At 39.9% G+C, this 72,089-nt stretch overlaps 1 protein-coding gene across 1 annotated transcript; it reads left to right on the top strand.

Annotated features, from left to right (window-relative positions):
* Positions 1-17,103: 17,103 nt before the first annotated feature.
* LOC133639644 (procollagen galactosyltransferase 1-like) lies at positions 17,104-68,136 on the top strand. The gene is made up of 12 exons (XM_062033134.1): positions 17,104-17,605; positions 34,739-34,849; positions 34,943-35,060; positions 36,084-36,218; positions 40,888-41,092; positions 41,177-41,296; positions 42,627-42,703; positions 42,783-42,889; positions 61,503-61,635; positions 63,465-63,592; positions 65,200-65,406; positions 65,775-68,136. Exons 1-12 carry the CDS (start codon positions 17,334-17,336, stop codon positions 66,043-66,045), a joined length of 1,884 nt encoding a protein of 627 aa, XP_061889118.1. The 5' UTR covers positions 17,104-17,333; the 3' UTR covers positions 66,046-68,136.
* Positions 68,137-72,089: the final 3,953 nt, after the last annotated feature.

The raw sequence follows: 72,089 nt of genomic DNA, 5'->3' as shown, positions 1-72,089 counted from the left end.
TTCCAGGTCAGGTGGGAAGCTTCATTGTTATTATTTATTTTCTATTTTCTTTACTATTTATTCTACTTTTTGTACCTCATACACAATTAAAAAGTGAAGGTGATAGACAACAGCCTGTGAGTCAGTTGCCCTTAAATGGTTGAATGCACTCCCTTTAAAAGGCAGTTGAAACATATTTGTTTAAGCATACATTTCTGTAATATTCAATCTTTATACTTTATTATGTACTTATCTTATTTTGCAATGTCTCTGCTGTTGCATCATGTTGTATGCTGGTTTTGATTGTAGTATTTGAAGCACTTTGTGAGCTCTCTCCGTAAGAAGTGCTATATAAATACATTTACTTGACAGTACATGGGCAAAGGCTGACTTTTTTGTCTTTTCAGTATTTTTTTTTTTCTGTATTTTGGCCATATTTTATGTTGTGTCACTTCATTATACATTCTTTTTCCGAAGAGGGATTTTTTTCATGTTATATTTAAAAAATGTTTTGACAGGTGTACAAAACACTGGTAGTTTCATATTGTTCCATACTACTAAGTCCCATCTTAAAACCAATTAGTATACTCTAGCCTTTAAATAGACCCCTTTTTAGACCAGTTGATCTGCCGTCTCTCTTTTCTGCTCTGCCCCCCTCTCCAAGTCGGGACAGCAGGTGGACCACTCCTCTGTGCATCAGTTGGGGACGTCTCAGCGCTGCTGACTTGTCTCCACTCAAGATGATCTCCTGCTGGCCCCACTATGGACTGACTAGACTAACTAGATCCACTCGGCATCCATTGCACCGGTCACCCAAGGGGGTCCCCACATCTGCGGTCCCTCCCAAGGTTTCTCGTTGTTCCCATTGGGTTGAGTTTTTTCTTGCCCAGATGTGGGATTTGAGCCGAGGATGTCGTTGTGGCTTGTGCAGCCCTTTGAGACATTTGTGATCAAGGGCTGTATAAGTAAACGTTGATTGATTGATTGAGATTGATAGTTACTTGACAACACCCCAAAGTCAAACAGGACATATTCATTTTTCGAAAGGCATTAAAACATTTTGAATTCATATTTTGTTATACTTTTTTGCTCAAATCTCTCAATCCACTGCAGGCCTAAACAAAAATACAATACATGTTATTTTTATTTCTATTTTCTATGAGCTAAAGTGAAGTAAAGACAGTTTGATGGTTGATGGCGAGGTGCAGTTTTTGTCAGCAGACTCCGCCCACTACAAATAGCTAAGAATAGGTACTGACCTCTTCAGGTTGACATCGTCATGGTGTACCAATTAGGATCAAGATCTGAAACTGTGGAGCAGAGTTGATAATGTTTTGTGTATTGCGGCGACTATAAGATCAAAGTTTGGCGCCATGCCACACCCATATCTTATGGCATAGGCAAAAATTGTTCGCAATTTTTCCATCACCTCCATGTTTAGTATCTACAATTATAACTCTTTTGGTCAAAGTCCCTAGGAGGAGTTCTATAAAGCAAAACCCTTTTTTTTTTCGCAGAAAATTGGCTAAAAACCATCGAAGCGAAGTTTGGCGCCATACCACTCCATACCATGGCGTAGGCAAAATTTGCTCGCAATTTATCATCGTCTATATGCGTAGTATCTTTAATTTTAACATACCCATGGGGTCAAAGTCCAGAGGAGGAGATCCTTAAAGTCCGACCACTTTTTTTCGCTGAAAAATGGAAGACGAAAACCAAGACGGCCGACTTCCTGTTCGTTTTCAGGTATGGCTTCCTGAGACTTTTATATGCGTCCCGTCATGATGGACTTCACTTGCGATTTCCGTGTCGATACGTGAAACTGGTAGGAAGAGACAATTTAGAAATTTCACAAAATATATGTTTTTGCCGTACCTTTCGTGTCTGCATACTATGGGGACTTATCGTGCATGTTAATGGCCTCACTGTTACGGTTCAAACACCTGCCGCCTCTCACTCTGCTGTGCGCTCCGCTGAGCACGCCTCGGGACACACCCAAGGGCGTTCCTCTCCTGCAGCAGCCGCGCCTCCTCTCACTCTACAATCAACACACCTGACGCTGATGAGATCCTTGCCTTTATAAGCCAGCGCGTCCTGCGTTCCAGTGCCAGAACGTAGCTACTTGTACCAGTACAGTAAGCCTTACACGTCTCTAACTTCCTTGTCTATGTGCTTCCCCTCCGTTGTGCTCATTGTGTCTTGTCCTGTGTCGTCATCCAGCAGCCCTTCGTCATTCCCTGGTGTCGAGATGTGTGTCTCGTCTCCCCGGACCCCCTCTGGAGTTCCTGCTGCCTTCTCGGATCTCGACCTCACGCCTGCCCCCGGACAACGACGCCTTGCTCCAGCCCCTGACAACCTGCCTGTCCCCGGACCTCCGAGCCTGCCTTGCCCTTTCTGGACTTCCGCACCCATCTCAACACGCACCTTGAGGTAACACTCTACATATAATTGCTTCACATAGTCACACATTTCATTCTTGTATATTAATAAACACGCTGCAAGCTAAACGAAGTCCGTACCTCCATGCCGTCTCCTTCTTCACTGTACAGTTACACTCACAAAAGGCGTCAGAAAAACACACAGTAATTTCAATAGGGCCCTTGAGGGATCTCCGCTGTTTAAGCCCTATTAAACCATGTCAACACAGCTGATTGTGCTATTCCTAAAAGTCACAAATAGCCTCGATCTGCAGCTGCACGTTTACCATTTGTTCGTGCATGTGCAGCGTGTATTATTGCTCTCGGTATTTCCAGGTGGTGGCAGTGGGGGTGAGAGCGGGCATCTCAGTACCAGCTGTGTTTGTGTCTACACTGTTATGTCATGCATGATGTACACCAGGGATTCTCAAACTGTGGTGCATCAAGTGGTGCACCAAAGATTTGATTCATTATTTAAGCACAGTGTGTTATTTTCTTACATTCAAACAATGTTCCTTACCTCTGCCTTGTTTTTAATGAACACTATCCCTAAGATGGGGGTTAGGGATAGTCATCTTTAGCGCCGCCCTAGTGGCTCCCTGAAGCATTTTTTAAAAATGATTGAAAATGGAAAAGATGGGGATAAAAGTTGTTTTTGTTTTAGTATTTTTTTGGTTTGAGGACAAACATGACACAAACCTTCCCAATTGTTAGAAAGCCTGCACTGTTTAACATGTTTGTGTGTATGCTTCACTGATTTGGTGAACATCGTTTTGTCCTACTAATTTCGGCGGTTCTTGAACTCACCATCGTGTGGACTGTGCCGCAACAGTTTGTTTACATGTAAAATCTTCCACTCCTTCTTTGTCCCATTTTATCCACCAAACGTTTTATACTGTGCGTGAAGGCACAAAGGTGCGCTTTATTGATGTTATTGACTTGTTGGAGTGCTAGACAGGCATATTTGGTTAGTGCATGACTGCAAGCTAATCAATGCTAACATGCTATTTAGGCTAGCTGTATGTACATATTACATATTATTATAGAATTATGCCTCATTTGTAGGTATATTTGAGCTCATTTAATATCCTTTACTTTTATCCTCTTTGTGTATGATTTAGTTTTGCATGTCTCATGAAATATTATCTGTATGTAATATTGGCTGCATTTCAGATTGTTGTTTGTGTGCCATGTTGTTCCAGACCACAGCAAACATTACATAGCTTGCCAAAGATTGAAATAAATCTATTAATCAATCAATCAATCAATCAATGTTTATTTATATAGCCCTAAATCACAAGTGTCTCAAAGGGCTGTACAAGCCACAACGACATCCTCGGTACAGAGCCCACATACGGGCAAGGAAAAACTCACCCCAGTGGGACGTCGGTGAATGACTATGAGAAACCTTGGAGAGGACCGCATATGTGGGTAACCCCCCCCCTCTAGGGGAGACCGAAAGCAACGGATGTCGAGTGGGTCTGACATAACATTGTGAAAGTCCAGTCCACAGTGGATCCAACACATCAGCGGGAGTCCAGTCCACAGCGGGGCCAACAGGAAACCATCCCGAGCGGAGACGGGTCAGCAGCGCAGAGATGTCCCCAACCGATGCACAGGCTAGTGGTCCACCCGGGGTCCCGGCTCTGGACAGCCAGCACTTCATCCATGGCCACCGGACCTATGCGACTCCCCCTCGCAAGGGACAGGGGAGAAGAGGAGAGAAGAAAAGAAACGGCAGATCAACTGGTCTAAAAAAGGGGGGGTCTATTTAAAGGCTAGATTATACAAATGAGTTTTAAGATGGGACTTAAATGCTTCTACTGAGGTAGCATCTCTAACTGTTACCGGGAGGGCATTCCAGAGTACTGGAGCCCGAATAGAAAACGCTCTATAGCCCGCAGACTTTTTTTTGGCTCTGGGAATCACTAATAAGCCGGAGTTCTTTGAACGCAGATTTCTTGTCGGGACATATGGTACAATACAATCGGCGAGATAGGCTGGAGCTAAACCGTGTAATATTTTATACGTAAGTAGTAAAACCTTAAAGTCGCATCTTAAGTGCACAGGAAGCCAGTGCAAGTGAGCCAGTATAGGCGTAATATGATCAAACTTTCTTGTTTTTGTCAAAAGCCTTGCAGCCGCATTTTGTACCAACTGTAATCTTTTAATGCTAGACATAGGGAGGCCCGAAAATAAAACGTTACAGTAATCGAGACGAGACGTAACGAACGCATGAATAATGATCTCAGCGTCGCTAGTGGACAAGATGGAACGAATTTTAGCGATATTACGGAGATGAAAGAAGGCCGTTTTAGTAACACTCTTAATGTGTGACTCAAACGAGAGAATTGGGTCGAAGATAATACCCAGATTCTTTACCGAGTCTCCTTGTTTAATTGTTTGGTTGTCAAATGTTAAGGTGGTATTATTAAATAGATGTTGGTGTCTAGCAGGACCGATAATCAGCATTTCCGTTTTCTTAGCGTTGAGTTGCAAAAAGTTAGCGGACATCCATTGTTTAATTTCATTAAGACACGCCTCCAGCTGACTACAGTCCGGCGTGTTGGTCAGCTTTAGGGGCATGTAGAGTTGAGTGTCATCAGCATAACAGTGAAAGCTAACACCGTACTTGCGTATGATGTCACCCAGCGGCAGCATGTAAATACTAAAGAGTGCAGGGCCAAGAACCGAACCCTGGGGAACTCCGCACGTTACCTTGACATAGTCCGAGGTCACATTGTTATGGGAGACGCACTGCATCCTGTCAGTAAGATAAGAGTTAAACCAAGACAAGGCTAAGTCTGACATACCAATACGTGTTTTGATACGCTCTAATAAAATATTATGATCGACGGTATCGAAAGCGGCGCTAAGATCAAGAAGCAGCAACATAGATGACGCATCAGAATCCATCGTTAGCAATAGATCATTAGTCATTTTTGCGAGGGCTGTCTCCGTAGAGTGATTTGCCCTGAAACCGGATTGAAAAGGTTCACAGAGATTGTTAGTCACTAAGTGTTCATTTAGCTGCTGTGCAACAATTTTTTCGAGAATTTTGGAAATAAACGGAAGGTGGGAGACCGGTCGGTAGTTTACCATGAGGTCAGGATCGAGGTTAGGTCTTTTGAGCAGAGGATGAATAACCGCTTTTTTGAATGCTAGGGGAACAGTGCCGGAGGAAAGTGATAAGTTTATAATATTTAACACTGATGGACCTAATAATACAAACAGTTCCTTGATAAGTTTCCCAGGAAGTGGGTCAAGTAAACATGTTGTTTGTTTTATCCCACTTACACGCTGTAATAATTCCTCTAATGTTATTTCATCAAAAATAGAGAGACTATTTTGGAGGGCAGTGTCCGTCGTATATACAGTCGTATTTGTGTTAATAGAACCCAGTTGTAGCTGGGATGCGTTGTCTTTAATCTCCTTTCTAATGAGTTCAATTTTCTTATTAAAGAAATTCATAAAATCATCTGCCGAGTGGGTGGAGCTACTGGGAGGAGTCCCTTGTTGGGTTAGCGATGCTACTGTACTAAACAGAAATTTAGGATCGTTTTTGTTGAGGCGGATGAGATTTGAGTAGTATTTAGCTTTAGCTAAGGTAAGCATGCGTTTATAAGTTATTAAACTATCACTCCATGCTTGATGGAAAACCTCAAGTTTAGTCGCGCGCCATTTGCGTTCCAGTTTTCTACATGATAATTTATGAGCTCTAATTTCTTCTGTAAACCATGGGGTGCGCCTTTTAGGGGCCCTTTTTTGCTTTAGCGGTGCTATACTATCAATAATTTCGCGCAAGGCATCGTCAAAGTTGTTAGTGAGTTTATCAATAGAGCCGACATAATTTGGGAATGGTGCTATTACCGAAGGCAGTAGGTCAGCAAGAGTCATCGTTGTGGCAGCATTAATGTTGCGGCCGCTATAGCAGTTATTATTATTATTAGCTTGTTGACAAAGAGTCAAAACTTCAAATTTTATAAGGTAATGATCGGACATTACTTTAGTATATGGAAGTATCATAACTTTGGAGGTGGTGACACCCCTGACAAGCACTAGATCTATTGTATTACCGTTGCGATGCGTGGGTTCATGTATTATTTGTGTAAGACCACAGCTATCAATTATGGTTTGGAGCGCCACGCACTGAGGGTCCGATGGGGTATTCATATGGATATTAAAGTCCCCCATTATGATTATATTGTCGGCGTGCGTCACTAGATCAGCAACGAACTCTGAGAATTCACTGATAAAGTCCGAATAGGGCCCAGGGGGGCGGTAGATAACAGCCAGGTCGAGAGGTAGCGGTGTGACGGACCTCATAGTAAGCACCTCAAACGATTTATATTTATTATTTAGGTTAGGGGTAAGGTTGAAATTTTCATTGTATATTAGTGCGACACCCCCTCCCCTTTTAAGAGGGCGGGCAACATGCGCATTCGTATAGTTAGGAGGAGATGCCTCATTGAGCGCAAAAAATTCGTCCGGTTTGAGCCAGGTTTCGCTAAGACCAATGACGTTAAGATTGTTGTCTCTAATGACCTCATTAACCAATAACGCCTTGGGAGACAATGATCTTATGTTTAAAAAGCCCATATTATAGGTATTGGGCTGTTTTGACGAGTTTTTGTTAAGATTATCCGTAGTGGCAATATTAACAATGTTGCGTTTATTATGCGTAGTGCACTTTAAATAGTTTCGACCATATCTAGGAATTGATATGACGGGAATTTTCCGATTGTTTGCTTGGTGCTGCAATAGACTGGACATATCATAATTTGCCACCTCAGTAGAATGCATGTCCACCTCTGACACAGACACAACAGAAAAAACATTATGTGAATTGTGTATTATTCTAAGAGAATTGCTATGCGTACATGGATTATCCAGCCTGGCGCTGGCTAGTTCTAGCTTAACTGACTCCTCACCCGGACTAACAGACATTGTAATTGCCTGTGACCGGGCTTGCTTAAAAGAAGACAGCCTTAACTTGGACACACACATCTATGTATACCTTTTGGCCATTAAAAGCCAGTAATTTCCAGAAGTTACCTCACCTTCTGAGTAGCCTCTGATTTACTAATTGTTTCTAATGTTGTAAAAATGTGTCGAATAAATATTACATTTCAACATTTCTGTCAACGGAGATTTGCTTCAGTCTGCAACATATAGTCATTTTGATGGTAGGCTATTATAGCTAATAAAGACACTTATACCATGTGTTGCCTTCATTATAAGACTTATATACGGCTTTTAATTTTTTGCAGCTCCAGACAGATTTGTTTTTTGTATTTTTGGTCCAATATGGCTCTTTCAACGTTTTGGGTTGCTGACCCCTGCCCTAACCTTAACCCTAATCCAACTGAACAAAATGGGCGCAGGGCGGTGTCACCACTAGAGGGCGCTGCCTGCCACATTCAGCAATCCCCACCGCCGTTCTGTTGCGGCCTCCGCCGTGCAGCGAAATAGCGCAGACATTTACGAGATCTCGCGAATCCACGCGTTATCACGCGGTGACGGACGTTGTAGTAAAGCGAACCACAAACAGTTTATTCTGTCCTTCCATAGGAGCAAAAGCAAATAAACTTGGTCCTGCCATTTATAACATTACAGTTTTGCCTTGATAAACAACTTAAATTTTAGTAGCAACGACATCATCCCTGGCTGATCCCTATGTAGCTGCTTGGGATATGCCTGTATATCATTCTTTAATTTTGTACTTCCAGAATCAGCATGTCCTTATCCATTTGTGTGAACAAGGTGAAATTATGTCTGAAAAGTGAAGTTTATTTACAAAATGCTTTTCTGTAGAGATTCAAAGCGCATCTTTAAGATACATTTAAACCAGTGTGGGTGGCACTGGGAGCAAGTGGGGAAAAGGGTTTTGCCCAAGAACACAACGGAAGTAACTAGGATGGCGGAAATGGGGTTTGAACCTGGAAACCCTCAAGTTGCTGGCATGGCCGCTTTAGGAACTTAGCCACCCGGCCCCAAATGCCCCAAAGCTTTGACAAGTTAACTTAATGTCCGTCGCCGCCCATTTGTACGTTTCAAATATGCCTTGACAACGGAGTATTTTATTTTGAAAGTAAACCGGATCATTTATTTTGTGTTTGTGCATGACGATTCTTAGCTACCGTATTTTCCGGACCATATGGCGCACCGGATTATAAGGAGCACTGCAGATGAATGGTCTATTTTCGATCTTTTTTCATATAAAAAGCTCACCGAATTATGGGGCGCATTAAAGGAGTCATATTATTATAATTTTTTTTCTAAATGGAAACACTTCCTTGTGGTCTACATAACATGTAATGGTGGTTCTTTGGTCAAAATGTTGCATAGATGATGTTTTACAGATCATCATTAAGCTGCTTTCTGACAGTCGCTTCCGGATGCGCCGTTTTGTGGGCGGTCTTATTTACGTAGCTCACCTTCGGCAGCGTCTTCTCCCCGTCATCTTTGTTGTAGCGGTGTAGCGTGCAAGGACGGGAGTGGAAGAAGTGTCAAAAGATGGAGCTAACTGTTTTAATGACATTCAGACTTTACTTCAATCAATAACGGAGCAACATCTCCTCATCCGTAAGCAACAACAACGCCGGAAATGTGTCCTGTGAAAAACCGTCCGACCGGAACTCTCTAATAACTAAAGTTCTTTGGGTGAATAATATAAACTCACTACACCGATATGTTTTAGCGCTTTCATGGCGAGTTTACTGACAGATATACAGTAAGTAAGAACTTTACACTACTTTATATTAGAAATGGCAACAGCGGAGGATGAATGTCCCATAACAAGAAGATAGAGAAAAAGAAGAAGCTTATCGACTATGCTGTCGGCACGGACTATAAAGGCGGACGGATGCAATTTTTCAGGATTTATGCAGATCCCAAATACAGATCAGCAGGTACCAGAAGGTAAGAAAAGTTGCTTTTGCATATTATTGCGAAACAAAACGCCAGATAATGTCTTACCTTATACACACACCATAATAATATTTGTATGTTTAATTTTCCGACAATGTATCAAGCGGTGCTGCTTCATAGCTTACCAAAGTTGTACTAAAACATTTTGATAGATTTTTGAGCGCCGTGTGTAATGTTCTATATTTTCAATGGAACATATAAAATGTTGGTGTTGTTTACTTGAGTGATATTGCCATCATAGTGCAGCCTACACTTACCTCTTATGTTTGACTGCCATCTACTAGTCACACTTATCACTACACCATGTACCAAATAAAATTGCTTCGAGGTCGGTGAGCAAAACCAGACCTATTCTGTATATTAGGCGCACCGGGTTATTAGGCGCACTGTCGAGTTTTGAGGAAAAAAATTGATTTTAAGTGTGCCTTATAGTCCGGAAATTACGGTAAATTAAACAGATTTGTTGCGCCGTCCAGTAAATACAGAATCCCTGCGTATATTTACCACTGGAATGATGCCCTTGACAATCCGCAGGTGGTAGAAACGGACACATTGACTTGAATTAAAAACTGTTAAAGTCCAGCATGTGCCACTCTGCGACCGTTTCGCATTCAGTGGAAATCCGGGGTTAGGCCTACTATGCTACTGTATTTTAACGTTGGTCATCATGGCGGTACTTGGAGAGCCAAGTGTTTCCTGAAGAGGTAAGTTTGAGAACCACTGGTGTACACTGTACAATGTGTCTTTGAAAGTCTGTGAATCAGAAGGTGTCTTATTGTGGGACTGTCAGCACACAAAGAAGTGACTAGGTTTATTCGGCCTTCTTAGACAAGCTGCAAAATCATAATTTTTACTGTTTCACGCAAAACTGTTGGAGTATTTTCCAAATATATCAGTGTCACTTTAATAGCCTTCATGGACGCATGCAATGTATCAACTCCGAGGGAGTAATCAAAGCAATGCTTCATCCAACTGGCAATAACCAAAAACAGGTGTAAAAAACCTTTGAAAATTATTTATTTTTAATTAGCCTAAGCTCAAAAACAGTAGATCCACGTCGATATTCAACATTTGCACCCAAATTTATTTTTAACAGTCAATTCACTGAATATTTTCCAGCAGGAAGATGTTGTGTAACTGCAAGCTTTATCAATCAATCAATCAATGTTTATTTATATAGCCCTAAATCACAAGTGTCTCAAAGGGCTGCACAAGCCACAACGACATCCTCGGTACAGAGCCCACATACGGGCAAGGAAAAACTCACCCCAGTGGGACGTCGGTGAATGACTATGAGAAACCTTGGAGAGGACCGCATATGTGGGTTAACCCCCCCCCCCCCCCTCAAGGGGAGACCGAAAGCAATGGATGTCGAGTGGGTCTGACATAACATTGTGAAAGTCCAGTCCACAGTGGATCCAACACATCAGCGAGAGTCCAGTCCACAGCGGGGCCAACAGGAAACCATCCCGAGCGGAGACGGGTCAGCAGCGCAGAGATGTCCCCAACCGATGCACAGGCTAGTGGTCCACCCGGGGTCCCGGCTCTGGACAGCCAGCACTTCATCCATGGCCACCGGACCTATGCAACTCCCCCTCGCAAGGGACAGGGGAGAAGAGGAGAGAAGAAAAGAAACGGCAGATCAACTGGTCTAAAAAAGGGGGGGTCTATTTAAAGGCTAGGTTATACAAATGAGTTTTAAGATGGGACTTAAATGCTTCTACTGAGGTAGCATCTCTAACTGTTACCGGGAGGGCATTCCAGAGTACTGGAGCCCGAATAGAAAACGCTCTATAGCCCGCAGACTTTTTTTTGGCTCTGGGAATCACTAATAAGCCGGAGTTCTTTGAACGCAGATTTCTTGTCGGGACATATGGTACAATACAATCGGCGAGATAGGCTGGAGCTAAACCGTGTAGTATTTTATACGTAAGTAGTAAAACCTTAAAGTCGCATCTTAAGTGCACAGGAAGCCAGTGCAAGTGAGCCAGTATAGGCGTAATATGATCAAACTTTCTTGTTTTTGTCAAAAGTCTTGCAGCCGCATTTTGTACCAACTGTAATCTTTTAATGCTAGACATAGGGAGACCCGAAAACAATACGTTACACTAATCGAGACGAGACGTAACGAACGCATGAATAATGATCTCAGCGTCACTAGTGGACAAGATGGAACGAATTTTAGCGATATTACGGAGATGAAAGAAGGCCGTTTTAGTAACACTCTTAATGTGTGACTCAAACGAGAGAGTTGGGTCGAAGATAATACCCAGATTCTTTACCGAGTCGCCTTGTGTAATTGTTTGGTTGTCAAATGTTAAGGTGGTATTATTAAATAGATGTCGGTGTCTAGCAGGACCGATAATCAGCATTTCCGTTTTCTTAGCGTTGAGTTGCAAAAAGTTAGCGGACATCCATTGTTTAATTTCATTAAGACACGCCTCCAGCTGACTACAATCCGGCGTGTTGGTCAGCTTTAGGGGCATGTAGAGTTGAGTGTCATCAGCATAACAGTGAAAGCTAACACCGTACTTGCGTATGATGTCACCCAGCGGCAGCATGTAAATACTAAAGAGTGCAGGGCCAAGAACCGAACCCTGGGGAACTCTGCACGTTACCTTGACATAGTCCGAGGTCACATTGTTATGGGAGACACACTGCATCCTGTCAGTAAGATAAGAGTTAAACCAAGACAAGGCTAAGTCTGACATACCAATACGTGTTTTGATACGCTTTATGAGTACAATACTGTTTGCATGTAATTGTTAATGTGTAAATGTGAATTTCACGCATTTATAGAGTAGTAAAATAATGCATTTTTAGAGCTGTAAATTATTTCTAGTGGAGGTTATGTTCCAAAACCGTTGAAGACATTCCCTCTGCTGGATGGGTTGCATCAGCGCTCTTTTCCTCCTGCAGATGGCCCCCATCAAACCACCGTTATTAAAGTGATCATTAAAAACAAATTACATTTAAATCAGAGAAAGGAATCCGCGTATATGCAGCGACAGGAAAGTCCATATGCGAATAGAATGAGATCATATCTGTCTGACAATGAACAACTGCACTGCTGAAAATATGTATTGGATTGTGACAGTGGTAATGAATAAAAGTAGATAAGTGAATTAAAATTTTCTGCAAAAGGAGTGGTTTGATTCCAACGTGCCCCGGGGCAATGTTAGAAATATGTGACTGCTTACCATTAACATTATTATTTAACTGTCAAAAATGATGTTCAATAGGAACATAAGGTGTGAAAAGCCTTAAGGCTGTACATATTTTAATAGCTGGTGTTATATTTCTTCTAAAATGTGATGATTAATCATTGAACTCCTATCACATGTTGTGTTGTTTCATCTTCATCCCCACCCAGCACTTTGTAGATAATGACTACGATAATAATGACACTCAACTTAAAGGGGAACTGCACTTTTTTTTTTTTTTAATGTTGCCTATTCTTCACAATCATTATGAAAGACATGACGACTGATGTATTTTTTTTTTAATGCATTCTAACTCGTAAATAAACGTATGTAAAAGTCTGCTTACAGCGGAGCCAAAGGGATGTCCTCTATCCTGCCCATGAAACCCAATAAAAAAACCATCCAAAAACCGCCAACAATACTCCATTTACATTTCGTGACTTGAACATCAACCAAGTATTAGTGATATTGTTATTACCGTAATTTCCGGACTATAAGCCGCTACTTTTTCCCCTCGTTCTGGTCCCTGCGGCTTATACAAGGGTGCGGCTTATTTACGGCCTGTTCTTCTCTGACACCGACGAAGAGGATATCTGTGGTTTTAGTACGCAGGAGGAAGACAATGACACAATGATTAAAGACTGACTTTTGTTAGGCTGGTTATTTTGATAACGTACAGGCGAGCACTTTGTATTACTTTGCACCGTTGTATTATTTGTACTCTGCACGAATGCTGTTCGCCATGTCAAAGATGTGAAAGTTTGATTGAATGATTGAAAGATTTATTGTTAATAAATGGGATGCTTTGCGTTCCCAAACAGTCATCTCTGTCCCGACAATCCCCTCCGTGGTAGCAGGAACCCCTATATACTACGGTAATTACACATCAAAACCCTGCGGCTTATAGTCGGGTGCGGCTTATATATGGAGCAATCTGTATTTTCCCCTAAATTTAGCTGGTGCGGCTTATAGTCAGGTGCGGCTTATAGTCCGGAAATTACGGTATAAGCGCTAACGCAGACAAACTATTTACATGCTGACATCATCGACTGATCAGCTGCTTCCTCGTTTTCTTGCTCGTCAGTCCTTATTCTAGATCATAATTAATGCCTCTCACTTGGATAGTAAAAGGATGACGACGTATTGCGACAGGTTGGTAAACTTTGACAGCCAATTTAGATCCGGAAATGGCAAGAATGAAAGGAAAAGATGCTTGGTTGCACCCCACTTTTCTTCGCGAGGATTATGACTCATTCTTCATCTAAATGGGAATATATGAACATCCTATCAGTCGGCATCCTAATGACAGCAGACCTTATTCAGTAAGTGATGGTTTAAAGGCCTACTGAAACCCACTACTACCGACCACACAGTCTGATAGTTTATATATCCATGATGAAATCTTAACATTGCAACACATGCTAATACGGCCGGGTTAGATTAGTAAAGTGCAATTTTAAATTTCCCGCGAAATATCCCGCTGAAAACGTCTCGGTATGATGACGTTTGCGCGTGACGTCACGGATTGTAGCGGACATTTTGGGACAGCATTGTGGCCAGCTATTAAGTCGTCTGTTTTCATCGCAAAATTCCACAGTATTCTGGACATCTGTGTTGGTGAATATTTTGCAATTTGTTTAATGAACAATGGAGATAGCAAAGAAAATAGCTGTAGGTGGGAAGCGGTGTATTAGCGGCCGGCTGCAGCAACACAAACACGTAGCGGCTACGTCGTAGCCGGTGTTTCATTGTTTACATTCCCGAACGATGACAGTCAAGCTTTACCATTGGCCTGTGGAGAACTGGGACAACATAGACTCTTACCAGGAGGACTTTGATTTGGATACGCATGCTTGTGGAGATGGGACAACAGAGCCTCTTACCAGGAGGACTTTGAGTTTTGAGGACGCGCTACCGTGAGTATGCAGCTTTGGCTTCCAAACATTTGATCGTTTGCCCGTACGTGCGTGCCGCTATGTGCATGTCACGTACGTAACTTTGAGGAAATATTTGTGCTGTATGAACTTTGGGGAGGTGAACAGTACTTTGGGCTGTGGGATTGAGTGTGTTGTGCGGGTGTTTGATTTGTATTGGCGGGTGATATGGACGGGAGGGGGGAGGTGTTTGTTATGTGGGATTAATTTGTGGCATATTAAATATAAGCCTGGTTGTGTTGTGGCTAATAGAGTATATATATGTCTTGTGTTTATTTACTGTTTTAGTCATTCCCAGCTGAATATCAGGTCCCACCCGCCTCTCACAGCATCTTCCCTATCTGAATCGCTTCCACTGCCCTCCAGTCCTTCACTCTCACTTTCCTCATCCACAAATCTTTCATCCTCGCTCAAATTAATGGGGAAATCGTCACTTTATCGGTCTGAATCGCTCTCGCTGCTGGAGGCCATGATTGTAAACAATGTGCAGATGTGAGGAGCTCCACAACCTGTGACGTCACGCTACTTCCGGTACAGGCAAGGCTTTTTTTTATCAGCGACCAAAAGTTGCGAACTTTATCGTCGATGTTCTCTACTAAATCATTTCAGCAAAAATATGGCAATATCGCGAAATGATCAAGTATAACACATAGAATGGATCTGCTATCCCCGTTTAAATAAGAAAATCTCATTTCAGTAGGCCTTTAATATGTTTGTTGGCTCTCATGAAGTCTGCAGTGAGTAATAATCAGTGAAAAAAAATGACAGATGTGAATAAAAGCATGCATTGTCTGTGTTATGATGTAAATTATGTGTGGTTGTATTGTATAATTATGTGTCATTGAAAGGGCATTTTATGACTTCTTAATTTGATTACATGCTATAGTATAATTTTAATGTAATAATTTTATTGCATAATTTTTGTATCTCTTTAGTTTAGGTAGCCAGGGACTGCAGATGGAAATGAGCTATTTAGCTATAATCTGGTGCAGAACATATCTGTCTTTGAGCTTAAAGGCCTACTGAAATTATTTTTTTTAATTTAAACGGGAATAGCAGATCCATTCTATGTGTCATACTTGATCATTTCGCGATATTGCCATATTTTTGCTGAAAGGATTTAGTAGAGATAATCGACGATAAAGTTCGCAACTTTTGCTCGCTGATAAAAAAAAAGCCTTGCCTGTACCGGAAGTAGCGTGACGTCACAGGAGCTAGGATTCCTCACAATTCCCCATTGTTTACAATGGAGCGAGAGAGATTCGGACCGAGAAAGTGATGATTACCCCATTAATTTGAGCGAGGATGAAAGATTCGTAGATGAGGAACGTTACAGTGAATGACTTGAGAGGCAGCGATGGACGTATCTTTTTTCGCTCTGACCGTAACTTAGGTACAAGCTGACTCATTGGATTCCACACTCTCCTTTTTCTATTGTAGATCACAGATTTGTATTTTAAACCACCTCGGATACTATATCCTCTTGAAAATGAGAGTCGAGAACGCGAAATGGACATTCAGTGCCTTTTATCTCCACGACAATACATCGGCGAAATGCTTTAGCTACGAGCTAACGTGATAGCATCTTGCTTAACTGCATATAGAAACAAAATAAATAAACCCCTGACTGGAAGTATAGATAGAAAATCAACAATACTATTAAACCGTGGACATGTAAATACACGGTTAATGCTTTCCAGGCTGGCGAAAGTTAACAATGCTGTGCTAACGACGCCATTGAAGCTAACTTAGCAACCGGACTGCACAGAGCTATGCTAAAAACATTAGCTCTCCACCTACGCCAGCCAGCCCTCATTTGCTCATCAACACCCGTGCTCACCTGCGTTCCAGCGATCGGCAGAAGGACGAAGGACTTCACCCGATGCGTTTGGCGGCCCGGAGACGTAGGAAGTCAAGGTGAAGTCGGCGGCTAGCGCGGCTAGCGCAGCTAGCGCTCCAACAAAGTCCTCCTGGTTGTGTTGCTGTAGTCCGCTGCTAATACACTGATCCCACCTACAACTGTCTTCTTTGCAGCCTTCATTTTTCATTAAAAAAATTGCAAAAGATGTCCAGAATACTGTGGAATTATGAAATGAAAACAGAGCTTTTTGTATAGGATTCTACGGGGTACCATAACTTCCGTTACTCGGACTTCGTCACGCGCATACGTCATCATACCGCAATGTTTCAGCCGGATATTTCCCGGGAATTTTAAAATGTCACTTTATAAGTTAACCCGGCCGTATTGGCATGTGTTGCAATGTTAAGATTTCATCATTGATATATAAACTATCAGACTGCGTGGTCGGTAGTTGTGGCTTTCAGTAGGCCTTTAATGACTGTGCATGAATTTGACCATGAATTGATTAACGTGGACAAGTTGAAAAACTTATTCGGGTGTTACCATTTAGTGGTAACACCCGAACACAGTAATATTTACTGTACTGTGCAATCTACTAATAAAAGTTTCAATCAATCAACAATGCATTGTCCCTTCAAATAAAGACTAAACTAAACTAAACTAAAAACTCAATGAGAGCAATGTAACAGGCCTGAGGATGAGTTATTAGGACACGCCCACATTGTGATCTAGCTACTTCCTGTATGAGCTCCTCTTAAAGGGCACGGCACAGTGCGACACGCAACACATGGAAATACTGTACTATTGTTAAAATACAATTTTAACAAACCCAACTCGAAATTAATTACCACGTGATTTTAATATTCCAACATAACCGAACGGCACATTTTTTGGACGGCTGAACGCCATTGGAACGCCCCCCTATTGTTCCCCTTTAATATAGTCAACCCCTCCGCCATGTCGCCATTATCGGCATAACACAACAGCTGGAGTGTAGTCGACCTACCATATGGTCCTCCGTGTCCTCGCCTGTCCGCCGCGTCACCCAGCGTCTCCCCCTGCCATGCCCCGCGTCAGCTCGCTGCTACCCGCCCTGCTGTTCGTCCTCTTCCCGGGCCGGAGCTGGGGTTACTTCCCCGAGGAGCGCTGGAGCCCGGAGTCTCCGCTTCTCTCCCCGCGGGTCGTGCTCGCACTCATCTGCCGCAACTCCGCGCACTCTTTGCCGCTCTTCCTGGGAGCCGTCGAACGCCTCCGCTACCCGAAGGAGCGCATAGCTCTGTGGTGAGTGTCGTTTGCAACACTTATTAATACGAGTCGTCGCAGAACAACACACTTATCTTGTCAGAGTGATAAAATGACAGTAAAGTAAGATCAAGTGTGACGTCACTGCTGTGCTTGTCCAGGTGTGTTTTCAACATCTGCAATGTCCTTGTTGACATGTTTCTTATTGTTTTGTGCCTGGTTAACTGTCTTCAATATGTAATGAATGCATGTATTAATTGGATGTGTGTGTGTCGGGCTTAGACCCTGGAGAGGAGTAGACAGGGTGGGCTGTCCATAAAAAGTTCCATTCAGTTCGGATCTTCTCTCATTACCCCCACTACTCTGTCCCTCCCCCTCTTTTCCTGCCACATCTTTAGGCCATGGCCATGTCTACACTAAGTCGTTTAACCCCTTAAACCACATCTGGGCAAATTAAGCCCCCGCCGGACATTCCCAAATATATTTTTTAGATCTTTAAGATGGAAAGTGTAGCTGCTATTATGATGTGCAGTGATGTTTTCTAATGACCGTAAGTCTTGAACTATACCAGTGGTTATTAACCTGGGTTCTAACGAACCCTAGGGGTTCGGTGAGTCGGGCTCAGGGGTTCAGCGGAGGTCAAAACACACCCGACTCATCGTGTAAATAAAAACTTCTCCCTATCGGCGTATTACGGATACGGCAACAGCAGAAGTCAGACTGATTTGCAGGTGTGTAATTTGTTGTGAGTTTATGCACTGTGTTGGTTTTGTTCTTTGAACAAGGTGATGTTCATGCACGGTTCATTTTGTGCACCAGTAAAAAAACATGGTAACACTTTAGTATGGGGAACATATTCACCATTAATTAGTTGCTTATTAACATGCAAATTAGTAACATATTGGGTCTTAACCAATCATTATTAAGTACTTATTAATGGCCTTATTATAACCCTAACCCTCTAACCCTGGCCCTAACCCTCTAACCCTAACCAAATAACTCTAAATTAAGTCTTTGTTACTTAGAATATGTTCCCCATACTAAAGTGTTACCAAAAACATATAACTTTGTCTTGAATTTGAAAACATTTTTTTTTTGAATTTTTCACTAAAGAAGGGTTCGGTGAATGCGCATATGAAACTGGTGTGGTTCGGTACCTCCAACAAGGTTAAGAACCACTGAACTATACAAAGTATTTCAATGGTTGGAATCTGCATGATATACTAGTTACAATGGTAATCTAATTAGTTAAAGTTAAAGTACCAATGATTGTCACACACACACTGAGTGTGGTGAAATTTGTCCTCTGCATTTGATCCTGTGCATCCTGAATAGTAAAAAACTGCTAGTAAGAGGCAGCTAAGAATGGCGGTAATGGGGATGAAATGTATTTCGCTTATAAAGCTCTCTAAAATAATATCCGAAAACCTCCAACACCTATTAATACACATGCTGTATGTACAGTATATATGTAATGTCGTATCACGATAGCATGTAATATTTAAAGTTAAAAAGATAAAGTACCAATGATTGTCACACACACACTGGGTGTGGTGAAATTTGTCCTCTGCATTTGACCCTGTGCATCCTGAATAGTAAAAAACTGCTAGTAAGAGGCAGCTAAGAATGGCGGTAATGGGGATGAAATGTATTTCGCTTATAAAGCTCTCTAAAATAATATCCGAAAACCTCCAACACCTATTTATACACATGCTGTATGTACAGTATATATGTAATGTCGTATCACAATAGCATGTAATATTTAAAGTTAAAAAGTTAAAGTACCAATGATTGTCACACACACACTGGGTGTGGTGAAATTTGTCCTCTGCATTTGACCCTTTGCATCCTGAATAGTAAAAAACTGCTAGTAAGAGGCAGCTAAGAATGGCGGTAATGGGGATGAAATGTATTTCGCTTATAAAGCTCTCTAAAATAATATCCGAAAACCTCCAACACCTATTTATACACATGCTGTATCAATCAATCAATCAATCAATGTTTATTTATATAGCCCTAAATCACAAGTGTCTCAAAGGGCTTTACAAGCCACAACGACATCCTCGGTACAGACACTGTATGTACAGTATATATGTAATGTCGTATCACGATAGCATGTAATATTTAAAGTTAAAAAGTTAAAGTACCAATGATTGTCACACACACTAGGTGTGGCGAAATTATTCTCTGCATTTGACCCATCACTCTTGATCACCCCCTGGGAGGTGAGGGGAGCAGTGGGCAGCAGCAGTGGCTGCGCCCGGGAATCATTTTTGGTGATTTAACCCCCAATTCCAACCCTTGATGCTGAGTGCCAAGCAGGGAGGTAATGGGTCCCATTTTTATAGTCTTTGGTATGACTCGGCCGGGGTTCGAACTCACAACCTACCGATCTCGGGGCGGACACTCTAACCACTAGGCCACTGAGTAGATTACCATAGTTACTATGGTAATCTAATAAGTTACTATGGTAATGTAAGTCACAGTAGCTCAGACGAGGCACCAAGCAGTGTGGGTGGGGAGTGTTTCCACAGAGCGTTTCCACAGAGTGTTTCCAGAGCGGCCAGCCTAAAATGCGGGTGTCAGGAACAGACGCAGAAGGAGAGAGTTTTACAACAAAGTTCTAAAGCTTAGTGGCATATCAAATATATCACATTGTAGGTGTTTTTGTTTTTTTTTACTCTTCGCGTTCATATTTCGCTGTGTTTGTTGCATTTTTTTTTTAGCGTTTTGCTTGATTGTAAAATATGTCGATTGAGAGGGGGTGTGACGTTCGTATGTTGTCAATATTCAGTGTTTTATCGGTCATAGTTAATATTGTAAATCCTACATTCTTTATTTTCATGTACATTCTGGGTGTGTCATTCAGTAAAAAAACCTAAAATTCCATTCCGTTTTTTAAGGTGGTCTGTTATAAAGTTTTGTTTTGTTCAATCAGACATTATAGTGAGGTTTTGTTCCTAAAAATAGATATTCCGGCCCCCAGACACATTTATTTCTCAAAATTTGGCCCCCCGAGTCAAAATAATTGCCCAGTTTCAGCCACACTAAACCATCGTTTAAGGTGCCTCTCATCGGACAATTTTTTTTACGGGTAAGTCAGCCGTGTAATTCTTGAATCTCCGGCACTTAGCTTTGTAGGGACTCATTGATCGTTTACAAAGTGAGTTCAGAGAGGAAGTGACGCCAGAAAGACCGCGCCCACACAAGAAGTGACGCCAGAAAGCCTGCGCTCCACACGGGAAAAGACATAAGAAAGAACGCGCCGCAGGCGGTTTCATAACAAAGATGTAGGCGGATCATCCAGACATCCCAGTGTTTCTCCTTCTTCTACATGTACAGGCGCTTTTGGAAACCACAAATCAATACCTTAAGAAAAGGCAACGGGTGATTGTAGTTAGTATACAACACTTCTCAGACGGCAAGAGAACTTTCAAATGTCCGGGTCAGCTGTGAGTCTATTTACCGAAAAACGTTGTCTCTTCCTCCCGTGGATGTGATCGTGATAGGCAGTGGGTGACTACAAATATTGCTTTATGGATGTGACTGTATGTCAGGTTCAAACACTGATGACATCTATTAAACAAGACAAGAAGCAAGGAATTAAACAGAGACAGAATTAAATTTGGCTCAATTGAGGAGAGCGCATACACCTGTACCCTTGCACAGTGTTCCAACACGCTCTGCCGAAAGATTGTACGCCTCCTCTTTTATTTGGACTTTCCCTAATTACATGGCAACAGCTGTTTCTAAAGGGACGGGGGTCGTAAACAGCCATTGCCTTTGATTACAACAGTTCAAAGAAAAGGTCGTAAAACAGTTCAAAGAAGAGGTGCCTGGAACTTGGCAGATCCTGCTTTCTCTCCGCTTTGTAGTTCTCGGGTCGAAACAAAATCTTTCTGTTGATTACGATACATCAAAGAAACAGAACACCTTCATGTTGCTTCCCATCCTACACAGTGGAGTTTTACAAGCCATCTGCTTGGTAGGATTAAAGACAGCTTTTGTCTGCTCGCCGCAAACTCATTGAAACACAAAGTCTTGTGATAACTTAGATACAATTATTCTAACACTGTGAAATGGCCAGGCAGCGTGCATGATGCCCGCATCTTCGCTAACTCCGCTATTAGCGCACACCTGAAAGATGGAACCATCCTTTCGTGTCCCAAACAACTGCTGGAAGATGAAGATCCGCTCCCAGTTTTTCTTTGGGGTAACCCAGCTTATCCCCTGACGCCATATCTCACGAAAGAATACCCCAACGGCGGAGTCAACCCACAACAACAATACTTTGGGTATTCTCTGTCTAGATTAATTATTGTAATTGTTGTAAAATGTTCTTTATCACATTGTTTACGTGTCCAATAAAGATTTGATTAATTTATGATGTCCCAGGTGTGATTCACTACAACAGACACACTGGATTCTAGTTGGTTGAAATACCACAACACTGGATATTGTTCAAAGGAGATACATTTTAATGTATAAACTTGCACACAAAACACAGCAAACAAATGTAAAATGCACAGCAAACTGTATACAATATAACTCTTTTAAATAACATCACAGTGAAGTAAAGTCATCTACTGGAGGGCAGATGGACGCTTTTTTTTTCTTTCTTGCATGAGTAGTAGGTCACGTTGGGCCGGCGGACGGAGGGGGTCGGGGGTCTTAAACGGGGGCATTGTTGTGTGTGGACACGGATAAGGTTAGGTGTGATTTACCCTGTGTAAACGGGGCCTTTGTCTACACTAAGCCGGATAACCCCTTAAACAAATAATTGTTTAGCCTAAGCCCCGTTTCAGCCCCACTAAACTATCGTTTAAGGCAGTGTTTTTCAACCTTTTTTGAGCCAAAGCACATTTTTTTCATTGAAAATATCCGGAGGCACACCACCAGCAGAAATCATAAAAAAATGAAACTCAGTAGACAATAAAAAGTCGTTGTCGCAATTGTTGGATATGAATTTAAACCATAACCAACCATGCATCACTATAGCTCTTGTCTCAAAGTAGGTGTACTGTCACAAACTGTTACATCACGCCCTGACTTATTTGGAGGTTTTTGGTGTTTTCCTTTAGTTCTTGTCTTGCGCTCCTAATTTGGTGGCTTTTCCTGTTTTGTTGGTGTTTTCCTGTTGCAGTTTCATGTTTTCCTTTGAGCGCTATTCCCTGCACCTGCTTTGTTTTAGCAATCAAGAACATTTAAGGTGTTGCTATCTTTTTTTGTGTGGACGTGGTTGATTGTCATATCATGTTCGGATGTACTTTGTGGACGCCGTCTGCTCCACACGCTGCAAGTCTTTGCTGTCGTCCAGCATTCTGTTTTTGTTTACTTTGCAACCAGTTCAGTTTTAGTTTCGTTCTGCATAGCCATCCCGGGGCACTCAACTTTTTGTTTATTTTTGTTTTAAGCATTAGATACCCTTTTACCTGCACATTACCTCCCGCTGTCATCTTCATATTGTAATCATGACAAACCATGTTCCCGACATCTACATAGCAATTAGCTACCTGCTGCCACCTACTGATATGGAAGAGTATTTCATGGTTACTCTGCCGAGCTGTAGACAGCACAGACACTCAACAACGGCACATTATTTGCGGATTGTAATTACTGGTTTGCAAAAAAATGTTTTAACCCAATTAGGTGAAATTACATTATCTCCCACGGCACAACAGACTGTATCTCATGGCACAGTGGTTGAAAAACACTGGTTTAAGGTCCTCCTCCTCGGATAATTTTTTACAAGGGTAAGTGTGCCGTGTATTTCTTAGCTTTGTACGGACTCATTGATCGTTTACAAACTGTGTTCGGAGAGGAAGTGAAGTCAGAAAGACCGTGCCCCACACAGGAAGTGATGTCAGAAAGAACGCGCCAGCTTCATAATAAAGCGGAGCTAACCACTGGAAATATGGAGGCGAGTCATCCAGACATGCCGTGTTTCTCCTTCCGTCTGAACAGACACTTGTAGAAATCACACATGAATACCTTAAGAGAAAGCGATTGCAGCCATTTCGGATACAACACTTCTCAGACGGCAAGAGAACTTTCGAATGTCCGGGTCAGCTGTGATTCTACTTACCGAAAAACTTCGCCCATTTATCGAAGGAGAGTCATCGAGAATGCAAGCTCCCGTGGATGTGATAAGAAAGGTAGCGTGTGCTTTGTATTACCTGGTCGTCGAGGGAAGACTATAGAAAACGGCAAATGCTTTTGGACTGGCAAAGCAGACTGTATCAGTTATTGTCCGCCATGTATGTCGCGGACTCAACATCTAGGTCCAGAGTATATAAAGTCCCCAAAAAGAAATGGACAATGAAGGTGAAGGCAAAAGAGTGAGTGTCGTGACCCGATATCTAGATCCATAGTTTGATTGATGTAAAATGTACTTTATCACATTGTTTACGTGTCTAATAAAGATTTGATGAATTTATGATGGCTCAGGTGTGATTCACTACAATAGGGCCCCACAGCACACTGGATTCCAGTTAATTGAAATGCCGCAACACTGGATATTGTTCAGATAAGTTACATTTAAGAACTTGCCCACAAAGCAACACTAGATGTGACTATGATGTGCGCATTTTCCGTGCATGCACATTAGGTCGCGTGGGATTTACCCTGGATAACCTTAGTGTAAACGGGGCCTTAGACTCTACTGGAAACAGTGTCTCACTCTTTTACACCCCATAATTCTGTCCCAAAGGCTGCAAAATTGTGTTTTTTGCTGCTTTTCTTATACCCTGATTGTACCTGCATCCAGCCCTCATGAGTCTTGCAGAAATTTGGTCTCTGCGTGCATCCTTTTTTTGATCCTTGGCCAGTAGACCTGCTTTTTGGAGATTAAACTGATCTTTTCATCTGTGTTCATATTTGACAGGTCGGATTATATCTTGGCACCCGAGTGGTTTAGCAAAGCAATGTTGTGCACATATCATTTAATCAGTGTAGAGCAGTGGTTCTCAACCATTTTTCACCAAGTATTACCTCAGAAAACACTTGGCTATCCAACTACCACCATAATGACCAACATTAAAGTGCAGTAGAAAAATGTTAACAGCTGATCACAGTGATCAAACTCAAATTAATCGCGATCAACAATCACAATCATATAATTGCCCAGCCCTAATTAGGTCTGCGAGCTCACCTCTCTTCGAGGGAGGTACTTCGCCCTTTCCCCCTACCTGATGGATATTTCGAACGCCTCTTGAATAACGTGAAAACAGCACACCAAGGAGGCAGGGCAAAAACAAGGGCAAAGGAAGGGTATTCAAATTGAGCCCTAATCTAGCTGGAAAAAACATGCAGTCAACTCTTTTTAAGTTCTAGCCAGTTTCAGGCAGAGCATAAATTGGCACGAGGGGTGTGAATCATTGGGCACCCAACGATTTGATTCCGATTTCTGGGGTGACGATTCCATTCAAAATCGATTCAACACGATTCTCCATTCAAATTGATTCTCGCAATGTATTATTTGGTATAAAAATTATAATAACATTTTTTCAAAACAGCTAACAGGTTAAAAAAAGCTCCTTCTGGTTGCATGGAGGCGTAAACATGTGTCTTAAAAAACAGATTCTTATAAATAAATAAATAAAATATATTTGTAAAAATTTTGTTTATTTTTTAAATTGATTTCTTAAAATTATGAATCAATTTAAAATCAGGATGAATATGAATCATGATTCGGATGTGATTTTTTTTTTGTGTGCAGCCCTAGTTTTCATTAAAAACCAGTTCCAAAACCAATCCGTACAAGATCTGAAGCCATTTTTTCCCCCACAAGAAATAATGTTAATCCAATTATCGGTAATCCGTTCCAGACACCCCGATATATTACATGAAACATTATTTTTATAGAGAGTAATTCTAGTTTCTCCTGTAGAAGATGATGCAGAATACCGGTACATATACATGACAAATTAAATTGATAAATTAACATTTAAAGGGGATTTAGAATGATTTTCCTCTTTTCTGACTCATAAATGTTGTTACACGGCTGGATAGTTGTGTTAAACAATGCCAAAAGTGTTTACTTGTGCAAGTGTTTACTTGTGCAATGCTGGACAGCCAGTTAACATCTAAATGTCCTTCAGTAAACACACAAGGTTGGTCTTTTCTTGTATTTTGGTCAAGTCATTTACAAAAGGTAAACATGGTAGGCGATATGCTTCTAGGAGCTAGCAGCTTGACCACAGCTAAACACATAATAACACACACACTATGCACTAGATCTACTTAATAAGTGTCCCAAAGGGAATGATATTTCAGTCTAAAACAGAACATTTGTCAATATAAACAAGTGTCAAATAATTGTGGTTGCTTACATATCAAAAGGCAGAAGCATATTAGAAAATATCCAGTAACAAACGTGTCAGGTTTTTTAATACCCTTAATTTAATGAATTTTTGTGACTTGTAGGTGTGGCCAACATTTTTTATAATAAGTTAATTACTAAATTGACTATAAGGTGAGTATTTTCATATCTACCATTCTTTGTTCTCTGACGAATTTCACTTCATCAAACCTTTTTTTAACATTAAACACTACAAAATAAAAAAATGTACTTTTGTGCCATTAGGTTGGTATTTTATATCTACTACCATTGTTCTTTTTTTGAAACATTTCTCTTGATTATACCCTTTCCAACATTTGACACTACAAAACAATAAAAGTACATACCGTGATTCCTACTATTATCGTATTGATTAACATCGGTTTCGCCCACTACTCAAGGCTCCATTATCAGTATCAGAAGTAAAAAAAGTTGTACCGGGACACCCCTAAAATAAATAAGATACAATAAGATAAAGATATGATAAAATGTATTTGTCCACAACACTCTGGCCACTATGAAATTGGATTAGCCGCTGAGCTCTGAGAAAAAAAGACGGCAACATTACGACTTGTTTTGAGGAACAGGATATATATTTAAAAAGTGTAGATTTTCAAAAGATTAATTTTGCTATTTTGGAGAAAGCGGGGTGTGGTTTCATTTACAATCTCTTAACACCTCCACAAATGAACATCCTGCACATAAACTAAAAAAACTACTTCAAAATGTGACTGTGGAGCAAAATTTACACCAAAGCATATCCGAAACATTTTATCTAGACCAGGGGTGTCCAAACGTTTTGCCCTGGGACTGCATGTTGAGTAACATGTGTGGAGTTTGCATGACTGCGTGGGTTCCCTCCGGGCACTCTGGCTTCCGACCACCTCCAAAGACATGCACCTGGGGATAGGTTGATTGGCAACACTAACTTGGCCCTAGTGTGTTAATGTGAGTGTGAATGTTGTTTGTCTATCTGTGGTGGCCCTGCGATGAGGTGGGGACTTGTCCAGGGTGTAGCACGCCTTCCGCCTGAGTGCAGGTGGGATAGGCTCCAACACCCCTCGGGACCCCGAGAGGGAAAAGCGGTAGAAAATGGACGGACGGATGGATGGATAATGGATACATAATTGATAAATGTTATAATTAGATATTAAGAGTATGTGAACGTTGGACTCGTAACTTGTATAGTCCTGTGACAACCTCCTTAAAGTTTTGTAATCAATCAGAATATCAAGCAGCTAAAATGTGCCAAATAAACATAAGGGTGGAGATAGTATTTTGCATTTTTCCCATCATGCTTTGTAATGGATCTAAATGAGTGTCATTCTGAATTTGTTTATGGTGCATGGACGTTTTTTTTATAGTATCCACAAATGGTGTTATATTGTGTTATGTGTAACCATGTCTTTTGGCATTTTATGTTGGTTCCATTTTTTTTTTTTTGCACTAGGGAAGGTTGTTTGCCTTGGGTCATAAAAGTAAAGGCTGCGCTTGTTTTCATTTAAAGCATGACAAATTTTCATCTACATGAATTACTCATGTTGTCCACATGATGGCTACAAAGCAGCTCTCTATAAATTGACTTTTAATATGAATCAAAATCTTCCTGCGGCCATATTCCTTAGTAAACTCATGACATCTCATGGGCCAAATTGAAGACGCTGGTGGGCCGCCCATTGCCGGTGGGCCGTAGTTTGGACACCTCTGATCTATACCACAAGGAAGTATGTAGATTAAAATCATTATAGGTCCTCTTTAAACTTTTACCTTCACCGGAAAGGTACATTCATACTTTGCTACAAGTGCTTTATTGAATATAGTTATTTTCCGCTTTCTTTATAAAAGTGCTGGCACTGAAAATGTTATTTGGCCCCAAGTTAGGTTATTTTGCAGATGAACTGGATCAAAAAGACTTGTTGGCAATGACGATGGATAGGGAGGAGTATATCCTGGCCAGATCTGCCATGCAGGCGCCACTATCGTACTTTGCTACGAGTTGTTTCTTGAATTCAATAGTATTTATCAAACTTTGTTTGACCTAATGGTGGGTTATTTTGAAGGCGTGCCCAATAAAAAGCTGAGTCCAACGCGTGGGACTCTTTGTTTCCGGGCACTCGATTCTGCGGAATGATAAATGGACGAACAGACTAATTTGTTCAGCACAATGTTTGTAAATACAATAACCAAGACAGTGTACGAAAATCAGGGCAAGATTTTGGTGAACATTTCCTTCAAACCTTTAACCATACGAAATGTGACGTAAACCGAGGTACTGTACCTCATCCTGCCTTTTGTGTGTAAGCTTTTCTTTCAAATAGCTGCATCCTCCATTGAACCAGTTATAGTTTATTTTACATAAACTCAGTGGCCCTGGCAACTTGTCTGTACCTGCAACTATCAGCATGACAGGTAAAGATGAAGCACCTGGCAAGCAGCCTAACAAAAACACATGCATGCACACTGCTATGGTGTGAATGTGCTGCACAGGCTTGCAGGATGGAGCGTAGTCTGCCATACATCTTACAATCACAGTTATGTTGCTGCTTCAGCCTTTTCCATAACTTTAGGCCTTGTTCTGTTGATAGTTTTGAATGCCACATGCGCTCACTGGAAGTTTTGTTTGGTACATTTGCAAAAACTGAGATGTAAGTAAACTCAAAATGTGAATGCTCATGAGGTTGCCAATTCTGTATTAATATTAACATTGGTTAATTTAATTTCTACTCTCTAATGACAGTTAAAAATGTTAAGATGTTACGCAAAACTTTTTTGATGGTTTGATGGCAGCAGCTTGAGGCTGGGACAGATTAGTTCAAGTATATATAAGGGGAAAATAACTGCTTTGGGGAATGGATTTAGTACAACCTCAGAGTAGGGCTGGACAATAATCGATTTTTAAATGTTTTTTTTTTTTTTTTCATAAAGAAATACAATCATGTGTGCTTACGGACTGTATCCCTGCAGACTGTATTGATCTATATTGATATATAATGTAGATATTGTGTTTTTTATGTTGATTTAATTAAAAAAATGAAAAAACAATTATTATTATTTTTTTAATGTTTTTTTTTATTTCTTGTGCGGCCCGGTACCAATCAGTCGCGGCCCGGTGGTTGGGGACCACTGATATAAGGTACTCTTATTCAGCCTGTTGTTCACTATTCTTTATTTATTTTAAATTGCCTTTCTAATGTCTGTTCTTGGTGTTGGGTTTTATCAAATAAATTTCCCCAAAAAATGTGACTTATATATATTTTTTTCCTTCTTTATTATGCATTTTCGGCAGGTGCGACTTACACTCCGGTGCGACTTATACTCCGAAAAATACGGTAAATAGAAAAGGTTCTTTAAATGGACATATTGTTCCACATTATCAGATAGCTCAGGAGCAATAAATAGGTGGTCTGCAGGCTTCATCTGGACTGTATTATTTGGCCCACCAAACATCACCCAAATAAGAAAATCCTTTCAGTTTACTTCTTGTGGCGTAAACATCAGGGAGCCCATCAAAAAGCATTTTCAGTGGTATTGCTTGAATATTACTGACGTAACGTCCGGCCCAAGAAAATACTCACCTTATAGTCAAGCGAGCTCTCTTTTCAATGGGCACTAGGTCATTCAATCAATCATCAATCAATGTTTATCTATATAGCCCTAAATCACAAGTGTCTCAAAGGGCTGCACAAGCCACAACGACATCCTCGGCACAGAGCCCACATAAGGGCAAGGAAAAACTCACCCCAGTGGGACGTCGACGTGAATGACTATGAGAAACCTTGGAGAGGACCGCATATGTGGGTAACCCCCTCCCTCTAGGGGAAAATTATGGTGCCATTTAGCCTTTCTCTTAGAAAAAATGCCCTATGCTTGTGTTGTTTTGGGCTGTATGAACCGTTCAAATCGCCAAAAGGATAAACCTTTCTTCAAAGTTCTTTGAGAGATCATTAAAAAGGGAGGAATAGTGCAAGATTTTACGAAACAATTTGAAAAGCAGCATACACTCCAGTCCAAGGGAGCAGAGTCGAAGAATGCATGAGTTTGCAGTGATCACTTTGTTAAAGGTTTGTTTGATATACTTTTATCGTTTATTATTTCCCATTTAACTATTATCTTGATATTATTTTTATTTCTTAAAAACGTTTGCTACGGGTGTTTCGAAAAGCACCAACTTGGCGAGTCTAAATAAAAGAAAGGAAATCTCAGCAAAACACTTTTACCTAAGGCAGCTATCATAAATGAAGCTTTCAGCACATACACAATGTTTGCATCTATAGTTATATCTTGATTAAGACAGAAAAAAACACGCTACTCGTAGACGGCGCTTGCAACAACAATAAACATCAGTAGACGCAAAGTTAAATCATGAAATGCAACTTTACCTGAGCAAAAACGATGCATATTTATCCGAGAGAGTCTTGATACCAATTTCCTTGAACCAGTCACACACAAAGAAGTTTTACACCTCCATGCTTTTCCAAGTTGAATGGCGTCTGGAGCACAATCATTTGATATGTCTGAGAACGCGACCGACGTACAATCCTTGATATCACTCATCAAATCTTTTTTTTGATTAAGTGTAGGGATCTATTCCATTGCATGGTTTAGAATTTTTTTGTTCGTATCTGCTTTTTTGCAGGAAGATTTAAGCCTCTTTTGTACTCAGATAGTTTGCACGCTGCTTTCTGTACAACAGCCATCTTAGCTTCGTTGACCACCACTGGTTTTCTCTTCCTGGAGGAAGTCACGTGTTGGAATACAAGCAATTAATAAAATAACCGTTTTTTGTGTGTGTTGGACAGGAGGGAGTGTAGAGGTGTGGTGCATGTGTAATGGTAGGGCAGCACGATTTTGAGCAAAAACTTGAGATTTTTCTCTCCAAAATTGCGATTGCAATTCGATTTGCGGTTTTTATATTTTATACATATCAATGCATAAAACTGCGAAACTAACAAGTGAAAGAAGATATGTTACTTTTAAACTGTCAATCAACATATTCTTGGCTCAAGGTGCCACACATTAGAACAATATGCAAGATTATGAAACAGGATAAGACATTTCCTTTCCACAGGCAAATACGTACGTGAGAGTGTCATCTTTGTGGTAAATAAGGGTTGGGAGGGTGTGGGGATGTCACTTTTTGACATAATTTTGGACACATCATCAGTAGTGATTCATTTAGATCACAGGGTGTTTAGGCCTTTATTCACTATACACCCTCGCTAAAGGCGGCCAGCCACAGTTTTGTCTCATGCTGTGAGACTGAAGAAAGAACCGATAAAAACTAACATGCTGTCTCCTTAAACACTATTGATAGGCCAGGAGACAAAGATGCAAGGCTCAACAATTCTGATCGGTGAACATTTCTGTCACTTAAATGGGAAAAAAAAAAACCTTTTACTTTTGCGGTTACTTATCACACTAATTAAAACCTTGATGTTGAATTGATGTCGATTAATCGTGCAGTTCTACGTCATGGTAGAGCCCATTTAGGTCTGATGTGTGGGTGCGTGTGCATTAATATAAAGGAGTCGATTCAGGAGTGGTTTTCAGTCAAAAGACTCAGACAGACATGCATCAGATCAGTGATAGTAGCGGTCTGAATGAACATATTTGTATTTAAATGTGCACAGTGTACATGTATGCATATTATTATGGCTGGCGATAGTGTTCTACTTGATCGTAAATGATGGTTTCTCGTTCAGGCAAAGGTAGACAGACATTAGATAGAGTGTGAGAAAATGAAGAAATCTCTGGGTGACAGCACCACACCTTGATGGCAAACTGAGGCTCGCAGCATGGCGGCCGTCAACAACTGCATGACACAGTTGGTAGTAAATCCATATTCCCCTCATACTTACACATTCCATGTGTCTCTCGTTGCCCCTCCCCATCGTGCTCGAAGATTTGTTTGGATAACACAGACGGCGGACAAATCCGCCCCGCAGAGTTATTTATCGTTGTCTTTGTCCATAACACACAATGCTGCTGCATAACTGTGCTCTAGTCATGAAGCCACATATGCTGAAAAACCCATGGTGTACGTATGTTAGTACATCAACAATAAGCTCAATAAATAATAAGTATGATTTGGTGACATTTATTCATTTATGAAGGATGAGCAATTATTTTTTCCAAGCCAATACTGATAACTTCCTTTTTCTCAAGACCGATAACTTTTTTATATCTATTATTTTTTTATATTGTGTTCAACTGTAGTTAGGTAAGAAAGCGGTATTAAGACTCAATGTTTGATTTGACAAAGTATACCTGTAGATTTGTCCTGACCAAAGACAATATTTTCAACAAAGGTAAAGGGCTGGTCGTACAGCACCATCATTTATCATTTCCATGAGGAAATCACAGAGCCCTTTAGTTCTAGGGTCGTCTCTGGCAAACTTTCTGCACTTTTCAAACTTTGCGGCGATAGAGGCACAATCCCCGCGGCATCCTTTGCGACTGACTTCGGGACAGCTTCTTTTGCAGCAGGCATCATTATAGACTTTCAAAACATCTGTGTCTGTGAATATAGCTTGTCTTGTTGCAACTCCGTACTGTAGATGGCATCGTAACTTAGCTTCTTAACACACCTCATATGCAACGGGTCTGCCAGAGAATAAGACAGATCAGGAAAGATTAGTTGTGCCAACTTAGCGACTTGGTCGTTATGTTTAGCGAGTATTCAGACCCCTCCAGAGTCATCCACAATTTTGATCTCAGTGGGGGGAGCATACAGGGGAGAGACCCCGACTCGCGACAGTGAGAAGTGCCACAAAGTAACAACAATTAGGAGGAAAAAATATGATCACAAAGCCAAATATCCCATGGTAAAATCCATCCATCTATCCATTTTCTACCGCTTGTCCCTTTCGGGGTCGCGGGGGGTCACTGGAGCCTATCTCAGCTGCAATCGGGCAGAAGGCGGGGTACACCCTGGACAAGTCGCCACCTCATCGCAGCCATGGTAAAATTTCAGCTTCAAATCGGAGAGAAATATGGTTTCATAAACACAGACGAACAAGCGAGAATGCCATGATCAGGTAATGGCAATAATAATAACATCCAACCTAGTTTTTCCAACTGGGAAAAAACTGCACTTTAAAATGTTCTATATGTATTTACGGTACATTTTTGCTTTTACAAATGAGTACCTTTTAATTTTTTGTCTGTTTATTTATTTAGGATAAGAAAGTTATTTACTTTCTAATTATAATACAATGGTAAAAACAATTCTACATTCACGAGAAATAAATGTTTATGCCCATTTAAATGGTTATTTCAATTATTATTGTATATCAAGATTACATTACATTATAAACACTGTTAAGTTTTTCATTGGTTATTTCTTCAGTGTAAGAGCATGTTGTAGCCCAGGGATGTCAAACATGCGGGCAGGATCAGGCCTGCGGACAGGTTCAATCCGGCCCGCAAGATGAGTTTGCTAAGTGTAAAAGTGAGCTGCATTTTTAATTAAAGAAACTGCTGTTCTAAATATGTCGCAATAGCAATTCTGTTAGACAAGCAAATAGTTTATACAGAGGCGAGCAAGTATACCAAGCAATAGTTACACTGTAAAGCGGGGCTGCGACTCCTACCCCTCGACCCAACATAAAACAAAACAGGAGTAAAATAAACAATTAGTAATCCCACACTGCACATTGATATAGTTCTGATGGAAGTATTGTCTTCAGTGCAAATTTAAAGAAAGTGAACAGTGTGTGATGTACTGCAATACTGTCAGTCTTAAGTTTTATTTTGGTTGTTGAAATTGTTCACATATTGCACAGCTTTTATTTTTCTATCGATACACAGTGAATTTCTACCTCAGACTGAGTTAGCATAGGATTAATACGAGCATGACAAATGAGGTAGTTGAGAGTTTTTTAATGCTTTATTTTTTTTTGTTCAATACAAGATGGGCTGTGACTTAGTTTAATTGCTTTGTAGATACACTGAGTTTAAGTCTAAATTCATTGTGTTCTTCATGCTTTTGAAACTGCACCATTGTTTTCCCCAGAATTTTCAAATAACTTGAAGTGTTGATTATTTGTGATGTGCACATTTACAGAATGTGCATGTTCTGTTTCGGGCCGAAGTAAAACAGAGAAAACAATCTGAAGTTGCCGTAGTTGTATTTTTTAAGTTATTATGCCGTGATATTACCAGTCCGGCCCTCGTGGGAATAGATTTTCCTCCATGCGGCCCCTGAGTTTGATACCCCTGTTGTAGACAGCCAAATATTTTTAAAGTAAATTATTGCATATTGTTCTTATGTGTGACACCTTGAGACAAGTATATGTAAATTGACGGTCTAAAAGTAACATGTCTGCCTCCACTTGTTATTATTGCAGTTGTATGCATTTTTATGTATAAATTATAAAAATCGCAAATCCAACCAAAATCGCAATTTTTGAGAGAACACATTTTTTTTTGCTTTAAATTGTTTCTGGTCACTTATTGTCTCTTGCAACGTCCATAAAAATTACATGTATGCCTCATGGACAATTATGCAAATTAGATGATGTTATTTGTGTCCTAGACTGAAGGCCTCAAAGAACATGACTAATTGTGGCCGAAAACAATCGTTATGAGCGCCAGACTAATGAATTAATTATATGACACACTGTAATTTATACGGTGCTTCAGATCCCGTCGTTGAACCAGTGCTACAGAATTATATCACGGTAGGACATATTTTATGAAGACCTTATTTTATAGGGAGACATTTTAATAAGGTGTCTGCACGACTGGTGTTCCAATATATTGAATTATTCAGTGCGTCCCTAATAAATGTCTTCACTCAAAGTACAGTACCTGTGTCCTTCATCTTCCCACAGGGTGGCGACAGATCACAATGTAGATAACACCACTGCTATCCTGAGAGAGTGGCTCATCAAAGTTCAGAATGACTATCACTATGTGGAGTGGAGACCCGATGATGGATCCAGGTAATTTTGTGTGTATGTTTTTAAGACGCAGATAATGTTTGGTCTTATAATAATACTGTAATATGAGTCAGTGTCTATCTGTATCTGTCCAAGTGCCTTCGAGGATGAGGTGGGACCTAAACACTGGAATAATCTTCGATATGAACATATTATGAAGCTTCGCCAGGGGGCATTGGACACGGCCCGTGAGGTCTGGGCCGACTATCTGCTGGTATGTTATCAGCCAGTCACATCCTAATAGTTGGCAAACATTAATGTTTGTTTTATTCAGAGTTTGATGAAAAATATGCCACACAAAAACATGCATCTGTGCCTTAAATAGCTTCCATGCAATAGAGTGTAATTTCCACACATTCCTTAAGCATCAGAGGAGTTATCAGGGTAGCAGCAGAAAACTCAGCCGCTGAGTAGGAGTGGAAGGAAAAAGGAGGAGTATTCATGTTGTTACTTTTATAGTGCTTGAATAGATTTATCTCCTGCATCTTCTTTCCCCCATCCACTATCCATGCTTCATATTGTTCTCGTCGTTGACGTCACATTGAGAAAGAGCAGGTCAAGGAACGATTACGATCACCTTAGTGTTGAATGTTTTAAAATGCACATATACGTGAACATTGTCTTGTTAATTACAGGAGCTAAATTTCAATATCAATAAAATAAAATACTGACTTTGCGTGTAATCTCAATTTTAATGAGGAGCTATGTATGTTGTTGAATGATCGCAGTAGTATAAATCAATGAGTTGATTATTTAAAAAAAAATCTTTATTTAGTTAAGATTTGAACATTTGTAAAAGGATGTGTATCAGTCTGACTGGTGCATGTATTTTAACATTGCGTTGACCAACGTCTCCCTTTTTGCTAATTGCAAAATCAATTGTAATGGTTCAGACTCCCACACTTTATCCCAGTGAAACATGAAGCTTTCTCTGTGTTTGGACTTATTTTATTCATCCACTTTGCTTGTGGACATTTAGATGGACGAGGTGGAGTAAACAGAGATGTTTGGCAGTGGATGATAAAGGCTTACATCCTGTTGCTATGGCTACTTAGTTAAAATTCAGATTCCTGTAGCGCTCCTCACATATTTGACATGGTTTCCAGCTAGACAACCTTGCAGACAATTCAACTGTTGTATAAGAGCTAAGAGAAAATCCAAGAGCAGAACTGTTAGTGTTCTTTTGATGGAAGCATTGTGGTAACTTGCAGTATTGTGCCCTTTTGTTTGTCTGCAGGTGGCAGACTGTGACAACCTGCTCACCAACCCAGATGTGTTGTGGAAACTGATGAGAGAAAACAAGACCATTGTTGCTCCAATGTTGGAGTCCAGAGCTGCTTACTCTAACTTTTGGTGCGGCATGACCTCACAGGTACTGGCTGCTTTGTTTTGAGTGTATACAGGTACATCTTGATACATACACTAAATAGCAAAGACATGCAGAGACATTAACACCAGGTAAGGCATTAATGCCTTTGGAGTTGTTTTATCATTTATACTTAAATTCATATACTTTAATCACTGTTAATACAGGTTGCTCATTAAGATTACAAAAAAAGGAGAAATTCACTTTTATAAAAATGCTATCAAATACTTCGTGATCCCATTTATTTTTGCTAAAATAAAAGCATTTGGGGTCTTACCTTACTGTATTTGTATATGAAGTACATTCATTATCTATCCTTCATGAAAACATAATTTGTATAATCACCTCTGTTTTGTGTAAAAGTCCAGTTTAGAAAAGTAGTTGTTACTGGGTATATAATCTTCTGTATTGGCAGCCACATTCATTAATTTATTTATTCAGCCAGCAGAGCATTAAAACATTGTTTTCGAATCTGACAAAAAAAAGCTTTCCTTGCTGATAACACATGGTAGTGACTAGGGATGATGTTTGATAAGGAATTATCGAGTTCGAGCCTATTATCGAATCCTCTTATCGAACCGATTCCTTATCGATTCTCTTATCGAGTCCAGATAGGTTGTTGTATATGGAAAAAAACACACAATATTTGGTTTAACAAAAGCTCACTTTTATTATATAATAAAAAAAAAAATCTAATAAATAAATAAATATTGACTGTTACCCACCTAAAAAAATAAAAGAAAATAAATAAATATTGACTGTTGTTACCCAAAGTATATTAAGTGGGATTTTTCAGAGAAACAAATATATACAGTAACACAAAAACAACCTGTCTCTGTGATCACTATAGGTGTATAAATAATAATATAGTGTTAAATAAAATCAGTCCCTTGGGCACAAAACTGAAAATAATACAGCTCTCTAAAAAGTGCACTTCTGCTGCTATTTGACATAACTGTTTGTTATGATGCTTTGACATTTTTGCACTTTATTTCTTTATTGAAAGAAAATTCTATGAAGAGAAAAGTTCTTTGCAAATGTGGTTACAATGCTAAAAAATGAAAACTTAAAGCTAAAAAAAGAAATACACTTTATTGAGTTAACATTATTTCTTTATAGGGGGAAAAATGTTATGAGCGAGAGAATATAACAACTACACTACCCAGCATGCAACGGGAGTTACGAGCATGCGCGGTAGCCCCGAAAAGTGTTGCATGTTGCCACGCTGTGAAAGTAAACGTCAAGAACTCAGCCAACACGCCTCGTCTGCATTATTTATAATTAGACAGACAACACATCTACAGTGTGATTTTGTTTTGTTTACAAGGAAATATGTGCTGCGGTTGTTTTAAGAACGTTGCGACAGCTGCCGTAAAGGAGGTGCGTTGCTAGCCTGGTTGCTATGTTTCCGGTTGGTCGTAAAAGTGTTCGTCATGTGTTTTACCCTGCTAAAATCTCTCAGTAAAGTTATTCGATGGATGATAGCTTTTGTTTTGAACTTTATTACACCTTGGAGCGCTTTTTCCCGTCCATTGTTTTCCTGCTTTCGCTATCTGCGCCTAATGACTGAGCTACGTGACGTCAATTCTTGTGATGTCCCACGGAGCATTTCTGGTCGGGACGGGATTCGAATAAAGAATCAACTCTTTTCCTTTACTATAGTGGTCTCGATAACGGGTACCGGTTCTCAAAAAGGGATTCGAGTCCGAGGACTCGGTTCTTTTCTTATCAAACAACCGGGAAAACCGGTTTCGAGTATCATCCCTAGTAGTGACATGCATCTGCTCAGAGTGGCGTATAAAGAGAGTATGGCCAAGTAAATGTGCGACTGTGCCCGGATGCATGCAATTGCTGTTGTTTTGACGTCTGTTTTTGTGACGAAATAAACCAAAATAAAACGTCTATATATAGTTTTAAAATTACTCCAGCTCATAAACTTACAATAAAACATGCTTTTATTTCGTGAAACTATCATTTTGCGGCCGTGTTTGACGCACTCTGATGCTACATTTCTGCAGTGTTTCGTGAACAACAGGCACTCTGACAAGCACACGACGCAGACGGCGTAATAAACGTAAAAAAATACACAGAACCACCAAAAAAACCTTACTACAGACAAAATCTTCTGTAGCTTTGAACCAACAATCACAGAGAAATTGTGACTTTTGTATGTCAACTGTCCTAGGCTCTACTTTGACCGATTGAGAGGACAGGCTATGAAAATGTATGTGCCTTCAATGTATGTGTAACCACTGTATGTATCACTCGTTATTATTTTTAACTGATTTTTCTTTTTTGTAACATGCTCAGTGAATAGGTGTACTTTTGCACTTATTCCCCTATATTTCTGCACAATAACTCAGATATGGTAACACTGGTAAGCAGTAGAGATTATGGAGTGATTTTTGGTCCGGAACATATTTTGCTTTATTAATTTTTGACGTATTTCTTGCCACTTTATGTTGTATATTTTTTAATGAGATGTCCAGTTCATTTTCTCATCTATTATTACCTCTAAAATTTGACCTGTCTTCTACTGTTACCAAATTGCATAATTTTTTTTAAAATTGAGATTTAAATGTAGTCTGTTTTTGTCAAACCATCTCTTAAATGTATTGATTTATTCTGTTATTATTCGTATTAGCTTTGGTGTGTTCTGTCCTGGATAAAACACAGACGTTGTGTCATGTGTATAACTGGCACAAGACGCTGTAGTCGGTGGCTCTGCGGTGCTGTTCACAAACCTTCTCTTCCCATACTTGTCTTCTTTCCGAGTTGTGGGGAGCAGCCCCATGCTGCACAACAGGGCATTTGTACACGAGGAAGTGCTGCGAACACAACATTAGCTCAAAGTTAGTAGCAGTCATGGCGCCCTGTAGTCACGTGAGTGCCTTTTTGACCAATCATTGAGGAGATCGCCTGAAACCGAATTGGCCATACTCACTGTATACACGATTTTGCATCTGCTAGCTCACAATCACCCCCACTTCATGCCCACGCATTGTGTGGCGGGTCAATGTACTACAAGAGGCTCTCTAACACAGCGCCAAAAGCATCTCTTTTTTTGGGATTATAGTTTGATTATCAAGAATACTGATGTCACACTTACAGTACATTAAAAACTTTTAACAGGCTGTAATTATACAGTGTACAAACTAGAAAGTCGTAGGAGAAAAATGTTTCTGCAAACATTATTTTGGCGGCATTCTGACAAGCAGACCAGCCAGTAAGACCCAGAGACCTCATGTCAAGTTTGTGTGAAAATGTAGTGATTTTTACTTAAGTAAATGATAAAAAAAAGGATTAGAATCGTACAGAAAACACATTTATAACACAGTTTAATGGACATATATTAGATTTATTAAATGTTTTTACTATTAGTTTTTTAAATATTTATTTTTAATCATGACAATTGAGGCTATGCCTCACTTGCATACCCTGATATGTACAGTATATTTCAGCATTTCCCTCACCAATATTTGTTGGGATTCATTGAAATACCATCATAATTGTTTCTTTTTTGGTTACAGATGTGTCAAACCTAAAAAAGAACAACAATTTTCCATTGTGCATTATAAAGCATTTCTTATAATGTGAATGTGAATGCATGCTATAAGATACCGCCCTGAGTGTATCATGAATTACATGAAAATATATTCAATTCTGTCCAAAATGATTGCACGGGAAAGTACCTAAACTCCCAGCCAGTGTTTACAGATGTGAGACTTAAGGCCCAGCTGCACACAAATAAATTGCAAGCCCAAAAAACTAATAAAGTTCAGCAAGGAAAAATGCTAACTATTGGACGAGAGCCTGAATTCCAAAGAGAGGCAAATTCAGTAGTTCTGAAGCAGATGTTCAGCTTTAGCAAAGGACATTTTAATGGTGTCACCTACAACAAACACAGTACAATAATCTAGGATTTTTCTAACAGTAACGGAATAATTGATATTTAGTCTGTAAGTTAATAAATAATAAATAAATGGGTTATACTTGTATAGCGCTTTTCTACCTTCAAGGTACTCAAAGCGCTTTGACAGTATTTCCACATTCACCCATTCACACACACATTCACACACTGATGCAGCAACAAAGGGTTGGAGTTGGGGGTTAAATCACCAAAATGTCTCCCGGGCGCGGCGCCGCTGCTGCCCACTGCTCCCCAAGGGGATGGGACAAATGCAGAGGACAAATTTCACCACATCTAGTGTGTGTGTGACAATCATTGGTACTTTAATCTTAATCTTAATCTGATGGCGGGAGCTGCCATGCAAGGCGCTAACCAGCAGCCATCAGAGGCAAAGGGTGAAGTGTCTTGCCCAAGGACACAACGGACGTGACTAGGAAGGTAGAAGGTGGGGATTGAACCTTAGTAACCAGCAACACTCCGATTGCTGGCACAGTCACTCTACCAACTTCGCCACGCCGTCCCTAAGTTAGGTTGATTGGCAACACTAAATGGGCCCTAGTGTGTGAATGTGTGTATGAATGTTGTCTGTCTATCTGTGTTGGCCCTGTGATGAGGTGGCGACTTGTCCAGGGTGTACCCCGCCTTCCTCCCGAATGCAGCTGGGATAGGCTCCAGCACCCCCCGCGAGCCCAAAAAGGGTCAAGCGGTATAAAATGGATGGATGGATGGATAGTCTGTAAGTATTCTGTGCAACCATCCTGGCAGGGCTACTACAAGCGAACACCAGCCTACATGCCTATCAGAAAGCAGGAGCGTCGTGGCTGCTTCGCTGTACCGATGGTCCACTCGACATACCTGGTGGACCTACGGAAGGAAGCCTCTCGTCAGCTGGCTTTTTACCCCCCACATCCAGAGTACAGCTGGTCTTTCGACGATGTCATCGTTTTTGCCTACTCTGCTCGCATGGCGGGTGAGATGAAGTGAATGTGATAGTTGGCCTGTTATGTGTGACACTTGAACAACCGCATCACCTGTCATATTTCGTCATGCTCAGATGTCCAGATGTATGTATGCAACAAAGAAACCTATGGATATTTTCCTGTGCCGATGCGCTCCCATGCTACACTGCTGGATGAGGCCGAGAGCTTCTTGCACACTCATCTTGAAATCATGGGTGAGTTCAGAATTAAATTGTGTGTGGGCATTTATGTAAAGCAACATCAGTAGTCATGGCTACCTTTCACAATTTAATCGATACGGTACCAACGGTACCAATTGTCAATACTTCTATGTTTGTTTGTGTTAAAAATGTTAAACTGTTTAATAATAAAATGTTATTTTATTTAACATTTAAAGGTGAATTTATGATAACTTTGACATATTACATTTAGTTTATTTAAACATTTTTAAAAAAAAAGGGGCAAATCATATCAATAAACATTTGACATGTAAATATGTGAGATTATAGTCAATGGCTAACAAAAAGTGAGCAAAAACATGAAAAGCAAAATAAATGTTTGGAAAAACAAATTAGCTTTTTTCTGCCCGTTGAGAACAGCCATACATTGTTTTATATATCCAGTATAAACAGAAAAAATGGCTTAAAAAAAAAAAAAAAGAGTCTACAGGGGTCTAAATTCTCACTAAATACAGCAACAAGGACACTAAGTTACGTGCCTGTGTGGAAGTGTGTCAAGAAGCAAAGTTACAATGATTATTTATTTTATGGAGTTGTAATGACAAGCTTCATCAATTCGCACATATTCCCATTTTAATGTGTTGATGAGCAATGAATGGCTAGTACCAAATTTCTTTGTGGCGGGTTGGTCTTGTTATTCCCTCAAATTGACAATCATAGAAAATATACTTTTATGCATCAAGTAAAGTGTTCATCTACGTCTAACTGTCACATGGGGGGGGGCAGTTTGCTGCGGTTCGTTCTCTCAACGCAACAATGGACGGCTCCGGACGACAGCGTGAAGGTAGGCTTTGGTTTATTAAACGTAAATAATCCAAACTACCAAAATGCAGGCAAAACAACAAAAAAGGCAAGCGTGCCTAAAACACATGAAGCTAATTACTTAGCATGGACTAGGACATAGAATAATCAACACTTACGTGGCATAGGTGTGACGCAAAAACAATGACTCCACACCGAGTGACCGGAAAAGGCAGAACTAAATAGAGTCTCTGATGAGTAACAGGTGCGCGTGCAAGGCAGGTGAAAATCAAGTAACCATGGTGACCAAACAAACTCACAGGTGCACAAGCAATAACACAAGAAGTCCAAAACTAACAGAAAACACAAAAACATGATCCGGACCACAGATCATGACACTAACATAATATATAATTATCCATACAAGGGAGGGAACATGAACAGGCCAGGAATGATTAAGAAAACACACTTTTGTTTTGCTGAATTTCTCTAGGCAAGGTGTTTGGAGCCTCTATCTAATTCATTAAAAATTCTCTTTGTAACTCTCTGTTATCCTCTTTGAAAGTGAAAAATCCTCCCCTGGAGTATTCCAGCTTCCTGACTCTTCCTCCCAAGCAGCCAAACAAGATGGGCTTTGATGAGGTATACACTTTTCTCTCTCTCTCTCAAATACATGCACACACGCTAAGACAACAGCCTCAGCACATCTGTGTGCACGCAGGTGTTCATGATAAATCTGGTGCGGAGATCTGACCGGCGGGAGCGCATGCTAAGAACATTACACGAGATGGAGCTCAGCTGTAAGTTGATTGCAGCTGTGGATGGCAAGTAAGTGTCACTTCATCTTCTCACATGCAGCATGCGTGTTGTTGGCATTACTTTTTAACAGGCACACTATATTGTTGCAAAAATGACAGGGTTATGAGTCCAGGGCTGTACAGTGCGAGCATTTTACTCACATTTGTGACTAGAAATATGTCGTGTGCGTATTGGAAAAAAGAACACACGTGCAAATACAGATTTTAACTCTTTAATTTGCATTTTGCTCCTGAAATAAATCTGTCCAAAGTTGATCAAACTAGAGTAAAATTTTCTCGCATCTGTAAAGCATGTTTGAAATAAACTGAAACCATAACCAACACCAAATGGACAAGTGATTGATGCGGAAGCTTTGAGCGCTGAGAGCTGTGTGTGTTCCTCCTCCTTCTCCATGCACAGTGCCCTGTTGCTAGCTCACGCACTAGTCGTCAAACAAGGAAGAGGCTAAAAGACAACATTTTATTTTACCACGTTAAAACTTGACACAAACTCCACTATGTGTGAAGCTGCGTGCTAAAACGGCCCCAGCAGCACAAACCCACAAAGCTCACTGCTAGCTTCTTTTTTCTGTTACGTTTCACATGGAAGGAAAAGTGGTGCGCTATTACTAACGCGGTGTCCCATCATATTGCTTTGTTCCCAGTTGCAACCATAGAAAATAGCTGTTAAAAATAATTGACACGTTCTATGAGCTTCCCAGTCACAACTACTGCATTGACAGAAACATACACAATCTGAAAGTGTTAAACTGCAGTGGTAATATTCTCACCTGTCACACAGCATCATGAAGCAGTTGGCAGGATGTGTTACTGGCTGAAATCTTGGTGTGTATGTCTTATAATAATGTTTACCTATAAAAGTCAATTATTTTCAAGTTGCTGCTAAACAGGCACTTTATTTCATATTGTGTTATTTTGTGTTATTGTTCGCTGAAGAATTGAGTATATCTTATAATTGAAAATTAAAGAATATTTGACTTTTCTTTAATTATTTACAAGGATTTTTTATCCATTTTTTTAATCTCAAAACACCATTTAAGTTTTGGGTCCTAATAAGCAAATTCTACTTTTTTTTACCTGTTGGTACCAGTTTTTATGTATTTGGGATCCCCATCAGTACCGAAAATTTAAAATAAGGCATGGTGGAGATATTTACTTACGTCAACAGATATTTCCATTTATGGTATGTCATGTCTGTGATTATGTTTTGTTTTAGTCATGTTCGGATTTGGTTTTGGACTTTTTGTGCACTTTTATTTGTCACCATAGCAACCATTAGTTTCACCTGGTTCACATTGTCATGTCACGCACCTGTTCGCGGTTAGAGTCACACACCTGTTTTCACTGATCATGTCACTATATAAGCTTTTCTGTTTCTGTTGTTCATCCTGGCAACATCACATTCATGCTCCACATTTATGCTCTGCACCCTTTATGATCACGCTTCTTCATGCCATGTTCACAGTTCCTTGTCACGTAAGTTTTTGTTTAATGTTCATAGTTCTCCGCCATTGTGCGCGCCTTTTGTTTTCCTAGTCAAGTTTTTTACCTCCGCTGTGAGCGCCTTTTGTTTATACCCTTTTGAGCCTTTTGAGTTTAAATATTAAAACATGTCCTCACCTGCACGCCATGTCCAGTTAAGTTGATTTGCACCACGGAAAAACAATCCACGCCAAGGACCAAGTCGTGACATGGTAGAGATTTACCTGAAGGGCTTTGCGCAAATCCGCCATGGTAGTCGGAAGCTGTAGTCACTAAGTTTCTTCTTTTCCTCCATCCGGTTGTTGTGGGGCAGACTGACTCGTACATGCACATGCATCCTCCGCTTTTACAATTTTTAATACAAAGTAGCGTATAGTTGTAACTTAGTTATGTCAGTAGACTCCCTATGTAAGCGCTTAAAACTAAAACAAAGATGGCGGGGAGAGAGCACAAAGTGGTGGCGTGTAGATAAGACCGCCCACAAAATGGGGCATCCTGAATAATTTTTCCAAAAAACAACCAATACGTGTTATGTAGACCACAAGAAAGTGTTTTTACATGTAGAAACAAAAACATAATATGACCCTTTTTTAGTAGAGATGTCCGATAATGGCTTTTTTGCCGATATCTGATATTCCGATATTGTCCAACTCTTAATTACCGATTCCGATATCACCTGATACCGATATATACAGTCGTGGAATTAACACATTATTATGCCTAATTTTGTTGTGATGCCCCGCTGGATGCATTAAACAATGTAACAAGGTTTTCCAAAATAAGTCAATTTAAGTTATGGAAAAAAATGCCAACATGGCACTGCCATATTTATTGTTGAAGTCACAAAGTGCATTATTTTTTTTAACATGCCTCAAAACAGCAGCTTGGAATTTGGGACATGCTCTCCCTGAGAGAGCATGAGGAGGTTGAGGTGGGCGGGGTTGGGGGGGCGGGGTTGAGGTAGCGGGGGTGTATATTGTAGCGTCCCGGAAGAGTTAGTGCTGCAAGGGGTTCTGGGTATTTGTTCTGTTGTGTTTATGTTGTGTTACGGTGCGGATGTTCTCCCGAAATGTGTTTGTCATTCTTGTTTGGTGTGGGTTCACAGTGTGGCGCATATTTGTAACAGTGTTAAAGTTGTTTATACGGTCACCCTCAGTGTGACCTGTATGGCTGTTGACCAAGTATGCATTGCATTCACTTGTGTTTGTTAAAAGCCGTAGATATTATGTGATTGGGCCGGCACGCAAAGACAGTGCCTTTAAGGTTTATTGATGCTCCGTACTTCTCCCTACGTCCGTGTACCACTCCGTACAGCGGCATTTTAGTCATAAATTTTACTTTTTGAAACCGATACCAATAATTTCCGATATTACATTTTAAAGCATTTATCGGCTGATAATATCGGCAGTCCGATATTATCGGACATCTCTATTTTTTAGTATTTTTCTTCTCCACATGAAACTTGAACATTTTCAAAAGTGTCCCCATGTTAAGTGTTTAAATAAAACCACTTGGCACACTGTGTTTGGGTTTAATTTTGTCCAACTTGACTTCATGGAAAAAATATTGGGATGTATATTGTATATCGATATTCAGCCAAACTATATCGGGTTATTAATTTTGGTCCGTGTCGCCCAGCTCTACACTAGTGTAAGCGACAGTGTAGCACAGTTTAGTGATGTTCTCCTTGTTTATTTGAGGGCATTGTGTTTATTGGTCTGAGTGCACATGTGGATGTTGTTTGAGTGTTAATAATGAAATTGTGATATTTAGGACATTTCATATTGCTCCTAAATTTTTCTGTGCTACTCAATTTTTTTAATTTAGTATCACCGATGCTCCTCGTGAAAAAGCTAAGCGTATAGCCCAGGAGTTTATGGTAAATATTATTAATCTGCTAAATTAGATTAATGTACGAACAGCCGGTTCAGCAAAGCTTTGTAAATATGTTTATCATTACATGAATTTGAAATAGACTGGACTAGTTTGATTGTGGATATTTTATTAGGTATGGAATCCCTTATTAGTCTTCTATCTAATTCTACCATTGAGAAAATAAAGATTAGTTATGAATGGCACTGCAAGAATGATAATTTTTACCAATTGATGATTTTGTGATTTTGATGATGTGTTTGCAGTTGGGTGGAGAACTGCGATAAGGGCTAACCTGAGGCAAATTTTTCATAATAATAATAATAATACATTTGATTTAAATGTGCTTTAGGATAAGCAATAAAAGTACAATTAAAATAATATATAAACAAAAGAACACAGAAAAATCAGTAATTCATTCAAAAACTGAAAAAAACTAGGCAGTGAATAAAGTAAACGCATTAAAGATAAGAGATTATTCATGTGCAATACTGCAACATTGTATATCTGCCGATGACGATGACAACCTTCTTTTCTCCCTTCTTGTTACAGTAATATATTTGTATGTATGTACTTTGGTTAATATATGCATTTAAAAGAACACTGTTCAGGCTGTGCTACAAATACTTTGCTACCCTGAAGGAAGAAATGAAATTGCCCATGATATGACTCACATTATCCAATACTGCTGCTGCTTTTTATTTAAACCTTAAACTCACATAGCTTTTAATAGCTTCTGACAGCAGCACCTTTCAGAGATTCAAAATAAAAGTGAATAAAAAGAAACATGTTGGAATTCTTATTCTACAATCTTAAAAATAATTTAAAAAAATAATTATGATTAAGAACCCAGGTCCTTACAAACTGTGGTTCAGCCTTATTTTAGGGTGGAACAAGTTTCAAATCAGATATCTGTTCACTTAAATTTAAAGGGGTCATACTATGTTTTTTTTCTACATTTAAAACACTTTGTGGTCTTCATACCATGTAATGGTGGTACTTTGGTCCAAATATTTCATAGATTAAGTTTTATAGACCATTTTCAAGCTGCTTTCTGGCCCTCTTTCCACCCTCTTTGTTGTAGTTTTTAGCGCTTCCATAGCGGACCTACTGACCGATTAAATTCAAACTATACGCTACATTGTATTAGAAATGCCAACAGCGTAGGATGCATGTGGATGTACAAGCCGGTCTGCCCCACAACAAGAGGGTAAAGAAACAAAAGTAGTTTACTGACGACAGCATTGGACTACAATGGTGGACCCGGGCAAAGCTCTTTGGGTAAATCTCTACCATAAATGGAAATATTTATTGACGCAAGTAAATATCTCCGCCATGCCTTATTTGAAATTGTCGGTACTGATGGGGATGAATTTATAACATTATGACGTCACACTTGGAAAAAGTGTCCCCAATTGTGCAAATTCCAAAAGGCTTGTTTTCTGCAATATGAAGAAAGGTAAAATTGTTTTAAAGATATATCCGCAATGCCTCCATGGTTTGATTTCACATTTTTGGGACTTATGCAGATACCAAATACGCAACAGCAGGGGCGGATTAAGAAATTTTGGCCCCCTGGGCCTGACATGGTCTTGGCCCCTCAACCCCCCGCGCGTGTGGGCGCACACACACGCACGCACTATGCAAGAAATACTGTATACTGTGAACAGACATGCACACTGTACTGTACAGAAGAGTGCACATACTGCACACACACTATTAGGTATACCACACAGACACTGACAAGCACAGGTTTCACACAGACACAGGGGGAGGGGATAAATGGCCTGAAAATAAACATTTTTGAAAATGATTACGCCCACTTCAGTGATGGTGCATTGGGTCATTTGAGAGATATTATGTATTGGAAGTTGGTAGCTATCATGAAATAAACCCCCCAACCCACCCAAAAAACTAAATCGGACATGATTTTTGCCCCCTTTTCCTCCCTTCTATCATTAAAAATAAAATAATATCTTAGGAAAACACATTGGCATAACGGCAGCTGTGCAGCAAATTGAGGCTCAAAGTCTGTATCTATTTGTGGTTAAGCTTGAGGAGAAGGAGAAAGGTAAAATGATAACATGCATCGGAGAGCACCACAAAGAAAGGTGTAGGCCAGTTCATGGTACAAGGGCTGCATGCAGGTCAAGATAGCCCATTTCCAAGAATGCTATAGTGGCTGGACAGGCACTGGACATGTCCTGAACTCAGTGTCAGACGTGGCTGCCGAATACTTGGATGAAGTGAAGCAGCTGACAGATCTCATGCTGCCCCATCTGAAGACTGTCCTGGCCAGGCAGAGGATGGATGAGGAGACCTTCCCAATGGACCCTGTCAGTGAACAGGCTAGTAACATTGATGGCACCCCTGTGCACAACATTGGGATGGAGAGACAATGTGGCAAGGTGGACTACAAACTGAAGAAGTTGGGCACACTGAACGCAGTCAATAGGTCAATAATTTTACAGAAGAGCCAGGAGCTTCAGAGGTTTCAAGGCAGCAGCACAAGCAAAAAGGGAGGTTGAACTCAACTGGAGTAAATTCATGAAGGCAAAATTCGAGAGTAGGGCAGATGAGAAACAAGAGATGGCTCAAAGAAAGGAGAGTAAGAGACTAGACATGCTGGACACACTGAAATCTTTTGATGGCCCCTTCACGATAGTGGGGAAGTTGAAAAGTTCCTTGTGGATGAAAGTCTGCACAAGAATGCAAAGCTGCAGAGAATGAAGCTTGAGGTTCAGTTTGCCAGAGAAAGCACCAAGCTTCTGCCTAAAGTCAATCCTATCTTCACAATCCAGGTGACACTTCCCAGAAATGGCAAAAGTGCAATTCTCCAAGTCATAATGGATACTTAGAATTTTATGGTGGTGGTAAGTATTCATGAAAACAGGTAGCCTAACATTAGTGAATGGGTGAATTCTGGAAATAACCTAAAAATCTTACACAGTGCACCTTTAAGCAAGGGGTTTCTTTCGTGCTTTCAATTTTGCAAAATCATCCACCACATCATTGAAGTCCAACTCTCTTGTCAGCTCACTCTCAATTGCCATTAGAGATAACGCATTTAATCTTTTCTGAGTCATTCTTGTGCGCAGCTCATTTTTTACTCTTGACAAAAGAGAGAATGAGCGTTCTCCCTCACAGTTACTGACCGGTAGAGTGAGAAAAATCTGTAGCGCAATGTATGTATTAGGAAACGTAGGCTGTAGTCCAAAATGTATTATTGTTTTGAGCAGTCCTGAAGGGGTCCTCTCCTCATCAGTGTTGTTGAGCTGTATAAAAGATTTGAACTGTATAAGCTCCTGTCCAAGACTTTCATTGAGGTCAGATGGGTATGATTCAGTGAGAATCTTGGCCTTGTGAAGGACTGAAGCATTGGACTCTGTATCCAAAGAGAAAAGGACACTGAACAAATTGTTCAGATGTTTGTAGGCCTCCAGACGGTGATTAAGGCTTGAACTCAGTTGATCAATAGAGGCAATAAATGTCTCTATTTGAAACAGTTGCCTTCCCTCAAGCACAACATCTGGGGATGCTGATTCATCAGCAAACTTTTTACGTTTCCTCGTCTGTTCAGCCCTGTAAGATGGGGTGCCACCCAACATGTTTAAGGCTTTCTGCTCAAAATGATCAAATAGATCTCTTTGGGAGAGAACAAAGGTGCGCAGAGATTCCAGCAATCTAACTGCTGTACCAAGGTCCATGTCTGCTTTTTGAAGTTGCAGACTTGTGGCCTGAAATCTGGACAGAACAGTGTCCCAAAAGCCTGCCATGAAGGCCATCTCAAGTGAATCCAGCTTCCGCACTAGACTGTCAGCTTCAGTTCGTGTGTCTCGTTTCTCTGTGTCATCAGTGGAAATAACCTGTAGTGCTGCTTTTATTTTACTGTAGTTCTGCCACAGTGCTTTGGTAGATTCTGCACGGCAACTCCAACGCGTGTTGGATAAAGCTTTAAGTGTGAGATCTATGTTGGAATTGCCAAATACCCTGTCCCATCGGTGTGTGGATGCAGTTGTGAAGTTGTAAATAGACTGAATCAAGTCAAAATACTTAGAGACTTCATTTCCACATCTGTCAATGCTGTTGACTCCCACCAAATTCAAAGAGTGAGCTGCACATGGAATATAGTGTATTAATGGGTTGCTTTTCTTTAAGTGAGCCTGCAACCCATTATACCTCCCTGACATGTTGCTGGCATTATCATAAGCCTGCCCCCTGCAATTTGACAGCTCTAACCCTAGATTTTCCAACACAGACATGACACAGTTAGCCAAACTTTCACCTGTATGGCTAGTAATGGGCTCAAAACCCACAAAGCGTTCAACAACACTGCCCTCTTTGCTAACAAAACGGAATATGAATGTCAATTGGTCCACATGAGATAAATCTGGGGTTGAATCCACAATGATAGAGTAGTATTTGCTTGCTTGCAGTTCATCTGCTATAGCCTGTTTGGTTTTTGCACCCATCAATTCAATTAATTCCTCACAAATGGTGGAGGACAGATATGAGGTATTACCTCGACCCATCTGCCCAAACTTTCTGATGTGATCCTTTAGAAAGGGATCAAATTCAGCCAGGACCTCCAGAATACCAAGGTAGTTCCCATTGAGAGGAGACCCTAACGATTCATTTTTACCCCTAAATGCAAGGCCCCTTTCTGCAAGGAATTTAATGACTGCAACAACTCTTTGTAACACCTGCCTCCAATAGCTGCTCTCTGCCTGAAACTGTTTGAACAGGTCTGCATCAACTGTGGCACCTTTGGCGCGGTTCAAGACTGCTTGCATGCAGGTTATGTGCTCAGCACTTCGCTCATGTTCACCAAATCTTTCTGAGTGTTTCCAATCACAATAGCCTGTCACAAAAGAATGCGTTTTTGGGGAAAACAGTTTGCATGCAAAGCAGTAAACATTACCAGTAGAGGGAGAGTACATCAGCCACTCTCTTTGTACTCGTTGTCCATTGGGCAAGTGTGAAGTAAAATGTTCATTGTTTAGGCATCGGGTTTTGCCTCCTAGCCCACTGTTCCTCACAGAAGCTGGATAATGGCTGTGACGGTTGTGAAATGATTTTGCACCTCTTTGAATAAGAACTTCCTTCATTGACTCAGTGAGGGTCTCAGCCCATTTAGCGGGATCACTAGGTAGAGTTGTCACTGTAGATGGTGTTGAAGAAAGATTCAGCTCATTTTCTATGCTGTCCAGAGGTGCAGTGACCTCACATTCATCCGAGCAACTGGCTACTGCTGAATTGGTTGAATCATAAGCATCAGAAGCATTTGGTTCAGTGTCTACACTTGTAGTGGTCTCAGGATCTTGGGAGCTACATGCTAGCTCAGGTGCATTGCTAACCTTAGCTGAATTTGCAGTAGCATTTATAGAATTGCTTTCAGCAGATGTCTTTGTACTGAAGAAGCTGGAGATATTTGGAACACTCTCAAGTAAAACTGATTCCTTTTTTTTCTTTTCTTGCTGAATTTTTTTTCTAGCTCCTCCACTTAAACGTTTATGATCCATATTTCCCTTCTTTCTTTGCACATTGGCTCTTTGCCTATCACAACAGATAAACCAACTATGTGTGTGTGTGTGTGTGTGTGTGTGTGTGTGTGTGTGTGTGTGTGTGTGTGTGTGTGTGTGTGTGTGTGTGTGTGTGTGTGTGTGTGTGTGTGTGTGTGTGAGTTTGTTTGTGTGTTTATGATCGGTGCTGCTTCCTTCAAGTGTGTGAGGTGATTTAGAAAACTAGCAACCCAGCATCAACACTCCAAAGCAGAGAATAACAGCTTACTAGCATAGACAATTGAGAGCAGAGAATCAACTGATTCGTCTGATAGACAGCAGGAGAGCAGAGTGGTCAGTGATGATCGAATCAAGAAAATGTCTAAATGGCAAGGGAACAGACTGATTTGTACTGAGGAGAAAGAGAGAGAGAGCCAATTACAGTGAAATATATTCCAAAAGAGCCAAGTGACTAGCTGAAGGCAGGGACAAATGCCTTGGAGTGACCAACAAGAGTGCAAAGTACCAAATGGCAAAATGTGGAAAGACCAACAGGCAGATCTGCTTTTACCTCTTATCTTCACAACCAAAAAGTTGCTAAATGATGTTTTCAGTCGCTAGCCAGGTATGGCCAAAAGACGCGAAATCTAGCGGCAAAGTCGGTCAATCACACTGACAGTGAAACAAATATTTTGAAAAGATAATAATTGTACACCTTTGTGCACTTTAGTCTTCTATCTAAATATTTTCACAAAGGACACCAAGGCAGCTTGCTAGCTATGATGGGAGCAACAATGTCTGATAGACAGCAGGAGAGCAGAGTGGTCAGTGATGATCCAATCAAGAAAATGTCTAAATGGCAAGGGAACAGACTGATTTGTACTGAGGAGAAAGAGAGAGCCAAGTACAGTTAAATATATTCCAGAGCCAAGTGACTAACTGAAGGCAAAGACAACAGCCAGATACCTTAGCAGAGACCAACAAGAATTCAAAGTACCTAATAGCAAGATGGCGAGACCAACACAATAAATTGTATTAGGATTTAATTTATTAACGTTAATCTTAACAGCCAAAAAGTTGCTGAATAATGTTTGTAGTCGCTAGCCAGGTATGCCCAAAACAAGAGTCGCTAAACCTAGCAGCAAAGTTGCTTAATTGCAACACACTCTAGGATTCAGGGGAATTAAGGATAATAAAGATATTAATTGTACAACTTTTTGTACTTTTTTTCTAGTTTTTTGAGTCGCCAGCCATGTATGGCCAAAAGTCGCTAATTGAATGCCAACGTTGCTTAATCGCCAACACACTGGGACTCACTGAAGGACTGACTGAATAAAAAAGATAATTAAGATAATTGTGTACTTTTCTCTTCTGATATTTTCTCTAAGGACCCCAAGCTATCTGCAAGCAGCAATAATGTCTGACAGACAGGAGAGCAGAGTGGTCAGTGATGAATGGCAAGGGAACAGGCTGATTTGTACTGAGGAGAAAGAGAGAGAGAGAGCCAATTACAGTGAAATATATTCCAAAAGAGCCAAGTGACTAGCTGAAGGCAGGGACAAATGCCTTGGAGTGACCAAGAAGAGTGCAAAGTACCAAATGGCAAAATGTGGGAAGACCAACAGGAAGATCTGCTTTTACCACTTATCTTCACAACCAAAAAGTCGCTAAATGATGTTTTTAGTCGCTAGCCAGGTATGGCCAAAAGACGCGAAATCTAGCGGCAAAGTCGGTCAATCACACAGTGAAACAAATAATTTTAAAAAGATAGTAATCGTACAATGTCTTGTACTTTTGTCTTCTTTCTTAATATTTCTCAAAGGACACCAAAATGTCGCTATCTGCAGGCAGCTTGCTAGCTATGATGGCAGCAACAATGTACCTTAGAGTGACTGACCAACAAGAGCTCAAAGTACCTAATGGCAAAATGTGGAGAGACAGACACAATAAATTGCATTAAGATGAAGAGAACTGTTGCTATTATTAATCTTAACATCAACCAGAAAGTCGCTAAATGTCACCAGCCAGGTATGGCCAAAAGTCGCTTAATTGGCCACACACAGTAACAGAGAAACTAACAAAAAAAAGATCATAAAGATAATAGTTGTACAACTGTGTGTACTTTTGTCTTCTTTCTAAATATTTTCCCAAAGGACACCAAAATGTTGCTATCTGCAGGCGGGAGCGTGCCTATGTTCCCCGGGTCCTATGTTCCCCGGGTCCTATGTTCCCCGGTTGTTCCTGGGTCTTTGTATGCGACCGGGGAACTTAGGACCCTTTTTCTAAAAAAGGGTCCTATGTTCCCTGCATTGTATCTGGCGAAATTGCGAAATTGTGCCCTGACCAAAACCATCCCTAAACCTAACCTGTCACAGGGCGTTGTGGAGCACTTTTTTTTGGCGAAATTGTGCCCTGACCAAAACTATCCCTAAACCTAACCTGTCACAGGGCGTTGTGGAGCACTTTTTTGGCGAAATTGTGCCCTGACCAAAACCATCCCTAAACCTAACCTGTCACAGGGCGTGCGGCAGCAGATAGAGCAACTCAAACGCGAACTTCCTTCCTTCGACAACTTAAACGCGTCTCTGTCATGAGTGTCTGCGTGCGTCTTACTTAGTCGCGCATTGGAAGCAGCGGGGAACATAGAACCCTTTTCTGGAAAAAGTGTTGTACGTTCCCCGCAGCGGGGAACATACAACACTTTTTTTTAAAAAGGGTCCTTAGTTCCCCGGTAGAGGGGAACATAGGACCCGGGTAACATAGGGACGGGGAACATAGGGATGACCCGCTGCAGGCAGCTTGCTAGCTATGATGGCAGCAACGATGTCTGCCAGACAGGAGAGAGTGGTCAGTGACGATCGAATCGAGAAAATGACAAAATGGGTCAAAGACCAAAAAGTTATTAACTGACAGCAGTGACAAATGTCAGACTGTAAACTTTCTCGAAAGAAAAGGACAAAATGGGAAGATGCTGATAATAACAGCAAAATGGAAAATATAAGAATTTCCAAGTAATGCTCAACTCAAGTGTGTGTGTGTGTGTGTGTGCGCGCGTTAAACTTCTTGTTGAATGATTTCAAATTATCTCTGAGTCTGAACTGAGGGAAAGGAAACCAAATTTTGAGCAGTCTCTCACGAGTTCAAAATACCAAATGAGGAGATTCTAAAAGAACAGACCGGTTTATGAAAGACTTGATGGGGGAGGGGCACAGCTAAGAATACTTGAGTGAGATTCTGTGATCCAAATTCGAGATAGAGCTTTTTGATAATGATAATTTGTCAGAGTAAGGTTGTGTAATCAAAATTTGAGAATGAGCTTTGTCAATCAATCAAGAATATTTGCATTAAGTTCTGTGATCAAAATTCAGAAACAACCTTTAATAATTGATAAAGAATATGTGAGTGAGGTTGTGTGATCCATCCAATTTGAGAATTAGCTTTGATAATAATGATTGAGAGCCTCTGGCCCTCTGTGGATCATGGCCGCGGGGCCAATTTTGCCTGGCCCCTTGGGGCCTCTGTGGGTCGTGGCCGCGGGGCCAAGTTGGCCTGGCCCCTTGGGGCCTCTGACCCTCTATGGATCGGGGCCAAGTTGGCCTGACCCCTCGGGGCCTCTGGCCCTCTATGGATCATGGCCGCGGGGCCAAGTTGGCCTGACCCCTTAGGACCTCAGGCCCTCTGTGGGTCGCGGCCGCAGGGCCAAGTTGACCTGGCCCCTTGGGGCCTCTTACCCTCTATGGATCGTGGCCGCGGGGCCAAGTTGACCTGGCCCCTTGGGGCCTCTGGCCTTCTGTGGCTCGCGGCCGCGGGGCCAAGTTGGCCTGGCCCTTTGGGGCCTCTGGCCTTCTGTGGGTCGTGGCCGCGGGGCCAAGTTGGCCTGGCCCCTTGGGGCCTCTGACCGTCTATGGATCGTGGCCGCGGGGCCAAGTTGACCTGGCCCCCTGGGGCCTCTGACCCTCTATGGATCGTGGCCGCGGGGCCAAGTTGGCCTGGCCCCTTGGGGCCTCTGACCGTCTATGGATCATGGCCGCGGGGCCATGTTGGCCTGGCCCCTTGGGGCCTCTGGCCCTCTGTGGGTCGCGGCCGCGGGGCCAAGTTGACCTGGCCCCTTGGGGCCTCTTACCCTCTATGGATCATGGCCGCGGGGCCAAGTTGGCCTGGCCCCTTGGGGCTTAAGATTATTATTTTTGCAAAAGTAGTTTTGCTTGGGTCGCGGCCGCGGGGCCAAGTTGGCCTGGCCCCTTGGGGCCTCTGGCCCCCTGGGCCTGGGCCCGGTAGGCCCGGTCATTAATCCACCTATGCGCAACAGCAGGTACCAATTGATAAGAAAAGTTGGTTTTGCATAATAGGACTTTAGACTGTATTCATTTTATAAGTATCTTTAATTAACTTTGAAATATTCACGTTCAAAGGGGAACTGCGTTTAAAAAAAAAATGTTGCCTATTGTTCAATATCATTATGAAAGATAAGACAACGGATGCATTTAAAAAACAATTATTCTAAATATTAAATACATACGATCAAAATCCGCTTTCAATAGAGTCTATGGTAGATGCGCTATGCTGCCTATAAAGCCCTTAAAAACATCCAAACACCTCCATTCATGTTTTATATACATGATGTAAGTATATATGTAATGTAGTAATGGGCACATGTACATGTAACATTTACGTATTGTGATCATTTTAAGCATAAACTAAACAATAATTTTAAAAACGCATCACAACGTTCGCTTTTCCCCCCACTACATCACAGATTATTACTCACTGCAGACTTTATGAGAGCCAACAAACATAATAAAACATCACTTACTGTACAATGTCTGCTGTCAGTAGGATGCCGACTGGTAGGATGGTCATATATTCCCATTTAGATGAAGAATGTCTCACAATTCTCACGAAGAAAAGGGGGGTCGAACCAAGCGTCTTTTTGTCGTTGTCTGCATTTTTGGGTCTAAATTGGCTGTCAAAGTATACCAAAACGTCTGATTACATCCTCGTTCTTCTATTATCCATGTGAGAGGCATGATTTATGATCTAGAATCAAGTTTGACGAGCAAGGAAACTAGCAAGCAACCGATCAGTCGTTCATGTCAACATTGGCACACATTGTGAAACATAGCGTCGCCATAAATAGTTTGTCTGCGTTAGCGCTTATTATAACAATATCACTAATACTTGGTTAATATTCAAGTCCCGAAATGTAAATGGAATATTGTTGGCACTTTTTGGATGTTTTTTTATTGGGTTTTATGGGCGGAATACTGGATCTCCCATTGGCTCTGTTGCAAGCGGACTTTTATATACGTTTATTTACAAGTTAGAATGCATAGAAAAATATATACATCCGTCGTCATGTCTTTCATAATGGTTTTGAACGACAAGCAGAATTCCAAAAAAAGTGCAGTTCCCCTTTAAGTGAGAAAGCACATCCATGTGACGTTACTGACACCTAGTGACGTGACAGTAAACACCGCTATACATCATGTTTGCGTATGATCTAAGGCAACATGGCTCAGGTGGTAGAGGGGCTTGCCCCCAATCTAATGGTTGTGGGTTCAATCCCTAGTCCCCCTGTGACAATGTTGACGTATCCTAATGATGCGTCATCATGTGGAAATAGTATCAAAACGCGTTGAGTAAAGGTAGAAAAGCGCTATACAAGTATAATCTATTTACTATTTATTCCCCTTATATAAACGCCCTAGATTAAACTGATCCTTGACAATGGGCAAAGTCTAATCAGATTCAACAATGAAAATCTTTAGTTGGTCAGCCCCAAATAGTCCACACTCACAGTGGCCAATGACTGCAAAAAAGGAGTTACAACATTGAAAATAAACTAAATAATCATATTTAAACATACAAATGATAGCATGTACAGTTAGAAAAAGAACAATGGAACACAGCATTTGCACTTTTAAGGCACTCACAGCATAATGCTTGTAGTCACCTTAACATGAAGGGCAGGTTGTTTTCCTGAAAGATGAAAGATGTCAGCCTTCTCAGCTGTCAGTTGTGCCGCATACACTGCTTCTCTGTTTACAGCATGTTGTGCTATGTTAAGCATTTATGTAGTAGTGTGGACTTGCACATCACATTGGACCGTTTATACTGCTTTATTGTTTTGTTTTTTTCCCCTTTCTTTTTCTAATATTCACATCAGACTGGTATCGATCCTGACTATCGCACCAACGCTACTAACTTATGCTCAGATGCATTTCTTATACAGCACGTTTCCACTTTCATACAGCTTAACAATGTATAAAAGTTTGGAATCATATTTGAGTTTGAGTTTATTTCGAACATGCAAGCATACAACATGATACATCACAATTTCCAGTTTCTTTTCAACATGTTCGAAAAGGAGTAGGAAGAAGCAGAGCTTATTTAATCCTACCCCTTTTCTTTACATAACAGTTGCAAAACTTTTTGTTCACTTCCTGTTCACAATTTTTTCACAATAAACTCCATAAGTAATCACAATAAAAATAAATAAATAAATAATAGTAAGAATTTAATAATAATAATTGCTGAAGTAAGTCATATTTCATATGATGAGATAAGTAAGATTACTTTAAGAATGAATGAATGGATGGATGAAATAAATTGAGAATGTTTGTCATGGTTCTTCTTCATTGTACTTTGTAAACACTTTAAGTTTGAAGAGTTTCTTGAAGTGGATCATATTAGTACATTGTTTGATTGCTTTGCTTAATCCATTCCATAATTTAATTCCACATATCGATATACTGAAGGTCTTAAGTGTTGTACGTGCAAACAAATGTTTTAAATTACGTTTTTCTCTAAGATTATATTTCTCCTCTTTTTTTGAGAAGAATTGTTGTATATTCTTGGGTAGCAGGTTATAGTTTGCTTTGTGCATAATTTTAGCTGTTTGCAAATTCACTATGTCGTGGAATTTCAGTATTTTTGATTCAATAAATAAAGGGTTTGTATGTTCTCTATATCCAACATTATGTATTATTCTAACTGATCTTTTTTGTAACACCGTTAATGAATGAAGTGTACTTTTGTAATTATTTCCCCATATTTCTACACAGTAGCTCAGATATGGTAACACTAGTGAGCAGTAGAGAATATGAAGGGATTTTTGGTCTAGAACATGTTTTGCTTTATTCATTATTGACGTGTTTCTTGCAACTTTATGTTGTATATTTTTTACGTGAGATTTCCAGTTCAATTTATCATCAATCATTATACCTAGAAATTTGGTTTCGTTTACTCTTTCAATTTCTATTCCGTCTATTTGTATTTGTGTTTGACTTTCTCTTCTACTGTTACCAAATAGCATTATTTTAGTTTTACTAAGATTCAACGATAGTCTGTTTTTGTCAAACCATCTTTTTAATTTGTTAATTTCTTCTGTTATTATTTGTATTATCTCCTGTGTGTTCTCTCCTGAACAAAACGCTGTTGTATCATCCGCAAATAATACTAACTTTAAATCTTTTGTAACTTTACAAATGTCATTTATATAGAGATTGAATAATTTAGGTCCTAGTATTGATCCCTGAGGTACACCACAGGATATATTTAGCGTTGTAGACGTGTGTTCGCCTAGCTTCACGTATTGTTTCCTGTTCGTTAGATAACTTCTTATCCAGTTTAAGACTAACCCTCTGATGCCATATCGTTCTAGTTTTTTGATTAAAATATTGTGATTAATTGTGTCAAATGCTTTAGTTAGATCCATAAAAACCGCTGCTGCACATTTTTTACTATCTATTGCATTGGTAATTTCTTCTGTAATTTCAATTAAAGCCATTGAAGTTGAAACATTAGCTCTGTATCCATATTGGTTCTCTTCGAGTATTCTATTTTTATTTATGAAACTTTCTAATCTGTTATTGAACAGTTTTTCAATGATTTTAGAAAATTGTGGAAGTAGAGAAACAGGTCTATAATTTGTAAATTGATGTTTATCTCCAGTCTTATAAATTGGTGCAACTTTAGCTATTTTCATTTTGTTTGGAAATGTACCTGTTTGAAATGATAGGTTACTAATATACATTAATGGTCCTGAGATCTCTTCAATAACCTTTTTTATCGTTTCCATATCAATTCCGTTACAATCAGTTGAAGTCTTAGATTTACATTTTTTCACGATTGTAACTATTTCCTCCTGTGTCACATTACTGAGGAACATGGAGTTGGGATTTCGCTCTATGGTATCATTATAGTCCTCAATTGGAACTGGGTCTGGAATCCTTTCTTCCAATTTTGGTCCAATATTTAAAAAATAATTATTGAAGCTTTCAACTACTTCCTTTATGTTGTCATTTTTTTTATTTTCATCTAAAAAGTATTGAGGGTAGTCCCTCTTAGTTCCATTTTTAATAATGCTATTGAGGATGCCCCATGTTGCTCTCATATTATTTTTGTTCCTGTCCAACAATTCACTGTAATATTCTTTTCTACATGATCGTAGTATGTCTGTTAACTTGTTTTTATACTTTTTGTACTTAATTTCTGCCTCTATAGTTCTTTGTGCTATAAATTCTCTATATAGTGTATTCTTCTTCTTACAAGCATTTTTTAATCCTTTTGTCATCCATGGTTGATTATTCTTTCTCTGCTTGTTACTGAGTTGTATCCATGGACAATGTTTGTCATAAAGTATTATGAACTTGTTTAAGAAATGTTCATATGCTTCATCAACCTCTTTTTCATTATACACATTGTCCCAATCTTGCTTTTGTAGCTCAATTTTGAAGGCAGTCATCCTCTTCTCTGTGCACAGTCTTCGAAATGTCCTTTTGTCTTCCATGTTCTTCTTGTAGTTTCCATTATATATTGTAAAAACTGGCAGATGATCACTAACGTCGCTTATAAGTAGACCACTTGTAGTGTTATTATCAAAATCATTGGTAAAAATATTATCAATAAGCGTGGCACAGTGTGCTGTGATTCTGCTTGGCCTTGTGATTTTAGGATATAGACTGATGCTGTACATTGTATCAATGAAGTCATCAATAGACTTTTGCTTGTTGGGGTTCAATAAGTCAATATTAAAGTCACCACATAAGAACATTATTCTTTGACCATTATCCATGTAAGTTGCCTTGATCCATTCTTCAAATGTTTCTATACTTGACTTAGGTGATCTATATATACAACTGATGAATATGTTTTTGCTATTTTCCTGACATATTTCAATGGTTATACATTCTAAGATATTATCAATGGCAAATGACATGTTTTTTACCACTTTGTAGTTCAGGTTCTTCATCACGTACACAGCTACTCCTCCTCCATTTTTGTTGGTTCTGTTGATGTAGTTTAGTTCATATCCCTCCAGATCAAAATCTATTCCTTTTTTATCATCAATCCATGTTTCTGTGACAGCAATCACTTTGAATGGTTCGTTGATGTGTTCCAAAAAGTTCTTAATGTTATTGTAATTTGCATACAAGCTTCTACTATTAAAATGAATAATTGACAATTTGTTATCACATTCAATGTTGCTATTATATTGATCATCTGTATAATAAAAACAACTATTACTGATGTGGGAGAAAAAATTTGTATCTGGATCTATATCATTTTCCAAATCCTGGTTTTTGTGATCTTTGTTGCAGAAATTTTTTATTTCAATCTTTGATGGACAGCGTCAATCAAATATGTATTTTATCCAGCTTTTTGTTTTGGGTCTCATCAAATATTTATCCCAGTGAGTGCATTTTTCCTCTATATATTGTATTATTTGTCTCTAATCTCCTTGTTTATTCTTTGTCTGTCAATCAGAGCTCTGAATGAGAGTGACATTGAGCCTATGGGGATTAGTATGCTGCCTGGGTACAAAGACCCCTATCATGGTCGACCTCTCACCAAGGGTGAACTGGGTTGTTTCCTCTCTCATTACAACATCTGGAAGGAGGTGAGGGATCTGTCACAGCTGCGTTCATAAATTTCACTGAATCAGCACGTGTGAAGAATGCCCACATTTTGTTAGACCTCATGTACCTAAACATACTATACAAGGTTTCATAGCAGTGTGACGAAAAACATGCTTGAAATGTAATGGTGAATTTAAGGTCCTGTTGGGTTGCATGATATAGACTATATGGATATAAATGATATACATTTGGCCGACAATAGCGCTTTTAGTACTGTCGTCATATCATGGTAATGCATGTTGATGACAAACTCTAGCTGTGTCCCGCAAATTTGACCCCGACAAACGTCAAAGCAACGTAGCGTCCTCGCTAGCGGCTAACGTCCTTTCACAGTTCCAGTCATTAATCCTCGCCTCCATAGGGGCAAATCAACTATGTTGATTACAAGTAAAAAACTATCAATGGAGGACAATAAATAGCTAAACTGGCTGTACTCCACACCATAGGAGGTTACAATAAGCCATGCTAACCGCTAAGCTGGAGCTCTTGAATGTAAACAGGGGTGGGCGTATCAAACAAATATGGATAGTAACGATACCAAGTATATTATCAGTATATGGTCAACACTACAGTGATGAGATGGTTATTTTCTATTATTGCAACATCTTTTTGGTTTGTTTTTGTTATTGTAAGGGCAAAAAACAAATATATTCAAATCAGATGATATAGTAATTTTTCCCATGCATCCATCCATTTTCTACCGCTTGTCCCGTTCGGGGTCGCGGGGGTGCTGTAGCCTATCTCAGCTGCATTCGGGCGGAAGGCGGAGTACACCCTGGACAAGTCGCCACCTCATCGCAGGGATACTAATTTTTGCTAATGTTTTATTATTTTCCACTATTGATGTTATTTTGCTCAAAATAGTGCATGCTATAAAAAGAGAATAAGGAAATAATTTTAATATTTCATTTATATTTTTACGCGGCCATCCTGTGTTTTTGTCTGATTATATAGCTAGGGATATCCCGAACAACATGTTAGGCATCCAATCCGATACAATTTTTCTAGCCGATCTTTGATCCGATCTGATTCTGAGTCCTGATCCGATACTTTGCCAATAGATTATAGAAGTGAAAATGTTTCATAGCAAGTAACAAAAGGAAACACAATAACACAATTATATAATAATATAATAAAGCTTTTGTTATACAATTTCGTATTCGCTAGTATTGTTGTAAATCAGATAATGTATTACATTTGTTGTTTTGAAGGCTACATATATATTTTTTTAGTGGCTCGTGCACAAAAATAAATAAATGTAATTATGTCTCCCTCAGCATTTTACCCCTATTGAAAGAATATTTCACGTGAGTACAATCTTTAGCCATGTTAACACTAGGACACAGCTGCAGTAACGATCAGTTAAAAAAAGGCAAATATTGGCTCCAATGGGATCCAATGATCATGATCATATCGCAATTCTAGATTTTAAGGCATATCACCCATCTCTAATTCAAGGTTCAATTCAAGTTGGCTTCAAGTTTTCTGAAATTGTAGTGTAAGTATTTTTCTACAAGCAACTGTGGCAAAATTCTGTGGAGAAATGAATATAAACTTTCTGTGGAACTCACTCACTCTCTTTCAATGTGATGAAAAATTAATCCTGAGTAATGTTTATTGTTCATATAAATATTCAATGCACTCCCACTGCAAGGTGTTTGAAGAATGTTGAATATTTGTCTCTAACGTGTTTAAAAATGGACCTTAGGAAAAGAGGTTTTGAATATTTCTTCACAACTAAGAATACAGATATGAACAGGTGTATATTCAAGGCTGCAAACACAACTTGCTTCTGTGTCTGTTTGTTTAGATAGCAGACCGCGGTCTGCACACATCCTTGGTCATTGAAGACGACCTGCGCTTTGAGGTGTTCTTCAAACGCCGTCTCCAGACGTTGCTCCAGGAAGTGTCGGCACACAAGCTGGACTGGGATCTCATGTGAGTGTTGCTCAAGTCAATACTGTGTTTAAAATAGAAAGGATTATTTTCGTCTTTAAGCAAAGAAATCTTTCTGTCGGTCATTTGCTTTCCTTTGACACCACGGACCAGACAGCTTTTTCGAATTCATGGTCAAAATAGAAAAGATTGTATATTAGTGGCCCCCAAAATAGGGCCCGCCAGCATCCACAATCTGGTACCAAATAAACAATTTTTAAAAGATACACACATACAGTGGGGCAAAAAAGTATTTAGTCAGCCACCCATTGACAATCAATGGGTGGCTGACTAAATACTTTTTTGCCCCACTGTATATATATATATTATATATATATATATATATATATATATATATATATATATATATATATATATATATATATATATATATATATATATATATATATATATATTAGGGGTGTGGGAAAAAATCGATTCGAATTCGAATCGCGATTCTCACGTTGTGCGATTCAGAATCGATTCTCATTTTTTAAAAATCGATTTTATTAAATTTTTTTAATTTACATTTTTTAAATTTTTAATAATTTTAAAAAAATTAATCAATCCAACAAAACAATACACAGCAATATCATAACAATGCAATCCAATTCCAAAACCAAACCCGACCCAGCAACACTCAAACAAACAAACAAGACACAGAACAAACCAAAAGTATTGAAACAAAAAGGAATATTATCAACAACAGTATCAATATTAGTTACAATTTCAACATAGCAGTGATTAAAAATACCCCATTGACATGATCATTACACATTTATACATTTTTAAAAAAAAGAACAATAGTGTCACAGTGGCTTACACTTGCATCTCATAAGCTTGACAACACACTGTGTCCAATATTTTCACAAAGATAAAATAAGTCATATTTTTGGTTCATTTAATAGTTAAAACAAATTTACATTATTGCAATCAGTTGATAAAACATTGTCCTTTACAATTATAAAAGCTTTTTACAAAAATCTACTACTCTGCTTGCATGTCAGCAGACTGGGGTAGATCCTGCTAAAATCCTATGTATTGAATGAATAGAGAATCGTTTTGAATCGGGAAAGTAGCGTTTTTGAATCGAGAATCGCATTGAATCGAAAAAAATCGATTTTGATTCGAATCGTGACCCCAAGAAACGATATTGACTCGAATCGTGGGACACCCAAAGATTCGCAGCCCTAATATATATATATATATTTATATGTATATATATACATATACATATACACACATATATATATATATGTATATGTATATATATATGTATATATGTGTGTATATATATATAAATATATATATATATATATAAATATATATATATATATATATATATATATATATATATATATATATATATATATATATATATATATATATATATATATATATATATATATATATATATATATATATATATATATATATATATATATATATATATATATATATATATATATATATGTATGTATATATATATATATGTATGTATAAAATATAGTGTTGAAATGCACCCAATTGCAGGAAATGTAGTCTTGATTTTTTTTCTTAATGTTTGAGTATGTTGTACATTAATACCAAACCTTACTTCACTCATGCAGTTATATTGGACGTAAGCGAATGCAGGTGGATCATCCAGAGAAGTCGGTGCCAAACATCCACAATCTGGTGGAGGCCGACTACTCCTACTGGACTTTAGGCTATCTGCTGTCCTTGCAAGGAGCCCAAAAACTCTTGAAGGCGGAGCCTCTGAAAAAGATGCTTCCTGTGGATGAGTTCCTTCCTGTCATGTATGACAAACATCCTGTGTAAGTACTACTCTGTGATGCAATGCATGGTCAGAAGATGTAATGTTAAACTATGTGTGGCTTCTAGGGTTGTACAGTATACCGGTATTAGTATAGTATCGTGATACTAATGAATCATATTCGGTACTATACCGCCTCTAAAAAGTATTAGTTTTTTTGCAATAAGAAACATACGTTCAATGTACCGTAAGATTTTTTGTTAAAATAAAGCCAATAATGCAATTTTTGTGGTCCTCTTTATTTAGAAAAGTATCGAAATACATTTTGGTACCGGTACCAAAATATTGGTATCGGGACAACACTGGTGGCTTCCCAATCATTTTCTAACCTTTTTTTAACATTGTGTGTAAATCCTCCCTCACCCTCAGCTTGGACTACATGGACCACTTTGAGGATCGGAACCTGCGAGCGTTCTCCGCGGAGCCGCTTCTGGTGTATCCCACCCATTATACAGGAGACGCGGGGTACATCAGCGATACAGAAACCTCCGTGGTCTGGAACAACGAGACAACCAAGACAGACTGGGACCGAGCCAAGTCCAGGAAAACGCAGGAGCAGGTGGAGCTGAGCCTGGAGGCTCAGAACTCGGATGTGCTTCAGTCTGATTTGGAGAACTGGAGTGCACGGGATGAGCTGTGAGGCCTTCAGGGAGCTCTCACACGACACTGAGTAGGTTGACATACTGGGCAGGAGAACAAAGCTAGGTGAGTGGAAGTAATAAGGCGAGGTAGACGGACACAGGTCAAGTGAGACTTCAACGTTTGTCTCTTGTCACAATTTGATCTTTCTCTTAAAAGGAGGAGGTTGGATCTAAAGTAAAATTAACTCTTGAAGAGTCGCTGAGCAGCTTTCATTTTATTTATTGCCTGCTAAAACCTCCCTTCGGTTCATGTATGACCAGACTGAAACATTTAATTACTGACTAACCCGCCTACTCTTTCAAATAAACAATTAACGTTTTAGGTCAGATTAATCCTAGGGTTGCTGTGGATTAATTTACACTAATCACATTTATTTAATCTATATTAATAATGTTTAATTTCGCATTTTGCAACAAAGAGAGTCAAGTAAAAAGGGAATATATATGCACTTAATGTGTTAAACACAGGGGACCTATGATGATTTAAATCGATATGTAAAACACTTCCTTGTGGTCTAGATAATACTGTATGTATTGCTCCGCAGTCCCTTTTATAACTCATTTTTTGAGCCTGTCTGCAGAGTGTTCGATTCTGGTCGTGTTCCCAGATTGCAAATTCAACTATGCCCCACCCTCACCATAAGTATCATCATATTTCTTTTGAAAAGGTAGACTGTTTAAATGTACATCTTGAAGTCGTGCCGCTATTTTATTTCCACACACGGTCGAAAATAAACTCTAACGACAATATTCACCCGATTACAGCGTTAGATACACCTGCACACTCGCCGATCGATTCAGACTCTGCATAAACAAAATGCTGTTTTTAGCAGAATTGATGTACATGTATGTCGCACGTCAGTATCATTATGCACACTTTTATCCTACTTTTTTTTGTTTTCTCATAGCCTGAAGCAGAGGGGAAGGCGCTATAGTATTTATATTTCTAGTCATACCAAAGACTATAAAAATGGGACCCATTGTCTCCCTGCTTGGCACTCAGCATCAAGGATTGGAATTGGGGGTTGAATCGCCAAAATGATTCCCAAGCGCGGCCACCGCGGCTGCTCACTGCTCCCCTCACCTCCCAGGGGGTGAACATGGGGATGGGTCAAATGCAGAGGATAATTTCACCACACTTAGTGTGTGTGTGACTATCGTTGGGACTTTAACTTTTTTAGCTTTTTATACTTAATGGCGAAATAAGTCTATCCGTCTCGCTGTGATGTCACAATGTAGCCAGACTGCAAAACCCAGCGAACAGAGGCATCCAAAATTACGTGTAAGCTCACGTCAAAATACATGAACTTTATAATTAGATGTTTTGGCATTGTTTATTCCAACTTTCTAACAATATATAAGTCAGTCAAAAATTCATCATAGATCCCCTTTAACAAAGTGATATTTGTTTTTATGTCAGTCAACTAGTCCGTAATTTTTTTTGTTCTCACATTTTCCATGGAGAGGAAAATAGAACGATATTAACTTGATATTGACACTACCGCATCAACAGCCCATTTGAAGAGTTTCAATTATAATCCGAATAATGATATTGGAATAATGCGTTCATTTTGCCAGCCCTAAAATAAATACAAAAACTGTATTTATCTCATAATGAAATCAAATAATGACATTAAAACAATCCAACTAATTTTAGTTGGAGACTCAAATTGCAATTAAGTACAAGCTGGTACTGGATTCCTATACATGTCAAACTCTCCATCGTCACCAGCTGTTTGGTTTTAACGTGGCTTTGAGGAGTTCAAAAACCATATACAGTAAAATTAGTTATTTGCCAGAGGGAAAAAAAATGACGTTTTGTGTTTTTTGACATGCATTGCTCTCTGCACCAACAGTTTTATTTATTCTACTTTTTAAAAATATACTATTCGCTTTTTTACACTCATCAATGCATGTACCGGTACGTCCTTTTCTAATAATAGTATCACAATTTCTATAAGTATTTGTGAGGTTTTTTTTTTTTCACAATTGCTTTTGTTGACGCGCAACTTGCAGGTTGTGATAAAGTTGGTTTGGCGTTTACGTATGGATGTGTTTGGGAGAGATAATTAAACATTTTCTAGATAAGTGATGGTTTCAATTATGTCATTTGTGTGCACACATTCTTCTGCAGTAGGTATCTCTTAATTAGTGCCTGCTGGTGCGTGGCTGTGAGTACATGATGGGGACCGCATGCCGCAGTCGGCCTCCATTACTCCTCATCCTTCACTGTCTTCCAATGAGGGCCCCCTATAGTCACCGAGGTGTGCGACTGCAAATGTAACACTTACAGGGCTGTCTTCTACCCTTTGTGTCTTTATGTAAGGCAGTGTAGTTATCTTCAATTGCAATACTTGGACAGAAGGGACAATTGGGCCCGATCAGATTCTGGATTGTGCAGCTACATAAGACACATACACACAATATACAGAACAATTTGCAATTACTCGCAAATATTTTTATTTTATTTTATTTATTTTAGAACATGTCCTCTCCAGCTACTCAGGCAAATCATACCGTTGATGTAGATGCCCATACCTGCTGAACAGATTTACTTTACAAAAGAAGTGTGGGATACCTCTCCTGTTGCCTTATTTGTATTTGATTTTATTAAATGGATTTATTTAATGTTTGGCGCAGCCATACCGGAGCAGGAGGAGATGAAAAGAGAGAAAAAAAGGAAGACGGAGGGGGAAATTGCGGGGAGAAAGGGGGGATAAGACCGAGAGACAACAAGAACAACAACAGAACAACATCAGTGTCAGGTTCAAACACTGATGCCATCTATTAAACGAGACAAGAAGCAAGGAATTAAACAGAGACAGTCTCCAGCACGCTCTGGCGAGAGATTGTACGCCACCTCTTTTATTTGGACTTTCCCTGATTACATGGCAACAGCTGTTTCTAAGGGACGTGGGTCGTAAACAGTTAACAGAAAAGGTCGTAAAACAGTTCAAAGAAACGGTGCCTGGAGGGGAGTCTGGTCCTGCTTCCTCTTCGCTTTTGTAGTTCTTGGGTCAAGACAATATCTTTCTGTTGGCTACAATACATGAAAGAAACAGAACACCTTCATGTTGCTTCCCATCCTACTCAGTGGAGTTTTACAAGCCTTTTGATTGGTAGGATTAAAGACCGCTTTTGTCTTCTCGCCGGGAACACATTTCAACACAAAGTGTTGTGATAACTTAGATACAATTATTCTAACAATCAGCAAATACGATATGTACAACAATGAACATTACTGCACTACAAATGAAGCAATAAAAATACCAATAGATATAAAAATTCCTCATGAATAATAATAATAATTACCTCTTTTATCAACAATACAATTGTTTCGAATGCAACAATACATATATTTAATGATAACTTGAATTACAAAAGAAAGCAGACAAATGGAGGGGAAGAAAAAGAAGATGACTATATTCACCTTGTAGATTGTTATAGTATAGCTAGGTTAAGGTTTGACAGTGTGCCGTGTTTTACCCAGTTTCCCCTAGGGGAACAACGTTAATATATGTTTGATGAAACGTGATTATGTGCATGAGTGTATGTATGTATATGTACTTGTATATGTACAGTATGTGTATATGTATGTTTGTACAGTGAATGTATATGTACAGTTGTGTACAGTTGTGTATATGTATGTTTGTACAGTGAATGTATACCTGTATGTATATATGTATGTTTTTACAGTGAATGTATATGTACAGTTGTGTATATGTATGTTTGTACAGTGAAAGTGCACGTGGATGTGTGTACCGTGAGTGTGTATACACTACCGTTCAAAAGTTTGGGGTCACATTGAAATGTCCTTATTTTTGAAGGAAAAGCATTTTACTTTTCAATGAAGATAACTTTAAACTAGTCTTAACTTTAAAGAAATACATTCTATACATTGCTAATGTGGTAAATGACTATTTTAGCTGCAAATGTCTGGTTTTTGGTGAAATATCTACATAGGTGTATAGAGGCCCATTTCCAGCAACTATCACTCCAGTGTTCTAATGGTACAATGTGTTTGCTCATTGGCTCAGAAGGCTAATTGATGATTAGAAAACCCTTGTGCAATCATGTTCACACATCTGAAAACAGTTTAGCTCGTTACAGAAGCTACAAAACTGACCTTTCTTTGAGCAGATTGAGTTTCTGGAGCATCACATTTGTGGGGTCAATTAAACGCTCGAGATGGCCAGAAAAAGAGAACTTTCAATCATCAATCAATCAATGTTTATTTATATAGCCCTAAATCACAAGTGTCTCAAAGGGCTGTACAAGCCACAACGACATCCTCGGTACAGAGCCCACATACGGGCAAGGAAAAACTCACCCCAGTGGGACGTCGGTGAATGACTATGAGAAACCTTGGAGAGGACCGCATATGTGGGTAACCCCCCCCCTCTAGGGGAGACCGAAAGCAACGGATGTCGAGTGGGTCTGACATAACATTGTGAAAGTCCAGTCCACAGTGGATCCAACACATCAGCGGGAGTCCAGTCCACAGCGGGGCCAACAGGAAACCATCCCGAGCGGAGACGGGTCAGCAGCGCAGAGATGTCCCCAACCGATGCACAGGCTAGTGGTCCACCCGGGGTCCCGGCTCTGGACAGCCAGCACTTCATCCATGGCCACCGGACCTATGCGACTCCCCCTCGCAAGGGACAGGGGAGAAGAGGAGAGAAGAAAAGAAACGGCAGATCAACTGGTCTAAAAAAGGGGGGGTCTATTTAAAGGCTAGATTATACAAATGAGTTTTAAGATGGGACTTAAATGCTTCTACTGAGGTAGCATCTCTAACTGTTACCGGGAGGGCATTCCAGAGTACTGGAGCCCGAATAGAAAACGCTCTATAGCCCGCAGACTTTTTTTTGGCTCTGGGAATCACTAATAAGCCGGAGTTCTTTGAACGCAGATTTCTTGTCGGGACATATGGTACAATACAATCGGCGAGATAGGCTGGAGCTAAACCGTGTAATATTTTATACGTAAGTAGTAAAACCTTAAAGTCGCATCTTAAGTGCACAGGAAGCCAGTGCAAGTGAGCCAGTATAGGCGTAATATGATCAAACTTTCTTGTTTTTGTCAAAAGCCTTGCAGCCGCATTTTGTACCAACTGTAATCTTTTAATGCTAGACATAGGGAGGCCCGAAAATAATACGTTACAGTAATCGAGACGAGACGTAACGAACGCATGAATAATGATCTCAGCGTCGCTAGTGGACAAGATGGAACGAATTTTAGCGATATTACGGAGATGAAAGAAGGCCGTTTTAGTAACACTCTTAATGTGTGACTCAAACGAGAGAGTTGGGTCGAAGATAATACCCAGATTCTTTACCGAGTCTCCTTGTTTAATTGTTTGGTTGTCAAATGTTAAGGTGGTATTATTAAATAGATGTTGGTGTCTAGCAGGACCGATAATCAGCATTTCCGTTTTCTTAGCGTTGAGTTGCAAAAAGTTAGCGGACATCCATTGTTTAATTTCATTAAGACACGCCTCCAGCTGACTACAGTCCGGCGTGTTGGTCAGCTTTAGGGGCATGTAGAGTTGAGTGTCATCAGCATAACAGTGAAAGCTAACACCGTACTTGCGTATGATGTCACCCAGCGGCAGCATGTAAATACTAAAGAGTGCAGGGCCAAGAACCGAACCCTGGGGAACTCCGCACGTTACCTTGACATAGTCCGAGGTCACATTGTTATGGGAGACGCACTGCATCCTGTCAGTAAGATAAGAGTTAAACCAAGACAAGGCTAAGTCTGACATACCAATACGTGTTTTGATACGCTCTAATAAAATATTATGATCGACGGTATCGAAAGCGGCGCTAAGATCAAGAAGCAGCAACATAGATGACGCATCAGAATCCATCGTTAGCAATAGATCATTAGTCATTTTTGCGAGGGCTGTCTCCGTAGAGTGATTTGCCCTGAAACCGGATTGAAAAGGTTCACAGAGATTGTTAGTCACTAAGTGTTCATTTAGCTGCTGTGCAACAGTTTTTTCGAGAATTTTGGAAATAAACGGAAGGTGGGAGACCGG

This window comes from Entelurus aequoreus, linkage group LG22 (assembly GCF_033978785.1).
Source record: "Entelurus aequoreus isolate RoL-2023_Sb linkage group LG22, RoL_Eaeq_v1.1, whole genome shotgun sequence".
Classification (NCBI taxonomy): domain Eukaryota; kingdom Metazoa; phylum Chordata; class Actinopteri; order Syngnathiformes; family Syngnathidae; genus Entelurus; species Entelurus aequoreus.
The sequence above is the reverse complement of the archived record's forward strand: the minus strand, read 5'-3'. Positions and strand labels throughout refer to the sequence as shown.

Coding starts and splice junctions, on each gene's coding strand:
- LOC133639644 (XM_062033134.1), top strand. CDS start 17,334: ATGGTCCTCCGTGTCCTCGCCTGTCCGCCGCGTCACCCAGCGTCTCCC. Junction 34,850..34,942: donor AGACCCGATGATGGATCCAG/GTAATTTTGTGT, acceptor TATCTGTCCAAG/TGCCTTCGAGGATGAGGTGG. Junction 63,593..65,199: donor AAGCTGGACTGGGATCTCAT/GTGAGTGTTGCT, acceptor TCACTCATGCAG/TTATATTGGACGTAAGCGAA.